General features: G+C 46.2%; 6 protein-coding genes across 8 annotated transcripts; 2 read left to right on the plus strand and 4 right to left on the minus strand.

Annotated features, from left to right (window-relative positions):
- The first annotated feature begins 22,266 nt into the window (after positions 1–22,266).
- On the plus strand, positions 22,267–24,219 carry pou3f2a (POU class 3 homeobox 2a). Its single transcript, XM_061270668.1, is given in 2 exon segments — positions 22,267–22,327; positions 22,330–24,219. Coding segments are annotated over 2 exon segments (1,347 nt in total). The 3' UTR covers positions 23,616–24,219.
- A 2,403-nt stretch (positions 24,220–26,622) lies between these two features.
- Positions 26,623–31,085, minus strand: faxca (failed axon connections homolog, metaxin like GST domain containing a). Its single transcript, XM_061269718.1, has 6 exons — positions 30,663–31,085; positions 30,169–30,304; positions 29,891–30,087; positions 29,587–29,804; positions 28,487–28,603; positions 26,623–28,399 (listed from the first exon to the last, which is right to left on the minus strand). Exons 1-6 carry the CDS (start codon positions 30,914–30,916, stop codon positions 28,107–28,109), a joined length of 1,215 nt encoding a protein of 404 aa, XP_061125702.1. The 5' UTR covers positions 30,917–31,085; the 3' UTR covers positions 26,623–28,106.
- A 231-nt stretch (positions 31,086–31,316) lies between these two features.
- Positions 31,317–34,941, minus strand: ccnc (cyclin C). Of its 2 annotated transcripts, XM_061269719.1 has the most exons (12): positions 34,781–34,941; positions 34,300–34,406; positions 33,860–33,944; positions 33,689–33,758; positions 33,412–33,463; positions 33,275–33,330; positions 33,123–33,158; positions 32,936–33,027; positions 32,781–32,848; positions 32,627–32,706; positions 32,394–32,512; positions 31,317–32,313 (listed from the first exon to the last, which is right to left on the minus strand). In XM_061269719.1, exons 1-12 carry the CDS (start codon positions 34,810–34,812, stop codon positions 32,259–32,261), a joined length of 852 nt encoding a protein of 283 aa, XP_061125703.1. In that variant the 5' UTR covers positions 34,813–34,941; the 3' UTR covers positions 31,317–32,258. The 2 variants fall into 2 exon arrangements, with proteins under 2 accessions (XP_061125703.1, XP_061125704.1); XM_061269720.1 differs by lacking the exon at positions 34,300–34,406 and having other exon boundaries at positions 34,781–34,925.
- Positions 34,942–38,268: 3,327 nt separating this feature from the next.
- On the minus strand, positions 38,269–42,004 carry pgm3 (phosphoglucomutase 3). 2 transcript variants are annotated; one of them, XM_061269714.1, is made up of 13 exons: positions 41,902–42,004; positions 41,330–41,538; positions 41,081–41,265; positions 40,862–40,929; positions 40,649–40,782; positions 40,335–40,527; positions 40,021–40,178; positions 39,855–39,938; positions 39,691–39,789; positions 39,427–39,546; positions 39,245–39,367; positions 38,994–39,167; positions 38,269–38,923 (listed from the first exon to the last, which is right to left on the minus strand). In XM_061269714.1, the coding sequence occupies exons 2-13, from the start codon at positions 41,534–41,536 to the stop codon at positions 38,834–38,836; spliced, it is 1,635 nt and encodes a 544-aa protein (XP_061125698.1). In that variant the 5' UTR covers positions 41,537–41,538; positions 41,902–42,004; the 3' UTR covers positions 38,269–38,833. The 2 variants fall into 2 exon arrangements, with proteins under 2 accessions (XP_061125698.1, XP_061125699.1); XM_061269715.1 differs by lacking the exon at positions 41,902–42,004 and having other exon boundaries at positions 41,081–41,273; positions 41,330–41,473.
- Positions 42,005–42,575: 571 nt separating this feature from the next.
- Positions 42,576–54,617, plus strand: LOC133146248 (clathrin coat assembly protein AP180-like). Its single transcript, XM_061269716.1, is given in 21 exon segments — positions 42,576–43,077; positions 45,185–45,327; positions 45,402–45,477; positions 45,659–45,761; positions 45,832–45,925; positions 45,996–46,107; positions 46,184–46,200; positions 46,203–46,307; positions 46,405–46,446; positions 46,928–47,001; positions 47,825–47,837; positions 47,917–48,047; positions 48,244–48,317; positions 48,429–48,443; positions 49,612–49,722; positions 51,469–51,537; positions 52,299–52,379; positions 52,500–52,561; positions 53,237–53,308; positions 53,387–53,485; positions 53,599–54,617. Coding segments are annotated over 20 exon segments (1,611 nt in total). The 5' UTR covers positions 42,576–42,947; the 3' UTR covers positions 53,474–53,485; positions 53,599–54,617.
- LOC133146249 (inactive serine protease 35-like) lies at positions 54,504–57,043 on the minus strand. The gene is made up of 2 exons (XM_061269717.1): positions 56,906–57,043; positions 54,504–56,654 (listed from the first exon to the last, which is right to left on the minus strand). Exon 2 carries the CDS (start codon positions 56,648–56,650, stop codon positions 55,394–55,396), a length of 1,257 nt encoding a protein of 418 aa, XP_061125701.1. The 5' UTR covers positions 56,651–56,654; positions 56,906–57,043; the 3' UTR covers positions 54,504–55,393.
- Positions 57,044–60,948: the final 3,905 nt, after the last annotated feature.

Below are 60,948 nucleotides of genomic sequence, written 5' to 3' on the forward strand. Positions count from 1 at the left end.
ATAATAACATTATTAATGAAATAAATAATAACTAAATAACCCTCTCTGAGTTCTTCACAGAAAAAACAGGAAACAAATAATAACTAAATAACTCTCTCTGGGTTCTTCATAGAAAAAAAAGCCATGGAGCATTAACTTTCTGTTGTGCCATGCACAATCTTAACAGATAAAAGTTCAGCTCAGTTGTCAGAGCAGAATCTCTCTGACACATATGAGCAGTCTCTTAAAGTTCTTGTGTTCCTTCCTTATAATCCTTTTGTAGGTTCTAGTAGGCTTGTAGACACCGCTGTCTTTTTTGTTAAAGTTTGCTAGTGCGTCATAGTCTGGAGTAAAATTTGTTGTGGCAATTCTTAGGCGAGATCCGAGGTGTTGGTCCGTTTACCTCGATCTGTGACGGGTTGATGTTGACGTTCATGTGGCTGAACGTCACGTCGCGTACGTCGAGCCAAATTGGCCACTCTCTTTTAAACGCTCGGCACTGTGTCCACCTTGCTTTTCCTTGGGCGACTCATTTTAATGGAAGGATTCCAGGGGAAGGTTTGTGGGTGGCTTTAGCGCAAAACTGCATCAGAAAGCTCAGCGCGCGAATTACAAGAATGCTGTCGTCACAGCCCACGCTCTAAATTCGGGACTGATACAAATAGAGCACGAGTGCGCCATGTACGTACACGCACTTGTGAGTGTGCACCGAGCTTTCTGACACGGCTTCCGGTAGTAAATGCGCAGGCGAGCGCTTCCCCATCTACTGGGGAAACGCAGTCATTGCAGGCAAAATGACCAAAAAAAAAAAGTTTAATAATACAATTTGTTCAGGGTTGGCGGGCCGGATTAAACGGTCCCGTGGGCCGTATCCGGCCCGCGGGCCGTAGTTTGGTGACCCCTGGTCTACACTATCATTCCACCCTCATGTTAGCTCAGTTGTTAAGACCTCCTACTTCCACCTCCGATGCATCGCCAAAATTCGGCACTGCCTCTCTCTCCCTGCCGCTGAATCCCTCATCCACGCCTTCATCTCATGACTACTACTACTCCCTTCTCACTGGAATCACTGCTCACTCACTCCATAGTCCAAAACTCTGCTGCCCGTCTCCTTACCCACACCTGGTCCCGTGAACACATCACTCCTGTTCTCCACTCTCATCACTGGCTCCCCATTAAGGAGCGTATCATCTTCAAGATACTCCTCCTCACCTTCAAAGCCCTTCACCACCTGGATCCCACTTACCTATCCGACCTCCTTGTCCCTTACTGCCCCAACCGTCCCCTCCGATCCTCCAATACTTCACATCTAACAGTCCCCAAATCTCAACTCAAATCCTTCGGTGACAGAGCCTTCTCCTGCACATCACCCCGACTCTGGAACTCTCTCCCTCAGTCTGTCTGTGACTCACCCACACTCCCCATATTTAAGTCCCGTCTAAAGACTTACCTCTTCTCTCAAGCCTATGACCTCTGTTAGGGTGGTGCTCACTCTAACTTATTTTGCAAGAACCACACGGGAGACAAGTAAGTCATTTTAAACACCTGCAGGTGGAGAGTCCATTCGTCGCTGTGCGTACAGCGATGATCGAATGAGGTCTGACTCAGGCCTCTTGCAGGAGCGTTTTTATTGAGAGAAACAGAGTGGGGGTGAGAGTGGAGGTGAGAGTGGACAGGATGGGGTTGAAGCCCCTGACCTGCTGATCAAAGCATAGCAGGGGGTCTTTTACGACGTTGTGTAAACAAAGCAACTTTGATTGCTTCCTCTGCAGCTAGTCAATCAGTTCAAAAGATCTTAGCACTTTGTTAAGTTAAGTTAAAGTTAAAAGTTAAGTTGCAACAATCAACTGGATTTCAAAATAAAGTCGCGTCTAATGTCCGAGGTCAAACACGGCGATATAAATCGATGTTTACGTTTAGCACCGATGCCAATAAATCGTAGAGCATTATATAGATTAATCGATGTGTATCGATGAATCGTTACACCCCTCCTAACAACCTCCCCTACCCATAACTGGTTTCCTCTTCTTAATTTTATCCCATTGTCTCTTCTCTGTCCCCCTCCCCTCCTGTATGTCTTTGCTTGTTCCCTGTAAGCGTCTTTGGGTTTTTGAAAAGCGCTATACAAATTTAATGAATTATTATTATTATTTGCACGTAGATATGAATCGACACCTTGCGGGGGAAGATAAGGTGCTGATGCAGACTCTACGTGTAGCCATCTTGCCTTGTCGTGAGAGTGTAGATGTGGTGCCATTGTTGGCTCTGTGAATCGCTGTCCAGGCTCGTCTTGAGAAAACGGTTGTGATGCCAAGGTTAGCCGAGTACGAAGTTGAACAGGCTCATCCTGGGAGAGTACATGTGGCGGCGGTAGCGGCTCTGTGTATAGCTGGTTAGTGTCATCCTGAGTGAGAAGGTGCGGAGGCGGGTTGGATAATACGTTTAACGGGTCAATTTCGGTAAGAGCGTATTCTTCCAGCGTGGCGGTTGAATGCTCCTTGGACTGCTGAGTGACATATTCTCTGGTCTGTTCCAGTGGGTTAAAGGGATTCTCATCAAGTTAGATCTTCCTGCTACCTCACTCACTACCGTTGATGCTAGCCGCTGCTTCTAGAGCCTCCGCTTTGGCCTCAGCCGCAGCCACGTTTTTCTCTAGTGATAGCTTCATCATGTGTGCCCCTTATTGAGCCTTTTCCATTTTCAGAATAATTTCTTTATCTGTGAAGGAAAGGAGTACTTTCGTTGCCTCGGCTTCGGCGCGGGCCATGGCAGCAGCATTGCCAGAGGACGTTTTTGTAGAACATGATTTGTAAGATTTAGACTTCAGTGACTGTTCTTTTTGTCCATCCATAGTCTGAGTTTGGCAATTAACTTTGTTACCTTCTGCGATGAAGACGTTGTTTCACTATCCTGCCCTCCAAATATGTTGAATATCCGAAGACAGTAAGCTCAACCACTTTCACTCATCAAGACTCTGAAGGCCAGGTTGAAGGTTGACTCCAAGTTTAATAACAAGGGAAAGGGTAAAACTGAGAATACAAACCACATTGTATAATCAGTCATACGAACTAAATGAATTAAATCAATATGAAATCTCAATCATGCTTCTATCGTCTAACATCACAGAAAACTATAATTTCAGAACTCAAAATATCTATTTCGATTCATAGTAACTTAAACAAAGATACATACCAACGATGCCTAGTATAACAAAATGTAGGTGGTAGTTTTGCCGAAATGCAGGAGAGAATAGAACAAGCAGCGTTCTCTTTAAAAACTCTGCTGAAACCTGCGCTTACTTCCTGATTTTAGTCATGTAACTTACTCTATCTTAACACTGATCACAGACTACAAAGACATGAAAGACACGACACAGTCACTTAACGCTACATTTGGACCACCTTTACTGTCCTAATGGGCAAAATTTCAGTGGCCAACATGAGCAGGTACTTTAAAAAAAAAAATAGGACATGCCGTTTGGTGGTGTCCAATTTTGTTTGTTGTCCGCCCGCGACAGCTTTTGATGGCTCTGGCATAATTGACAGTTCACAGTTCGGCGCTTTTTGTCTACATAAGTATTTTTAGCCCGTATTACCATTCACAAATCCATTAGTGATTTGCCCCTTCCAAACGGTTGCCTCGCTCCAGTGTTATTGATGAGCCGGCAGGCGCTCCGGCACGTCGGCGCGAGCACGTAAAAGTGTCGTAAAGCGCCTTGATTGACGAGCAAATTGCCGCATAAATACAGAGCGTTTACCGTTTTATCTTCATTTGGAATGCATTGGAAGCTTTTTAGTGGTGGGTGAAGGGAGTTGGAGGGAAGTGTGCCCCCCGCCTCCTGACATGATCTGAGGCGTGCAATTCTCCCAGGCTTAGCACAAAAACATCATAGATGAAATACAGTCGTGGATGAGGAGCTTCTGGTGATGGGAACCTGGCTGGGACAGAGATGGGGACCCCCTGCAGTGCAGAGAATTGAACCTTCATTGTCTTAAACACATATATACCTGGATATACCTTGACATATTTACAATAGTGGCTTTATTGTTTGGATAGATTTTCTTCACAGCAGTCTCACAGTCACATGGTGATCTAGCAAATAGCGGGATCGCTATAGAGGTGTTACTTCCATTCAGTAGAGATTAGATTGATGTGAGGTAGCATCACGGTCCTGCTTAGATTTCATTATTCTAAAAAAGTATTTTTTGACAAATACTTGTCCAATGACCTACAGTGCACCCTTTCTATTCACAATGTACCTCATAGTTGCAATAAGTTATCAGCAAAGTTGTTAGCTCGTCTAAGGAACCTTTGCATTAAGCCAGGGGTGTCCAAACATTTTGCAAGGAGGGCCAGATTTAGTAACGTGAAGGGGCCCGGGGGCCAATATTTCTTTTCGCTTCACTTCCGGGGGGGGGGGGGGACTTGCTAATGGGACGTCAAACGCTGCGCGTTCGCTTCTCTTCCGGGGGGGGGGGGGGACTTGCTAATGGGACGTCAAACGCTGCGCGTTCGCTTCTCTTCCGGGGGGGGGGGGGGCTCTGCTAATGGGACGTCAAACGCTGCACGTTCGCTTCTCTTCTAGTGTGGAAACTGAGAAGTGCAACAGAGCTCAAGCTTCTTGTGCGGGCCATATTCAATTATGTTTTCAGAATTTGCTGCGGGCCAATAAAAACTGGACCGCGGGCCGCAGTTGGCCCGCGGGCCATAGTTTGGACACCACTGCATTAAGCTAATCGGACTGTCATATGACAAAACTACTGAACTTATTTAGAAACTATCCATCCATCCATTTTCTGAACCGCTTAGTCCCCACGGGGGTCGCGGGCGCGCTGGAACCTAGCCCAGCCGTCATCGGGCAGTAGGCGGGGGACACCCTGAACCGGTTGCCAGCCAATCGCAGGGCACACAGAGACAAACAACCATCCGCACTCGAACCCATACCTATAGGTCCATATATGGACCATTTGGAGTCTCCAATCAGCCTACCAAGCATGTTTTTGGGATGTGGGAGGAAACCGGAGCGCCCAGAGAAAACCCACACGGGCCCGGGGAGAACATGCAAACTCCACACAGGGAGGGCCGGAGGCGGAATCGAACCCGCACCCTCCTAACTGTGAGGCGGACGTGCTCGAGCCACCCTTATTTAGAAACTATTGATATGAATATAGATTTAAAAAAAAACATTGCCCAAATTGCAGCCTTTACCATTTGAAAATTGCATTCTACGATTTGAATTTGATTAATAGTTCGCCGCTTCAGGAAGAATAGTATAGATAGAATAGAATTTTCTGCAGCCATATTTATATCAAAACACCTGTGTTTCAGGAAAGAGAGATGCAAAACACCTACCCCCCTCCCTCCCATCCAGCCATTTCTTTCCCCACATTGCGTCCTAGCTGATCCCAGCCATCTGCCTGTGGATATGAATGTTGGCGGAATGTGTCGACACGCCGCGGAAGGGGGAAATGAAAAAGAAATGAGCCGAGCTCCCCCTCTCGCTCACTTTCTCTCTCTCTGCTGATCCTGCCGCTCGCAGCTCTGTCCTCTCCTAAATCTCATCGCCTCCTCCCTCGCTTCTTCCCTCCCTCCTGCCTTCGCCGCTGTATCATCCTCATCCCTCCACCCCCCACCCTCTCGGGTAATCAGCGTGCTCCCTCATTCCACGGCGCACAGAGACACATTGATCTGGCAGCACGCACTCACCCGTCAGCCGGCGCATGCCTGCACACACACGCGCACACACACATACGCCGCCGCTGTCTTCTCACACACATTAACACACACACATGCATTGATCTGGCCTGCGGGTCAAGTTCAATAGGAACAGCCTCTCCCCCCCCCCTCCTCCTCCCTATATTACCTCCCCTTTTCATCCCCCACACACACATGGACACACACACCCACGCAACCCCCCCCACACACACACACACACAATATAGACAATTGGGGAATTGACAAATCACTTTCAGCTCTTGCGCATGCACATCAAAACACTTATTTTCCCCACTAACCAGTTAAATCTTTCTGATGAAAACAACAAAATACTACACGTGTCCTGCAGCGCCAAACAGGGGTGGAGGTGTGGGGGGGGATAGGGGGGGTAGACTCATGCACAGACAGGCAAAAGATCAAAGAACTGGAGACACACAAGCCAAAGCATGCTGGGATTGTTTAGGAAAGGGAATCCCACTTGAGTGAAATCCCTCCACCCCCACCCCCTCATTTCTCTAATTTTCTGCTGTTTTATGATGCTGGAGTAATTTATCCCTACGAGAGGCGAGGAGACAGACACGTCTAGCAAAAGTGGGGGAGGGAGGGGACTCACAAATTTGGCACTACTCACTGATTCAGCCAAGCAAATTTAATTTTGTTTGCTTTATGCGTGAGCGAGAGAGAGGAAAATAAAAATCTGCAAGGACTTGGGTTGATTTCCACCGGAGGCAGAAGCAGCGCTAATGGGAGTTAGTGCCGCGTTCTAGCGGGCTACGCCGCTCGCCGAATTAGCCTCATGCATATATTTAATTTGACCTGCCGCACAAATTAGCCTGGCGGTACATGTAGCCTAGCACCTCTCCAGTGAGACTTTGAGATCTGAGCTGCAAATTAATTGGCCAGGTTCGCGTACGAGTGTGTGCACGCGTGGGTCCCCCCCCCCAAAACCCCACTCCCCCATCCTCCTAGCCAAAATGATGGTGACCTCCCATCTATCCAATACTTTTGTCTTCCGGGTTAGAGCAACGCTGGCGTCTGGATTGTTGACTGCCACTTCTACCCCGAACCGTGTCCGCTATTTGTTTGTCCCCTGTCTGTTTTGTGTTTCCCGTTTTAAGTGTGCCCGTTTTTTCTTTTATTTTTCTCGCCTTTTCACCTGCCCACTGCGTATCTCTGGAGCTCTGGTCGCACCTCTCTGATCCCGCTCCCTCTGACTACGAGCTACGCTAGCCAGCTAGCCAACCCACCACCGGACCCTCCTAGTTCAAAGTTCAAAGTCACTTTATTGTCAATCCCTTCATATGTCAAGACACACAAAGAAACCGAAATTCCGTTTCCTCCATCCCACGGTGACGAGACACAGTACACAATAAACATACAAGTAGACGACACAAAATAAAAACAAGGAGGCACAAACAATAAATAATAAATAATAAATAAGTAAAATGAGTGATGAATAAATAATAAACAAATAACCTAATAAATAAGAGGAGCAAAACTGAGCCAGTGTGCGTACAGCAGACAGTAAGCATAGCGCAAAGTACAGGACGCTACGCAGAAAGGGGGGGCGAGTTCAGGATCCTAACAGCCTGGAGTATGAAGCTGTTGGAGAGTCTGGTGGTGCGGGAGCGCAGGCTCCGTTACCTCTTCCCAGAGGGCAGAAGCTCAAACATAGAGTGAGCGGGGTGACTCACATCACTCACAATCGTGGTCGCCTTGCGGGTGAGATGGGAGGTGTAAATGTCCTTCAAGGAGGGGAGCGAAGCACCAGCAATCTTACCAGCCGTGTTCACTATGCGCTGCAGGGCCTTCAAGTTGTAGTCAGTGCAGCCGCCACCCCAAACAGCAATACAGCTGGAGAGGACGCTCTCAATGGAGCCGCGGTAAAATGTAGTCATGACGGCCGGAGGAGTGCTCGCTCGCCTGAGTTTCCGCAGGAAGTACAGGCGGCGCTGGGCTTTCTTTGCCAGTGATGCGGTGTTGCTGGACCAGGAGAGATCCTCACTGATGTGCACCCCCAGGAACTTGGCGCTGCTCACTCTCTCCACCACAGCACCGTCGATGGTCAGCGGCAGGTGTTGGGTGTGACCCTTCCGGAAGTCCACAACAATCTCCTTGGTCTTGTCGATGTTCAGCAGGAGGTTGTTGTCCCTGCACCACGTGGTCAGAAGGTCAACCTCCAGCCTGTATTGAGTCTCGTCTCCCTTGGTGATGAGACCCACCAGAGTCGTGTCGTCAGCAAACTTCACTATGCGGTTGTCGCTGTAGGTTGCAGTGCAGTCATGCGTCAGGAGGGTGAAGAGCAGCAGACTGAGCACGCAGCCTTGGGGGGCCCCCGTGCTCAGCGTGATGCTGGCGGAGATTTTGTCGCCAACACGTACCACCTGTGGCCTCTGACAGAGGAAGTCTAGTAGCCAGTTGCAGAGGTAGGTACTGAGGCCCAGCGTGTCAAGTTTGCTGATGAGGCGTTGTGGCACAATGGTGTTGGAGGCAGAACTGAAGTACACAAACTGCAATCTCACATACGAGTCCCTTCTCTCCAGGTGGGTGAGGCCTGAGTGGAGGGCAGAGCAGATGGCATCCTTAGAGGACTGTTTGGCTCGGTACGCAAACTGGAAGGGGTCAATGGTGGGGGGAAGAACGGATCGGATGTGCTCCAAGACAAGCCGCTCAAAGCACTTTATGATGATGGACGTAAGTGCCACGGGGCGGTAGTCATTGAAGCAGGACGGAGCGGGTTTCTTCGGCACAGGTACGATGGTGGCAGCTTTGAAACACGACGGGACGATGACCTGCTGCAGGGAAGTGTTAAAGATGTACGTAAAGACATCCGTCAGCTCACCAGCGCAGTCCTTCAGTGCACGACCCGGGATGTTGTCAGGGCCCGCCGCCTTACGGATGTTGATAGCGGCAAGCGCCCTCCTCACGCCGTCGGCGGAGAGGCACAGGGGCAGCTCGTGTGAAGGGGGAGTGGCCTTCAGCAGGCAAGTGCTGTTCTGAGCGTCGAAGCGAGCAAAGAAGCGGTTGTCATTGAGCAGCTCTGCGGTGAGGGCTTGTACTCCGTGATGGTCTGAATGCCCTGCCAAAGGCTCCGTGCGTCCCTGTTGTCCTTAAAGTGGGCGGTAATTTTGCAAGAGAACGCCCTCTTTGCTTCTTTGATGCCCCGGGACAGGTCGGCCCTCGCTGTCCTAAAGGCTTTGTCCCTGGCCCTCAGCAGCCTGAAGACAGCCCCCGTCAGCCATGGCTTCCGGTTAGCCCGAGTGACGATGGATTTTGAGTGAGTCAAATCATCAATGCACTTCCTGATGTAGAAGGAAACAGAGTCAGTATACTCCTCAATGTCTGTCCGATCGTCGCAAGTGGCAGCCCTCCTAAACATGTCCCAGTCAGTAGAGCCAAAGCAGTCACGAAGCGCATCAGAGGCACCCTCAGACCACACCCGTACCCGCTTTCGAACCAGTCTGGATGCTGTCACCATTTGTCTGTATGCGGGCAAAAGCATAACAGTGATATGGTCAGAAAGGCCAAGATGGGGGAGGGGGGCGGCTTTGAAAGCTCCTTTATGCGAAGAGTAGACCAGGTCCAGGAAGCTGTCGCCACGCGTAGGAAAATTAACATGCTGGTGAAGCCTCGGAAAAACAGACTTCAGATTAGCATGATTAAAATCCCCAGCGAAGATGGTGAAACCGTCAGGGTGCGCTGTCTGTTGTTCACTGATAGCCTGGTACAGTTCACTAAGAGCCGCGATCCTGTCGCCTTCGATGTTGGAAGACGGGATGTAAACCGCGACCAGCAGAATCGCGGTAAATTCCCTTGGCAGGTAAAAAGGACGGCACTTAATGATCACAAACACTGGCAGTGGCGAGCAGTGCTTGCGTACAACTACAGAGTCCCGGCACCATTCGTCATGGATGTAGACGCATATTCCACCTCCACGAGATTTTCCCCCTTGTACAATGGCCCGGTCCGCCCGATCGCACGCTAGCCGCTCCAGATGTACGGCAGAGTCCGGAATGTTGACGGTCAACGAAGTCTCAGTGAACACAAGCACACAGCAGTCCCGCACTGTCCGGTTTGTAGATCGCAGCAAGCGAATGTAATCCATTTTGTTGTCCAGCGATCGAACATTCGCCAGAAGAATGGAAGGCACGGCCGGGCGAGCAGGGTTGGCCGCCAGCCTGGCCCGGACGCCCCCCCGCTTGCCCCTCTTCAGCCTCCTCGCACACCGCTTTCGACGCTTCCCAACCGGGGGAGGAATAGCAGACGAGCCCAGCGACGCTTCAGGACGTAGCAGTCCGAGCTCCTTTAATGTCCCCGCTTCAAAGTCCAGAACTCGACAAAACTCGCTTTCGCCGATGTCAAGCAGAACCTGCCAGTACTCAGTACGACGAGACGAACAAAAAAAACTGCCAGACAAACACTCATTAAACGGACAAACACCGTTTGGGCGGGACAGAGAGAGGTCGCTGCGTATGCACGCGCCGCCATCTTGAAACATGGCCTCTTGGCTCTGAGCCTGTAGCTACTTGCTCTTGGCTCGGCAAACGGCTTCAACCCAACTTTCTGGCCACTTGGCCGGCGTCCTCGGGGGGAGCACCCGCTCGCTGCGAGCTCGCCGGTCGTGGCTCGGCTGTGTGCCGCCATGACACACTGGGGCGTGCCGTTTGCACCGGTACAGTCGGGATTGACCAACACCACCACCCACTCCACCAACATCACGACTCGGTCCACTGCTGCTTCCATGCATTTCACTGCCTACCAACTTCTAGCTAACCAGCTACTAGCCATTTCTACCATTTTTTCTGGATTATTCCCAGCTGCTGTTACGTTTCATCTCCTCCAGGAATTATCACTTCTGCTACTCCGGGCTTCCATTCCACCAACTTCTCGTCCATTTGTCTACACTGCTGCTGGTCTTCATCATCTCAACAATAATCAACGTCTCCCTGCTGCCTCAGCTGCCAGAAAGGCTGGGATCCTCCGCCGTCGCCGCTACATCCACCGTAGCTCCGGACTGTCTTTTAGCCGACATTTCCCTGATGGCTCACCCATCCCCTCTTTCTGGACTACCTCTCGCCCCCCCGTCACCCCCACCTCCCGTACTGTCAACTTCAACAATCTCCGCTCCCCCACCCCCGCTCCTTCATCCATCTCCCTCGCACTGCTGAACTGTCGCCCCCTCTCCAACAAATCACTAGTTATTTTCGAACTACTATTGGACAATAATTAGGATCTGCTCCTTCTCTGTGAAACATGGCAACAGCCTCTGGACTATTTTACTCTCAACCAAGCCACTCCGTCTAACTACAGCTACATCGCCAAATACCGCCTCTCTGGGCGAGGAGATGGTATTGCTGTCCTCCATAAGCGGTCCCTACCCATCACTGAATTGGACCTCAACCTCCCATCTATTTCATCTTTTGAATATCTCGCTTTTTCCCTTCCCAACTCTACTACTGCTGTTCTTATCTACCGCCCCCCAAAGTCACATCCGTCTTTTCTTTCTGAACTCTCTGAACTCCTCACCATCGTATCCTCAGTCTCCTATTGCCTCCTACTCATCGGTGACTTCAACATCCACATCGACCAGCCAACAGTCAGGGGTGGGCAAACTTTTTGACTCGCGGGCCGAACTGGGTTCTAAATTTGGACCGGAGGGCCGGACCAGGAGCAGATGGACGTAGGCGTTGTGTGAAGTCATATAAGCGACCTGTAAAGGTCATTGCATAAAAGATCTTGGCCTTTAGTAGGTAGTAAAGCATGGATATTCCAAACAAGTTTTTTGAAAACAAATGCATTTATTAACAGGATTAAAAAAAAATAATTCACTAAAAAACTGCTATCAGTGATTCTCATAAAATACGACACTGTTATTATGAATAACAATCTCCATCACTTCAATGCCTGCAGGTCAGATTAATGAAAGATGTTTATCTCATGAGATCACATCAAACGGCAAACATTCTGACCAAATATATCATCTTGAAGAATCGGTGAAAGCATACATCCAAATAAAGTAATCAAAACAGCAACACGGTGAGGGGTATCTGAAAATCAGAGCAGAGTTTTAACTCGCAAACACCTGGTAACAGAGGTGAGGAAACGGGAAACACTTGCTTAAAGTAAGCCTTAAGAACTTTACAGGTTAAGATTAGTCGCAAATAGGTGGTGCATCAATGTCCTTGAGCATCCTGCATTGTTTGAAAATGAGAATGGTCGCTAGTTTCAATCCCTGCTATGTGTACAAATCATATTCAAAATGCATTTTTTTACAATAAACTTGAGAGCCTCCCGTTCATTTTCAGTGGGAACAGTGTTGTTGGTGTCCCTTTTTTGCTAGTGCGTCATAGTCTGGAGTAAAATTTGTTGTGGCAATTCTTAGGCGAGATCCGAGGTGTTGGTCCGTTTACCTTGATCTGTGACGGGTTGATGTTGATGTGGCTGAACGTCACGTCGCGTACGTCGAGCCAAATTGGCCACTCTTTTTTAAACACTCGGCACTCACTTCTTTTTTTCGGGCCACTCATTTTAATGGAAGGATTCCAGGGGAAGGTTTGTGGGTGGCTTTAGCGCAAAACTGCATCTGAAAGCTCAGCGCGCGAATTATAAGAATGCTGTCGCAAAAGCCCACGCTCTAAATTCGGGACTGATACGAATAGAGCGAGAGTGCGCCAAGTCCGTACTACTGAGTACGTACACGCACTTGTGAGTGTGCACCGAGCTTTCTGACACGGCTTCCGGTAGTAAATGCGCAGGCGAGCGCTTCGCCATCTACTGGGAAAACGCAGTCATTGCAGGCAAAATGACAAAAAAAAAAAAGTTTAATAATACAATTTGTTCAGGGTTGGCGGGCCGGATTAAACGGTCCCGTGGGCCGGATGTGGCCCGCGGGCCGTAGTTTGCCCACCCCTGAGCCAACTGCTCCACTGACGTCTGACTTCATCTCCCTTCTGGACTGCTTCCATCTCACCCAGCACATCAACTTCCCCACCCACACCAAAGGCCACACCCTGGATATAGTATGCTCCTCCTTTCCACTCACATCCAACCCCCGTCCGCTCACCTTTCCACTGTCAGATCATCTCTGCATCCTCTTCTCCGCCCCTCTACCCTCGCCTCATAATTCCACAAAACACACCATCTCCTACCGCAACATCAAGACTGTAAACCCAATCACGCTTTGCCAGCTCTTATCCTCTGCCCTTCCCTCCGACCCCACTTCTTCCTCCCCTGACGACCTTGCCACCACGCTCAACAACATCCTTTCTGACTTCCTTGATTCCCTAGCACCCTGGAAAACTTCCTCTGTTACATTCACTAACTCTGCCCCTTGGTACACCCCGGAACTCCGCTCCATGAAACAAACTGGCCGTCAACCCGAACGCCTCTACAAAAGAACCCGCCTCACCGTCCATGCCGAAACCTTCAAACAACACATCTCCTCCTATCGTGATGCTCTCCTTGCTGCCAAATCTGCTTACTTCTCATCTCTCATTAATAACACCAACCGGAACCCCCGCATACTGTTCTCCACCGTCAACAAATTGCTCCAGCCACCGGTCACCAAGCCACCCTCCTCACCCGCCCTCTGTAACTCCTTCCTTGTCAACTTTAACAACAAAATCGCCCAAATCAACAGTTCTCTAACCGACACCATCAATAACTCCTCCTCCCCCACCTCCCTTGCCCTCCTCCCCCCCTTCCCCACCTACCGCCCTTCCCCTCTCTCACTGCCTTCTCCCTTGTTGACTCCTCTACTATCCTAGACATCATTATCGCATCCAAGACAACCACCTGCTCTCTCGACCCTCTTCCAACGACCTTAACTAAGGCCTGCCCTCCTGTCCTCCTACCCCACCTCACCACCCTTTTTAATCAGTCTCTATCCCATGGCCACTTTCCCACTGTCTTTGCAGCCATCACCCCCATCCTCAAAAAGCCCACCTTGGACCCACTCAACCTCTCCAACTACCGTCCCATCTCCAACCTTTCATTCCTTTCCAAAACCCTTGAACGCATTGTCTCCGCCCAACTCTACACCCATCTCCAGTCCAACAACCTCTATGAACCCTTCCAGTCCGGATTCTGCCCACTTCACAGCACCGAAACAGCTCTAGTTAAGTCACCAACGATCTCCTAATTTCTGCCGACTCTGGTGCCCTCAACATCCTACTACTACTTGACCTTACCGCAGCCTTTGACACTGTGAACCATTCCATCCTCCTCCAAAGGCTGCGCCAACTACCGTTTTTTTCCGTGTATAGTGCGCAATATTTTACTAATTTATTGTCCTAAAATCTGGGGTGCGTATTATACATGGGTACAAAGAAAAAAAAAAAAAAAATTTTTTTTTTTTAATTTTTTTTTTTTTTTTTTTAAATAAAGTCATGGTACAACAAAACCAACAACAGGACTGACCGACAAAGTCGTGGAACAAAAAGACAGGGTGACATTACCAAAGACAGGAACAGAATGACAGTAACACATGCAATGATCCAACGGTGAGCGAGGGGCAGACAGGACTTAAATACAAAACACGTTACATCGATTGAGGTGACACAGGAAGAGCGGGGTGACACGAACAGAAACTATGGCAACCTAGACACATAGCAAAACTGGGGACGAGACATGACAAATCTCCCCCGAAATAAAACTCACCTTTCTTCTTGTTTGTTGTCAATCGCGCATCGCATTCAGCCATCCTGCCCAACACACTTAGTAGAATTCATAATTGACGACACATCGTTTGATGCGATGGTGCAATCCTCGATGGTGTGTTATTGTCAAATATTGTTTGTTTTTTAATCTCCATCGCGGACCGGACGTCATACGGAGGCCGCCATTACAGATGCGCAGAACGGTTGCGCAAGACACGTCAGCTATATAAAGAGCGAGAGTTCAGTTCTCCACCTATTAGTTTCAATTCACAGTTTAATTAGCAGTTTCAATCAGCAAATAACAAAATGCGTATTACAGGTAATATTTTATTTCACAACACTTTGCCTTGTTCCTTTCGTCTCTGCTGTTCACTTCAAACACGCTCCATGCGACCGCAATGCTCTCGTATCAGACAAGGCTTGCTCGATCACCTGCTCGTTTGCTGTCTCACAATGTACCCTACACAAATCCGAAACATTTGTTGCGGCTCCGAGTCACGACGAGGGGCAAGTTTTGGTTTCCAAGGTTGTTTTTATTCCTCTTCAACGTCTCTCCCATACAGAGCCGCCTTTTTCACGTCCGCAGCCCATGCGCGCACGGAGCGCGGTGGTGCGTTTAGGGGCAGTCGGAGAAATCAACGCCAACAAAAAAAATGACATCCAGCCTAGTTAAGACCATACCAAAGACTTTAAAAATGGGACCCATTGCCTCCCTGCGTGTGTGACGATCTTTGGGACTTAAAAAAAAAAAAAAAAAAAAAAAAATTAAAAAAAATTCATAAAAATTGGGTGCGTATTATACATGGGTACAAGCTTTTTTCCAGCATCAGCATGCCATTGTTAGGGGTGCGTACTATACATGGGGGCGCACTATACATGGAAAAAAACGGTAGGTATTGAGGGCACTGCACTCGACTGGCTCACCTCCTATCTCACCAACAGAAACCAGTTCATCTCTCTCTCCGGTCTCACATCCATCCTCTTCCCAGTTACACAAGGGGTCCCCCAAGGCTCAGTTCTTGGCCCCCTCCTATTCATCTGTTACCTCTTTCCCCTTGGTACTGTCATCCGCAAACTCAATCTGGACTTCCACTGCTACGCTGATGACACCCAGATCCAAATACGTACCACACCAACCCGTAACCCTTCCCTCACCCACTTTGAAACCTGCATCTCTACAATAAAAACATGGCTGACCCACAACTTTCTCAAACTCAACAGTGACAAAACAGAGCTCCTCCTCATAGGCACTAAATCCTCCCTTAATAAAACTAAATCCATCACACTCACCATTGACTCCTCAAACATCACTCCCTCCCCTCTGGCACGCAACCTTGGCGTTATTTTTGACCCCACACTGTCCTTCCACCCTCATGTTAGCTCAGTAGTCAAGACCTCCTACTTCCACCTCCGACGCATCGCCAAAATCCGGCACTGCCTCTCTCTCCCTGCCGCGGAATCCCTCATCCACGCCTTCATCTCATCCCGGCTTGACTACTGCAACTCCCTTCTCACTGGAATCACTGCTCACTCACTCCATAGTCCAAAACTCTGCTGCCCGCCTCCTTACCCACACCTGGTCCCGTGAACACATCACTCTTGTTCTCCACTCTCTTCACTGGCTCCCCATTAAGGAGCGTATCATCTTCAAGATACTCCTCCTCACCTTCAAAGCCCTTCACCACCTGACTCCCACTTACCTATCCGACCTCCTTGTCCCCTACTGCCCCAACCGTCCCCTCCGATCCTCCAATACTTCACGTCTGACAGTCCCAAAATCTAAACTCAAATCCTTCGGTGACAGAGCCTTCTCCTCCACATCACCCCGACTCTGGAACTCTCTCCCTCAGTCTGTCTGTGACTCACCCACACTCCCCGTATTTAAGTCCCGTCTAAAAACGTACCTCTTCTCCCAAGCTCATGACCTCCCCTACCCATAACTGGTTTCCTCTTCTTAATTTTATCCGATTGCTTCTTCCCCGTCCCCTTCCCCTCATGTATGTCTTTGCCTTGTTCCCTGTAAGCGTCTTTGGGTTTTTGAAAAGCGCTATACAAATTTAATGAATCATTATTATTATTAAGACTTGTACCTGTCCAGGACCAGGAATCGTGCAAGTAACATCTCTACAGACCCTTCTCACCTAGGTCACAGTCTGTTTGAACTACTCCCCTCTGGACGCTGTACACCTAAACCAGCAGATGCAGACACAGCTTCTTCCCCCAGGCTGTCGCTCTGATGAACTCACACCACTCATAGAGTCTCAGAGACATTGCTGTGCAATAACATCCTGCCCTCAATGCTTTATCTTTGGATTGTCCTTATTATGTGTACTGTGTCCTCTCTGCATCTATTGGAGCCTGGTCACTCTGGAAGAGGGATCATCCCATCTGTGGTCACTTCTCAAGGTTTCTCATTTCCCCTCGTAGGAGTTTTGAGTTTTTCCTTGCCCTCCTGGGAGTTCAAGCAAGATCAGGGAATGCTTGAAAGTAATTGTCATTTTTAGCAAATGTCGTCCTGAATGTTGTTAGCCACCTAAATGTTGTACAGAGGCCGAGATCTACTGGAGTCAAATTCCTTGTTTGGCATGCTCAAACTTGGCCAATAAAATATCTATTGATTGATTGATTGAAACTAGGGGTGTAACAATTCATCGATACACATCGATTAATCGATATAGTGCTCTACGATTTATTGGCATCGATGCTAAACGTAAACATCAATTTATACCGCCGTGTTTGACCTCGGACATTAGAGGCGACTTTATTTTGAAATCCAGTTCATTGTTGCTTGCTTCCTCTTTCCGGGAGCAGTGCGCGGCGTGTTCTGTTGTGAGCAGAGCAGGCACGTGAAAGGGGAGTCGACAACTAGTACGCGGCTCCTGGGCTGGTGCTATGGCTAGTATCCAAAAAGACGAGGGAATTTGCTTCCTTTTAGGCTTCAAGTCATTCGTTTGGGAGCACTTTGGATTCCAAAAGAAAAGATCTCAACGGACAAGACACGTGCAGTTCGTAAATCCTGCCATGCGGTGATCAAATATTCAGGGACCACAAATCTCGCCGCACATTTAAAGAAAAAACACGACATCAAAGTTCAGTGTTAAAATAAGCACTTTGTATACTACAATACTCTTGTAATTTCCTAAATCAAGAGTTTGCAGTACCTTGCTGATTTTGCGTATGAATTGTTATAAATCAGGATATTGTTCTTTATTTTTTATTTAGAAAAATATATATATATCGATCGTAGAGCACTATATCGTGAATGAATCACAGCAAGCTTTAAGATATCGGCAAATATCGTATCGTGCTTCTTTGTATCAATATGATATCGTATTGTGACAAAACCCGCAATTTACACCCCTAATTGAAACGCATTTGAGATGCATGGAAAAAGCCGTGTTGGCACAAATAGGAAGCGCTACAACTTGTCATGTGAAAGTCTTCCTTTGGTTTTCTGCTATTAGCTTGTCTTAGCTTCTCATGAAATGAGTTGTTATAACTGAATGAGATTTATGCAAGACTTAACATTGAGCTAAGTCAACCAAGTGCTGAAACTTTTGGTTCAAAGTCTTCAGTGTGAGGTCACTTGAATAACCCAATAGACTTAAAAAAAAAAAAAAAATTACGTGTCTCCCTTGCCGCTTTTCCTCGCCACACCGCCACATTGATCGGTTATCGGGAATTGATATGCGGACCCGTTCTGGCGAAATCCATGCTCACAAGCACTCATGTCAATCTTCCGTTAGAGTGTGAAACAGTCGATCACGTCCGTCGGTTTTATCGCTTTTGGTGTCCAAAGGAGCAAGCGGGTGGAGACGCAACAATTCGTTTGTTTTGCTGATTATCTAACTGTTCCTACAAAATTGGACATCGCAGTTGTCCAAAATTTCCAGGCCAACACTTGATTGATTTATAAATCGATCAAGACGCGCGTCTCAGCATTCGCGTGGGTACGTTGCACGTCTTGACGGGGGAACCGAGTCGGCGCTGAAGCACATATCGACTCCATGCGTGTCCATTTGGATGGCAGACTTATCTGCCGCAGAGGCCCCGCCGCGTGGACATGTATGGAGATTTACTTGCATTTTAACCCCGGGGTTAGCCATCAGTATTGATCGCAACAGATTTAGCCTGATTTTAATCCCCGCTCAGCTCGGGACTATCGATCGGGGGCACTGCGCTTTCAAGTAGGTTTAACGACTTACCTGTGCTTCCTCCTCCCTCCTCTGCTCGAGAGTTTTTCCCTTAGCAAGCCCGCAAGAGCGAAGGCCGCGCGGCGCTTTGGAGCATCCGAGGAGGCCGCTTGTAAAATATGACTGGCATGCGTCGACTTTTATTTTCCTCGCCTTGTGTATGACATTATAAAGCCGGCGATGACACGCCGCACCAGTGTCAGGCTAAAAACATCTGCCGGTGAATTACGGGTGCTCATCCGTGAGCTTCGGAGCCTCCCTTTATGTCTTTATGGCTCCTCTGAAGACGCTTTGGTGAGACAACATGGGACGTGCTGCAGGAGCGGATTTATAGATGCACCCAAACGCTGGTCACCCTTGATTGGTGCGGCATAGAGGATGGAGGACAAGTGTGTGCGTGTGCTTTGATCTTTCTCCTCCATTTGTCCTCCCAGAGCGGCAGATCCAGGCGAAGGAGGAAATAAATAGGAGAAAGAGTAAATCAATGCTAAAGAGAACTAAACTAACCTCAAGGCGAACCAAGCACCTTGTCCTCCCGCCCCAGTCCATTCCACTAAACTTCAAATTGTTCCCATCATGAACCCCCCCAATAGAAATACCAGATTTTCTAGCGTAGGATGTGGAAGACCCACCTGTGATTAAAACAAATGTGTGAGGCAGATGGAGCCAAACGCTGGCAAAGAGTGTGTATAGATTGGGATTACAGGGGCAGGGGCGCGCTCACGACCAAAAGCTCTTCAGTGTGTTTTCCATTCAACCTTAAGTCCTTTAAGACCTCCTCGTCTCTTCTGAGTGAGGCACACTGAGATGTGATCTAATGCCGAGTGCCACATGAGAGCGTGTGTGTGTGTGTGCGTGTGTGTGTATGTATGTGTGTGTGTGTGCGTGCGTGCGTGCGTGCGTGCGTGTGTGTGTGTGTGTGTGTGTGTGTGTGTGTGTGTGTGTGTGTGTGTGTGTGAGACATGTGACTCTTTGATGAGACCCCTGCTGGTGTATGTACGTGTGTGTGCAGCTGCACATTTAAGAGTGACGGAGGCGTGTGTGTGTGAGAGTGCATTTGGCCTCATCCCTGAAGGGTTGTTTGGGCTATTATGTGCAGGTTTTCCCTTTTGGAGAGATTGAGTTGGCGGCGGTGGGGGGGGGTTAGGGGGTGTACTAGCAAGGTCTCTGGGTTTTGCATTCAGATGTAATTAGCAGCCACAAAGGCCTGGTTAAAGCTGGAATCGTCCAATCTGCACTCTGGCTTTGATTGTGTGGGCCAGCTGTGGAGGAATGGCCATTATCTCCATGTGTCCGGCAGCATAAAAGAACTCCCCCCCCTCCCCCACCTGACCCTCCTCTATAGCCCAACACACAAACACACACACAGCCCTTGTCCAGTTAGTTCAGCATTTGGGTTCCCACAGGAGGAGGGACACGAGCCGGTCACACACAAAAAATGCTCCCCAAAATGTTGCTTTCTTAGTGTAGGAGATCCAGATGAATATTCACCTCCCCCCTCCCCTCTGCGAAATTCTCCTGGGAAAGAAGCCTCACGTGGCTTTTTAGTCAAAGTTGTTTTTGTTCTATTCTGTGTGCATTTAATCATAAATGTCCGACAAACAGTTCGGGGACACTTAGGCCCATTAGTCCTGTGCAGAAATTGAATCTTCCCTGCAATTGAGGACGTTTAATTAGTATTAATTAAACGGCTCAGATTCTCCATCATTAAGCGAAACTTGGACCCACAACAACAGGCGGAGACTGTGTGTGTTGTGTGTATGTGTGTGTGTGTTGTTTTGACAGCACAGCCAGTCTTTTGACTCAAATTAACGGCGACCTCTTCAGCGTGTAAAAAGCGGGATTCGCATCGTTTATGTGTTATTAAGTCCCCTAATTGGGCAGCCAGTAGTTTGCATATTAGACTATTAGGCTAATATGTTTTGCTCCTCCCGGCTGCACGGCCCTCGCCAGAGCCCCCGGCGACACATTTGGTGATTCTGGGAATTACGCTCTAATCGTAAAGCAGTGTTCTTTTGATCCCCCACAATTCCGTTCCGGACGCGCGTCCTCGCCTCGATTTGATTTAACACGTTTATTAATCAGCCCTTCCTGTGTAAGTCCTCATTTTGCATCTGCAAGGCAAAGTTTTATTGCTGTTGACGTGTGTAGCCGACTTGATATGAACATTTGAAGGTTGAGTTTTATATTTATTTTTGTGTCCTTTGGGTTCATTTAACCTCCGCGTGTTATCTTTTGCTTCTGGTGCCCAAGTTTAAGACAAATTGTTTTTCAGGGTGTTTGAGTATAGTTTGAAGTAGAGGTGTCAAAATGGATTATTAATTATCAACTAATTGTTCATCAAATTAATTGCCAGCTATTTTGATAAGCAATCACTAAACAATACCAAATAACAAAAAATTGTTTATATAATTATATATTTTCTTTTCACTTTCCCCTCCACTGTGACCTCTGATGGACAGGATTTCACTGTCGTTCTTGTAGTGTAGTGTAGCAGTGTAGCCCCCAACCCCCCCCCCCGATGGGCTTAGTGAGACAACAGCATGCCTCCATCGCAAAGTTTAGCCAACAAGCAGGTGGAGGAGGGCACTGTGGGCTGAGGGTCTCTATTCTGTTTAGCCCCTCGCTGCCCTCACCAAACACCCTCCCTCCTTCCCTCCCTCCATACCTCCCTCCTTCTTCTCCTTGCCATTATTTGTCCTGAGCGCGCAGCCCCCAATGGGCCCTTTTGGAAGCCGGCAAAAAGAAGAAGAAGAGCGATTGCAGCTGTGACGTGGGCGTTGTTGTTCCATTCAGCGCCCTCGCCATGGCAACGGGGCAAAAGGCCTTTGGAAGCATGCAGCCTGGCTGGCTGGACTGCGCAGCCAGCTGGAAGTCTCTCTCCAGCTCCAATGCTTGCTAAATATCCCAAATTTTCCTCTAGAGACAATGCCGCAATGTTCAACTTGTCTCATCATTGTTAGTTCACTTAGCACTTGTTACTTGAATCGAGTCAATATTAATTACCCAACATTGGCTCTGTCCACTTTGCTCTTAGTACTGGGTTAGCAATTTCTGGGGCTTTTTTTCTCCTCAGGTTTTGTTTTCGTATTTGCATGGCAGTTTGAATGAGATGCTCAAAGTGTTGTTGTGTCTTCTGTATTTACATAAATACATAGTATACAGAAAAGGCTGTCCTCAAAATAACTTTCTGAAGTGCCTATTGTGAGTTTGCCATTCATTTACAAGGTAATTATGAGACTGTAACGACGTCATTAACAGCGCTCCAGAACAATTTTTTTATTTGACTGCTGACTAAATGACATTGTTCATTAAATAAAAATATCTGATTTAGGAGTAGGAAATGATGGGAAGGATTCTGGCTGTGTTTGCAATCATCCTCTCGTTCCCTACTTCCTAATCACTGTAGGTGGGCTTTTTGGTATTTAAAAGTCCTGCCACTGAATGGAGGGTTGCAGCAATTTTAGAAGACTAAATGAAAACGTTTGTGAACGCTTGTCCCTGATTGACAGGTGATCAATCCCAACGGGGATGCATGAATGAGAGCGAGCCTTGTGTATGCGTGCGCGCGCGCGTGTGTGTTTACACTTTGCCTCCGCCGTAGTGAGCTCCAGCACGCTGCAGGACCGCTCGTAGTATTGTGGGGCCGAGGGGATGGGATGAGGGGGGCTTGTGCACAATCTCCCGTGACCAATGAGCGGGGTGCTGTCAGGGGTAACCACATGTGTCAGCCACTCTCGGCCAATAAAGAGAGGAGCGAGGCGGACCACAGGTGCGCGCCTCTGCCTGCGTCCCCTTGGCACAGCGCCCCGGAGATGCTGGAGAGAGACGCCTGGCTGTCCCGTGGCGCGCACCGCTTTCCCGTCGAAGGCAGCCTCTTCCTGACTTCCTCCTCTTACACCCCACTCGGGCGGTGATGGCGACCGCCACGTCCAACCACTTCAGCGTCCTAAGCAGCCCCGGCAGCCCTCCGCCGCAGCAGCAGTCGGAGTCCGGGACCATGCAGCAGCAACAGCAGCAGGAGTACAGGGACGCGCACGCCCTGCTCCAAAGCGACTACGGCGCGCACCCGCTCAGCCACGCGCACCAGTGGATCGCGGCGCTGTCTCACCACGGGGACGCCGGCACCCCGTGGCCGTCCAGCCCGCTCGGGGAGCAGGACGTGAAGCCCGTGTTGCACGACGGCGACCGCGAGGAGATGCGCGACTCCGGCGACGGCGACGCGCAACAGCGACACCCTCACCCCGCGCACCAGCCCGCGCATCACGACGCCAGAGCATGGCGCGCCGGCAGCACCGCCTCCGCGCATATCCCCGCTATGGCGACATCTGAGGGCCAAGGTCTGCTCTACTCCCAATCCGGCTTCGGCTTGATGGCCGGCGGGGAGCAGCAAGGCGGCATGCACCACCATCCGCACCCGCATGTCCACCACCAGCCGCTTGGTCGGGACGACGAACAGCACAGCCACAGCCCGCACTTGAGCGACCACGGAGGCGGGCCGCCGCCGCCCCAGCACCAGGACCATTCGGATGAGGATACGCCGACGTCAGACGAGCTTGAGCAGTTCGCCAAACAGTTCAAGCAGCGGCGCATTAAATTGGGCTTCACCCAGGCCGACGTGGGTCTGGCCCTGGGGACCCTGTACGGCAATGTCTTCTCGCAGACTACCATCTGCAGGTTCGAGGCGCTGCAGCTGAGCTTCAAGAACATGTGCAAGCTAAAGCCGCTGCTGAACAAGTGGCTAGAGGAGGCCGACTCCACCTCGGGGAGCCCCACCAGCCTGGACAAGATCGCAGCGCAGGGCCGCAAGCGAAAAAAGAGGACCTCCATCGAGGTGGGCGTCAAGGGGGCCCTGGAGAGTCACTTCCTCAAGTGCCCCAAGCCCGGGGCGGCCGAGATCAACTCGCTGGCGGACAGCCTGCAGCTGGAGAAGGAGGTGGTCCGGGTCTGGTTCTGTAACAGGAGGCAAAAGGAGAAGCGGATGACGCCCGCCGGGGGACCTCTGCCGGGTGGGGAGGACATGTACGGGGAAAGCCCTCCGCACCACGGAGGACAGACCCCTGTGCAGTGACAGCACCCCCTGCGCGCTTGGACACTTTCGTTTTCCTTTTTCTAAGATAAATGTTGCGAGGACGCGAGTAGGATTTACAGTGCAGGTGCCAAAAGCAGCAGGCATGTGGACGGATGCTCCTTAGCGCTGCGGAACTCGCGGCGACTATTATGGGATGTATTCTTCGTATTCATTATTACGGGACGTGCTTCATGCTGCCGTGTGAGCCAAGCAAACGCCTTTTGTGCGTCACTGTGCCCAATTGTGGACACGCACGCACCCACACACGCACACACACACGCGCGCGCGCACACACACACACACACACACACACACACACACAAAGGAAGGCTCCGTTTTGGACTTGTCCACGGGGGTTGGGCAGGCGGGGGAAGGTTCTCGCGTGGGCTGGATGAACCGCAGTGAGTAAAAGTGGGTAAATAAACGCCATCTTTGCGTGGAACAAAAGCAGCAGGGGTTCCGACAGCTGCAGACACCCGCCTGCTCTTTGGCTCACAATTACAGGCCAGCAACAGCAGTATTATTATTATTATTATTATTATTATTATTATTATTATTATTATTATTATTATTATTATTATTATTATTGCTACAAAAATGTTTATTTTACGAGCTCATTGCATTTTGAATTTCTTATTTAAAGGCTTATTTTAGTTCGATGGTTAAATGTTCAAATTTAGTATTGATCAAATTCAGAAGCCATCAACAGCATCCTTCTACTACTACATTATATTATTATTATTATTATTATTATTATTATTATTATTATTATTATTATTATTATTATTATTATTATTATTATTATTATTATTATTATTATTATTATTATTACTTGACGGGCATATTTTTATTGTTCTCGTTTTATATTCATTTGAGTTCAAGATTTGCTTGAACGTACAAAACAGTTTTTACTTTAAAGCTGTCTCTCTCTGTCTATCACAAGGACATTCATAAGTTACCATAATCGTTATGTATCAATTCAGTAATCAACGTCATACTTAAGGTAAATAATAATAATAATAGTAAAAATAATAATAATACTGGAAAGACTAAAGCTTTTTCTATTTGTGTGGGGGGGGGGGTGCGTGTGTGTGCGTGTGTGTGTGCGTGTGTGTGTTTGTGTGCGCGCGTGCGTAGTGTGTCTTTGATGTTTATTTCCTGTATTTGTTTTTTTCGAGGGGAAAAAAAACACGAGCGAGAAAAACAATTGTGAGATACCAAAAGCAATTTACCCCACCGTTTAATGCCTTCCTCTCCTATGAAGATGGAGGTTATTCATTCAAAAACGTGTCTATATATAAAATAGTAATAATTTAAAAACATATACCAGCGGTATGACTCATGCACTCACCCAGACTCTTTGTGGGATGTAGCTCATGCATTTATTTATTTATTCTTGTTTGTTTGTTTGTTTGTTTGTTTGTTTGTTTGTTTTTGTACAAGGTTCGTTTTGTATATTTGTCAGTCCGTGCCAACAAACACACGCCTCCACACTTGTTCTCGTGCTACTGTGATTTTCATAAGCTTATCTGATTGAGGACAATGTTATACGGGGGCGGGGGACGTGCAGGTTTGAATTTTCCTTCTTCAAATGTGGAAACTCAGACGCAGCTTGAGGGCACACTTTTGTCTTAACAACCTGTGTAACGTACAACGAAGCTCTCTGAATGTATGAACAGAAATTTCCCAGCAATCTTTTATAATATTTGCGATATCAAGCGTAATCATAAGTGGGGATTTTTCCCCCAACATGCAGGCCGGGAGTAGGTGCTCTGCTCGCGTGTGGCCTCAGTGCTGAATTTGAGTTTCTGTTTTGCAAGGGTAATTAATACAAAACCAAAACAAAACATCGACCTGAAATCTGTGATATGGGAAAAAAATCGACGATTGCACAATTTCTACATGTTTTTTTGTCATTAAATCCTTTTTGTTTTCTATTACCCTTTTAGTCTGCGGGTGCTTATTAACTTGCGGGAATCTGTTGTCATATATGTATATTTTTTTATGCCGCGATTGTGTGCCCTTGCAGGCTTCAACTGGCTCAATACCATTTGTAACAGCAAATGGGATCAATCTCAAAAATCTAAAAATCTTACAAAAATGTACTATTGAGACGAGGTTTAGTTGGCCGGGTTCATGACGTGAATTAATAGAATTAATTTGTCTAGCAAAAACATGTTTTCTATCAATTCACCTACGACAAAATAATCCGCATAATTGCTTAATTGAAGGATTTGTTTTAACGAATATGCGCGATTTTGCAAGGAATTTGTGATTGTGACGCATTTCCGCTGTGGTTTGACTCACTTTGGTGCTAGAAGATTACGTCATAGATTTAAAATGAGCGGGTGACTAGCGACACCCAGCGGTGGATTGCGGTACACTCGTTTTCTGACGAGACCTTTTTCCAAAAACATGTTTTTTTTATTGCACTTCACTATTTCCATATATTGGGTTCATTTTAAAACAAGGTGATTTGAAGACACAAGGGTAAAATAGCACATATTTAATCCATTCTCTCCACATACATTCGTAAAGGTTACATCATGATACAATGTTCACACCACACATATGCGTTTAGCATTTATTCCATTTTCTTGGTGTCCATCTTAGTATACTGGTTGGCCAAAAGTGGCACTACCAGTGAAAAAAAAAAAAAGCCAGATTAAGACACTAGTGCGCTTTTACTAGTGAGGACAAAAATGGACCTTGAGTTGGATATCAAAGTTATGGAATAAATTCTCAAACGCCTTTCCTTAGTGTGTATTTACAATCCATGAGATGACACAATGCACACACAACAGAACAAGACAATGTCATAATGGCTTCTATAGTCTACAAACACAAATTGGTCCCTGTAAGATGTGCCCCCCATCTCAGAAAAATTTACTTTGTCCAACTTGAAGTTTGTGATTGAACTTATTGACAACTGGGAACACTCTACACTCTTAAAACTATTGGGTCAAAACCAAATCAATTTAGGATAAAAATTGGACGACCCACGAAATTGACCAAACTTCATGTTTTATTTTGTTTTCTGCAAAAACAACCCAAAGTTGCGACAAATTGACCGACTTTCTTAATTGGGTCAGTTCAATTCGTAATCCAGCAGTTTTAAGAGTGTATGTGGTCTGCTTAAAGAAGACCAACATAAATAAATAAATTTAGAAAACCATAGTAACCAAGTTAACTAAATAAAATAACGGAATAACAACATATTAAATATAAAATACAGCAACCTTTTTTTTTATTTACAATGCTATAGTCATACATAAATACAAAAATATAATATGAATTAAAATAAAATCTCCACACAAGGCCAAATGTGAATAAAGATGATGAAAGCCGAGAATATAAAAATTAAGTCAACTTAAATATACCCACATTAACGGTTTGTTTTACAAACCCTGTAATGTGAATTTAGATATTTGTATTAATGATTGAACGCGATGACCTTGGAAAGCACGTGCAAGACTGAGAACTGTGGCAATCAATTCAAGTTGGAAAAAAAAAATGTTTTACACATGATCGCCATATTCTCACAACTCTCTGCATGTACATCTGCTGAATGACAAATGCACGTAACGACGTGGCCGCACAGATTTTTGTAGCTTTGCGAGTCACGAGTCGTCGATATGACAGTTTGAGTAATTTGTTTTTTTATCTACTTGTGTAACTTAAAACTGAAGGACATCACTCCTGTGTGGCAAAGTCCTCCGCCAAGGACAGACAATCCCAATTTGAATCAAATTGCAAAATATCCCTAGGATGAAAGAATATTACCATAACAGGAAAGGAAGAGAAAAAAAACTGAACTGAAAAAAAAACTGAACTTTAACAAAAGCGTGACAGAAAGGGGCTAGAATGTCTGACTCTGAATTAGTTAAAGGGAAAAGTATTTACATCATTCTGAGGAGGTCAAATATTTAATATTTGCAGGCTAGCTATACTTCATATTAGGACAGCAACTAATCATTATTTTAATATGAATTAATTTGTCAATCCCTGAAAAATATTGTTAATGTTGTTAACCTTTATTCAAAATAATATTTAAAATTGACAGTGCAGTAAATTTATATGAACATAAATTGATCTGATTATGATTCACTAATGGAATTTTAATTAGCTTTTGCTTTGTCAAATTGAAATAAAAATATATATATATTGGGATTTAATTTAACAGTTCTTTTTTTTATCAGATTCATATACAAAATAATTGACAGATTAATTGATTATGAATATAATCTAGAGTTGCAGCCCTAATATATACATAGTATATGTCTATTTTGCATATATTTACACTTATGAGCGTTGTCCATATGACTCGTGTAGTTTAAAGTCCTGCCTGCACAAGGCTAGGTGGCTAGGTCATAAGAGAATCTTGTAATGGTTGCCATGGTAACAGTAATGTTTCACACTCACATAAGTGGCTGCATTGCACGACCAGGCGGTGACGTTAATCCTCATATTTTAGCTATTTTTCAACTTTGGTCAACACTTGAGCGGCTCTAGTTCGGAGCACTCCGTGTCCATGTCCGAGTCGTACAGCGAGAAGCCCGTCGGATCGCTGCCGGGCGACATGGGCGCGCCGGGGGCGGAGTGCGAGCGCGTGTCATCCGGGAAGGTGTTCGTGTGAGAGTAGAGGCCCAGGTCAGGGAGCTCGGAGGCCGACATGCCGCTCTTGGGCACGTCGTCGTAGCGAAAGTCCTCCAAGTCCACGAACCACTCGGGCCAGAAACGGCGGCGAATTCGCTCGCAGTACATGGCCAGGTTGATCAGCTCGCCTGGAGTACAACACGCATCAAATGCTTAACATGACTGCACGCTAGCCGACTATTTATACGTAATTTGATATCACAGGACGATGTCACCTTTGATGAGCTTCTCCGGTCGTGTTCCAGGTAGAGTCCACATGGCAGGGGCCAAGTGGCCAAACACCGTGGCATCTACAGTTGAGATCTTGGAGCCCATCAGGTATTTCTTATTGCCTATGACACAGGAAGCACGTAACAGACACATGGACCACCTGGCTTTAGTGCTCGTTTTCACCACCGGGGGGCGGTATTGTGCAGTCTAATTAACATATTAAACAATAAGTCAATATGTTACATTGTTCCCACATCCAAAACAGTGAGTCAAAAATCGTTATTTTTAAGTGTTAAATTGCAATTGTAATATTGACAAAAGAAAAAAATTCGCAATTACCGTTTTTTTCCATGTATAATACGCCCCCATGTATAATACGCACCCTAAAAATGGCATGTCGATGCTAGAAAAAAGCCTGTACCCATGTATAATACGCACCCAAATTTTGACTCCTACTTAAGTCCGTAAACGTAAAATTATTTCAGAAAATTTGTGTAGGGTACATTGTGACAGCAAACGAGCATGTAATCGAGCAAGCGTCTGATACGAGAGCATTGTGTTCGTATGGAGCGTGTTTGAAGTGAACAGCAGAGAAGAAAGCGCATCTGTAATGGTCGTATCATATCCGGATAAATTTTTTTTTTAAAAAACACTGAATTTTTTGGGGGGGGTTTGTACCCATGTTTAATGCGCACCCCAGATTTTGGGACAATAAATGGGTTAAATTTTGCACATTATACATGGAAAAAAACGGTAGATTATTTTCAAACTCGTTCACCTAGCACACAGGTGTCAAACTCAAGGCCCGAGGGCCAGATACGGCCCGCCACATCATTTTATGTGGCCCGCGAAGACAAATTGTGCATCAAATTCGCGTGTTATTACTAGAATTGCAAATTGTCTTCACTTTTAAGAATATCTTTTTTCTAAATATTTGACCAGTTTGATTTGAAAATGAGTTATTTGTCAGTTTGTTTTGTAGCTTTTACTGTATATAATATGAGGTGCTCATACATTTATTTGGGTTGACAGTCATAATGGCCCCCCAAAAGAAGCTATGACTACAATGCGGCCCGCGAAAAAACCCGAGTTTGACATCCCTGACCTAGCAGGATGGCCAGTGTGCGCATGTCCTTCTCCATCATGGCGTAGACTTGGTCCTTGGAGAAGCGTCCCATCCCGTGGCCGTACATCTCCCGCTTGACGATGCCGCCAGTCACGTGACTCAGGATCCACTTGAGCAGCTCGCTCAGTGGCCCGCTCACGGACAACATCTTTTGCGTCTCCTCGAGATTGTCTACCCACTGGCAGTATGTGATGGTCCTGTGGGCGTGGAAAGGAGATCACGTGACCTCTATTTGCTGTGCGTCATTTATTTACGAGACATCCCCAATTGTGGAAACACTCACCAGTAGAAATGCTCCTCTACCATTTTGGAGACGGCGCGGGAAACGGCCTTCTCTTGCGGCGTCAGGCTCTTGTTGAGGCTCACGCCTAGTCGCTCCTCCAGGAAGTCAATGATAAAGTCAGAGCCGCACGCGTGCTCGTGGTTGTATTCGATCCACGGCATCTTGCCCAGTGGTGACAGCTTCCCGTCAAAGTAGTTCTGCAAGGAGGTGGGACGTGGGAGAGTTCTACTTCATCTATCTTATGCTAATACATGTAATGCCTAGAGAAAATAAACTACCTGGTAGGGCAGGTCCACCATGCGGAGGTAGGTCTCCGTCTTAAGGCAGAAGGGGGACAGGGATGGGGCTCCACTTTTGGGCCGGGAGAATTGATGCAGAATGATGGCGTCTGTAGAGTCCAACTCTTCTTCTTTTCTGGACCGGTGAAAATGATTAATAATTACTGATTCGCAGTAGTTGTGAAAGTCGTCTTGTCTTGACTTGACTTCAATGACATAATGAAAACATTCTATTTGATTATGTAATTACTATTTGCGATACAGTTAGCTACAATACTATAAGTGAACTCGAATTATCTTTCGCAGCGTACTGATTAAATGTATTGCACGCGTTAGTTATGCAGAATGTGAAAGGCATTTTTTGGTGAAGGGGGCTGCATGGCGGAGGGGGTGTTCCGTTACGTCACAACGCAGACTTCGCTCTCACACCGCCCAACCCGGCAACATTAAGCAATAACAACACGCCCCCCTTCCCCCGCATCATATGTTGTTACCTGATGGCCAACAATTCGTGCAGCAAATAGGCAGCGGCGGCTAGGAGAGCTCCTCCGGTTAGATAGAGCGTCTTCCGCCACCACGAGTCCGAGCCCAAAGCCGACATGATAGTGCCGCGGTCGCCACCCAGGGGAAGGGCGACGATGGCCCCATAAAACGACTGCTTCCCACTGGCCGAGACGTCCTGGCTCGGGCCGAGGTCAACCACGCACGACCGCGTCCAGGCCAAGGCCACTTGCCAGCAGCGGCACATGCTCGTGGCCGTCCGCGGCCCCTTTCCGCCTCGCTGTCGGCCTCATGGGTGCCGCGGGGTCGACGGCGGCAGGCCGGCGGACACGACGATCACCCCGGTCGCGGCTTGTCCCCGATGCAGACTTCTCCGCCTGGCTCCTATTCTTCCCCCTTTTCTCAGGGTCAGTCAGGGTGGATGCGTTAGTCGTGGTGTTTCCGGTTGGGACCTTCACAGTAAAAGTAAAGTACTGGCTCGTATAAAAAAAATAATGCCAGGAAAATGTGTATATATATATATCGTTTTATGCATCTATAAATCTCTCAATATGTGTAGATAATAAGTACATGCATGCGTATGTTTTTGCTAAATAGTGTTTGTCCCCTCTGAGGCTTTTGTAATTTTCACATTTAATGACACAAGCTTGTTGCACCAAACATTTTATTAGCATTATATTCAAGTAGACAAAACGGTTTCAGGTAACGGAATATTCCAGTCAGGTGAAATCAAGCCCTTTATCTAAAAAACAAAAAAATTGAGACTCCTGTCAACAGTCATGTATAGTTAAGTGCCCCATGCCCCCTCCCATGCAATGCTGCATTTCTCTCTGTGACGTCAGCGCATACATTAGTCAAAATGTTGCTTATATTTAATGTGCATCAACAGTAACAAGTGTGCGTGTGTCTATGATGAAAATCACTCAGGGAGAAAACAAACATGCTTCAGGAATGTGTGCAAAATCCTCCAAGGGAAAGAAAACAATAGTTTTCATAGTTTACATCCCAAAATGGATCTCAACGTCAGCAGCTTTAATTTTGTAAGGCTTTGAAAGTACCTCGTCATTGGTACACACAGAAACCACAAAACTACACATTCACACATTTGTGCACAGGTCATTAATTCCATAATTAAATAAATGCAAAATTAAAAGAAAAAAGTTAACAAAAGAGCTTCTATTTCAGTTGGGGAAGGCGGGCATCAAATCTAAGATGGAATTGAAAATCAGTGGAATCATAAAAGAATGTGGGCATATTTACAAAATGAAGGTGGTTAAAAAGTAAATTGTATTGTGAAAAAACAAAGTGACATTATTCCTAGTGGACATCACTACTGCACCCTGAGCAATACACACGCACACTCAGACACACGCTACACATGAAACATGTTACTCGCACACGTTACTCACAGGCCCCTCCCAACACAGAGTTGTGATCAAGTTTTGTGTCCTCCTGTGTGACGTTCAAGGACATCAGGATGGTGATGGTGTTGATCGTCATCATCCCTCCTCCCTTTTGACTGCCATAGCAGCTCAGAGGAGGGGGAAAAGGGGGTCAAGGTCAAATTCACTCATTTTGATGTGCTTGCGCTACGACTGGTTGTACGAGTTGCTTTGGTTGCCGTTGGAGCTCTGATCGTTCTCGCTGGGAAGAAACAACAACCAAATGAAAAGGGTCACTTTTGTGTAGCATCCCGTCAGCCAGTTTGTGGCGATTAAGTGTACCTGTTGGGAGGCGGTTTGGGTTTGGGCATCTTATTGAGCACGGCGGCTATCTCCTTGCGGTCATCAAAGTTCTTCCACTGGTCGTACAGTTTGAGGATGACACGGATGATCTCGAGAATCTGAACGCACAATAGTGGGTGGGAGTCACGTGGCATTCCGTCAAGTTCTGCCGCCTTGCTGAATGGTTCATGCATAATTTCTAATATGTGATCAGTCATTGGTGTGACTCTAACCTTGTCCATGTCCACCGACAGCTCTGCAAACCACTGCCTGGCATCCTTCTGCTGCACCACGCATGCCACATGGAGACACGCTTTGATGGAGGAAAACAACAAGAAATGTAAGTACAGCTGGCGGAGGGGGGGGGGGGGGGTATGTGGCACGCACCCAGGGCGATCATGAAGGGAGGGTAAAGCAGACACAGGTCCGTCCTGTAGGTGTCATTCACGATGCGCCTGGTGATGGACGCAGCAGAGAAGTTACACATTGCAGCGAAAATGGGACAATAGGCAAGAAAAAAAATAAAAAAGGGGCAGACAGACCAGGCCAGTGGCAGCAGCATGTCCTCCTGGCCCATGTCCTGCACGTACTGCAGAAGTGGTCTGTATGGGTGGTAAACGATCAGGCAGCAGTCCTGAAATGGCAAACACATCAGTGAGTCAATGTGTTATGTTTTGAACCACTCTTGAAATTGGTTCTGATATTTATTCACAAAATCATCCAACTCACCATCAACTCCAACAAGTAGAACTCGCACTCTAAGATCTGGAAAAGGCGACATAATTTCAACCACGAGCGGGCAACGTCAAACACGAATTGAACAGCAACAATTCATTTTGGCCCAACATTCATTCTCCTGAGCAGACGTGTCCATGACTCACATGATTCATCCTGTAAGGGAACTCCTTTGGAAAGGCGTAGGAGAATCTTGTTTTCACTAGTTTGAGGAGGGAAGATAACAACAACGGTATATATTACATGACAACTGTGAGACGACTAACTGAGCGTGTTGACTTACACACAGACGTGGCTGCGGAGATCAGCCTCGTGTTGGAAACCACTCCGAATTCCTTAATAAATCATAATGGAAGAAAAAGCCATTAGCCATCATAAGCAAAATGTTATGTAACAAAAAATAGCATAACACAATAGACTAAAGTCTAATAAAAAAACAGATCTGGTTTACATTTTACAATATACAAACATTTTTTTGTAATACTGTGACTTTATTCATTTATTATGTCTTTTATTCTTTCAGTGAGGACTTGATATTATGATGCTGAAAGTGTCTGTACCTCCACCTTGGAAGCTAAGAAAACACAGGTAGGAGCCATGAGAACTGGGTCGATACTTTTTAGGGAATATCTGTGGAGAGGGAAAGAACTACAAATTTACACAAATTCCGAGTCATGGTGACAATAGGTCACCAGGTTTGGTTCTTCGAGCAGGATTATTTAGGGGCGTACCTTGCATAGAAACGTTTGAAGTAGACAGTAGCAGTGGCGATAACCTGTTGCCTCAGTTTCAAGTGTTCTCCCAAAGCCTGAATGACTAACAAAACAACAACAACTCAAGATTTGAGATTAATTTGGATAACTCCATAAATATATATTTTTTATTTGTTATTAACATTGTTTGTAGTATAAAACTTAAAATCAATGGTAGAGCTGTGTCCCAAAAAAGAAAATGAAAATATTAAAATTCTGAAATATTGAATTTCAAATGATAAAATAATTTAATAAGTAGTAGTAATTTAACTCCAAACTTTAAAACATAACGGAAACTAATTTGGTCAAAACGGCAAATAAGTTTTAGAATATTACGAATTTATTTTGCTTTTGGATGTGAAATTTATTGGATTGTTTATGCACGGTTGCGTTTGTGAAGTATGACGGAAGGTAAACACCGTTGGCAAAGAAGATCTGCAGCTTCCAGTATTCTTCCTCAGAGAGGAACTTGAGGTCCTTCTGTCGTTCCTTCATGAGGTCCTGCTTGTCCAGCACCCACTGCAGACTTTGCCAAGACAAAATTGCTCATTTCAGCCACTTCCTAATCTTTCACTCATTCCTTTCTACTCCATAATCACCGGAGTGGGATTTTCACATCGCAAACTATAGTATATCGTTCACTTATCGGCCGATTGAAATTAAACCATGGTTTGTAATCGAGAGGGGACGTAAAAATAAACACCTGAGATAATATATAACACTTTTATAACTAGGTATATGGCTGTGTTCAGAATCAACCAAGAACCATGTTTTCCTCCAGTTGATACTGGGCACAACTAGTGGTTAGCTTTTGCGCGGCTAATGCTAGGCCCCAATAAAAAAAGACGCTGGCTATGGCGATAAAAACGTATCGTGTTCATCTTACTGTTTCAAACTTACTAATGAGAACTTTGCCAAAAGTTTCCAGCCATTGCAGACGAGAAGAGGTAGAAGAGAATACTTTAAATTTATGTTTGTTTACTGCAAAGAAGTGGACGCCGGCGTAAGTACCACATCTACTCGGGTGTTTAGACCGTTCGGGGTCCTAACACTTCCTACCATTTTGATGAGGTCACGGTATATGATTGGCTGGAAGGACAGCACGGTGTCGTTTAAGATTGTGATTGGTCTGTTTTGCGGAAATGGGGTACGGGGTTTTTTTGCGAAGAAAACGTCTAATAATAATGTACGATCGGTGATTATTTGATTTATTGATGCTTTCAACGTTTTAAAAGAAAAATGTAAAACTTGCAACCACAGTTGGCAGTGTCAATTTTTGATTGCGGCGTGGGTTGTATGTTAGACGTTTTGAGTGGATGGTAGGATTCAAGATTCAAGAGTTTTTATTCGCCATGTTTGAGGGTGCTAAACAAGGAATTTGACTTCGGAAAATCACAGCCTCTGTTCAACATTTAGGTGACTAACAACACTCAGGACATGTGAAAACAGGCAAATATTCTCAAACATCCCCTGATCTTAAATTCCCAAGAGGGCAAGGAAAAACTCAAAATTCCAGCTAGGGGAAATGAGAAACCTTGAGAAGAGACCACAGATGGGAGGGTCCCTCTTCCAGAATGACCAGGCTGCAATGGATGCAGAGAGGACACATAGTACAAACAGTGTAGACAATTCAAAAAAGGTGTGGAGACAGGATGTTATTGCACAGCAATGACTCTGAGACTCTAAGAGTGGTGTGAGTTCATCAGAGCAACAGCCTGAGGGAAGAAGCTGTCTCTGTGTCTGCTGGTTTTGGCGTACAGAGCTCTATAACGCCGTCCGCAGGGGAGTAGTTCATAAAGACTGCAACCTGGGTGAGAAGGGTCTGTAGAGATGTTACTTGCATGTTTCCTGGTGCTGGACAGGTACAAGTCTTGTCTTGGATAGATGGGAGGTTGATTCCAATTATCTTTTCTGCAGTCCTGATTGTCCGTTGCAGTCTGTGCTTGTCTTGTTTGGAGGCTGATCCAAACCAGACAGTGATGGAGATCAAGAGGACAGACCGGATGATGGCAGTGTAGAAAGTCTTCAGCAGCTCAAAGTCAAAAAAGTCAAAGTCTGCTTTATTGTCAATCTCTTCACATGTTAAGACGCACAAAGCAACCGAAATTACGTTTCCTCTATCCCACGGTGACGAGACATAGCACACGATAGACATACAAGTAAACAACACAAAATAAAAACAAGAAGGCAAAAACAATAAATAATACGAGTGATGAATAAATAATAAATAAACAAATAACCCAATAAATAAGAGGAGAAAAACGGAGCAAGTGTGCATACAGCAGACAGTAGGCATAGCGCAAAAGTACAGGACACTACACAGAAAGGGGGAGAGAGTTCAGGATCCTAACAGCCTGGAGTATGAAGCTGTTGGTGAGTCTGGTGGTGCGGGAGCGCAGGCTCCTGTACCTCTTCCCAGAGGGCAGAAGATCGAACAAAGAGTGAGCGGTGTGACTCACGTCACTCCCGCGGCAGGTTGAGCTTCTTGAGCTGTCTCAGGAAGTACAGCCTCTGCTGGGCCTTCTTCCGGACAGAGTCTATGCGGCCGGTCCATTTCAGGTCCCGAGAGATTGTGGTTCCCAGGAACTTGAAGGTGTCTGTGGAGAGAATAGTATTACTGCGGATAGTGAGGGGTGAAAGTGGTGAAGGATCTCGCCTGAAGTCCACTGTCATCTCCACGGTCTTGAGCGAGTTCAGCTCCAGGGGGTTTTGGCTGCACCAGTGGACCAGCCGCTGCATCTCCTGTCTGTACGCAGTTTCATCACCGTCCTGGATCAGTCCGATGAGAGCGGTGTCGTCTGCATACTTCAGGAGCTTCACAGGAGAGTCACCTGAGGAGAAATCATTGGTGTAGACTAGAGCATACATGGGCAAACTACGGCCCGCGGGCCACATCCGGCCCACGGGGCCGTTTGATCCGGCCCGCCAAACCTGAATAAATTGTATTATTAATTTTTTGGGGGGTAATTACTATGTTTCCCCAGTAGATGGGGAAGCGGGGGGAGGTGAGCATTTAGATTGTGCTGCAGGAGGTCCCGTTGTGTGGGAGGACTGATCAAACCTGCAGTAGAACCTGTTTAGCTGGTTAGCAAGCTTTGAGCTCTCCACAGGACGGGGTGTTTGTTTCTTGAAGCCCGTGATGCTCTGCAGACCTTTCCACACTGTTGAGGGATCAGGATTGGCAGAGAGGTGTCTTTCCAGGCTCTTCCCGTAACACCTCCTGGCTTTCCTGACCTCTCGGTTCAGTGTGTTTTTGGTCTGCTTGAACAGGTCCCGGTCGCCGCTCTTGTAGGCCTCCTCCTTGACTTTGCGCAGCCTCCTGAGGTTCGGTGTAAACCAAGGTTTGTCGTTGTTGTACGTGCAGAAGGTCTTAGTCTGCACACACAGCCCTACCAGCTCCAGGTGTGCAGCGCATCTTTCACGGGTCAGGAGAACCAACACCAGCCTGCAAGCCTCACCCCGAGTGGACGGTAGCGGTTATCTTAAAGGTCTTAACAAATCAGGTCGATAACTTTTGAAGGGAAATGTGTCGTCTTCAATCCACTAGGAACCATTTGTCTAATAATAATGTTTAATGATTTCCTAAATTCCCCCCCGGGGATCAATAAAGTATCTATCTCTATAGATCCATCCGTCCGTCCGTCCGTCCTTCCATCCATCCATCCATCCATCCATCCATCCATCCATCCATCCATCCATCCATCCATCCATCCATCCAAGATCTATCATAGAACTATGATATGATCTATTAGCTATACATACACGGGTGATAGATCTATCATAGATAGACACGTATGTATGTGTGTGTGTATGGGTGCGTATGTATTATGTATATACATACATACATAATACATGTGGTGCAGGGACAACAACCTCCTGCTGAACGTCGACAAGACCAAGGAGATTGTTGTGGACTTCCGGAAGGGTCACACCCAACACCTGCCGCTGACCATCGACGGTGGAAAAAAAGCCTGTACCCATGTATAATACGCACCCAAATTTTGACTCCTACTTAAGTCCGTAAACGTAAAATTATTTCAGAAAAAAGATCATCTTTGGGAACAACCGGATGTTATTCTGCCGGTCAGCATCACTGCGCATGCGCTAGCAAACTCAATAGCGAAGAAATGTTTCGGATTGGTGTAGGGTACATTGTGACAGCAAACGAGCAGGTCATCGAGCAAGCGTCTGATACGAGAGCATTGTGTTCGTATGGAGCGTGTTTGAAGTGAACAGCAGAGAAGAAAGCGCATCTGTAATGGCGGCCTCCGTATGATATTCGTATTAAAAAAAAAAAAAATGTACCCATGTATAATGCGCACCCCAGATTTTAGGACAATAAATTAGTTAAATTTTGCACATTATACATGGAAAAAAACGGTACTCTGTTTAGATTCAGTCACATTTTTAATAATTCCATATTTGTTTGTGCAGCAAAGTCCAACCAGAAAGTCTAATTGTTTTAACTGCCAGCTGTAAACACAATTTGTTAACCCAAAAAAACAAGCTGGTCATAGTATTAAAAAATATATAACTTTGTGGTGCATGGTTTGATTGTAAACAACAGTAGAGTCATACATTTTCATGAGCTCAGAGGTCAAGAAAAGAATAAAAAGCTGGTACAATACTTGATTGCACTGCAACTCAGTGCTACAGATTCATTGATAACATTGCAAACACTGCCAATGATTATTGTAATTGATTTATCTGCTGGTTATTTTGTTGATGAATCATTTTTAAAAAAAAATCACGTTTTAATTTATTTGAACAATAAGTATGTCAACGATTAAACAATTTTACCAAATAATATGATCATTGAATAGGTGTCAATGTGTTTTATAACTGCATTTTTAAGTTTTCGTCAGCAGTTTCAGTATCAGGGTAAACAGGCTGGCATCGAGACAACACAAGTTCGAGTGTTAGCTAACAATAGTAAAGATCCTAAGATTTGTTCTAGTGCAAAGGTTTTGGTTCATCTCCCACCCCGCCAGCAAGACGAAACACTGCAAGGCTCACTTCATGTACCAACGAGTCAGCGCTCTCCTAAAAAAAAGCAAACACACACAAAGTGTAAGCAGCAGCATCTAATGCTCAGAAGTTAAGTTGTCCTCACCTGAGTGCCCGCCTCAGCGTAAACCCTGACCACGTCCTCGGTGCCGGACGGCCTCACGAAAGCGCGAGCTTGTCGATACTTTGCCACGGAGGCGTCGATGGCGTCCTGCAGGCCCGCTGGGGTCACCGCACGTCTTTCGGCGTCTCTTGTGTCGATCACCCGCCGGTCCGCTACCTGCCACACGCGCACACACAGGTTCGCAATGACAAGAAGATGGAGGAAAAAGCACCAAGCGTGCATGTTTGCCTTGCCTTGACTTTAAGCTGCCTGTTGGGCAGGTCGGTGTAGATGGTGTTCCACTGCTGCACCGTCATTCCCTTCAAGGCCAATATGGCCTCGATCAGCAGCATGTCAGAAACAGCATCACCTACTGTCTGTGGGAGGAACAGCACACAGCAGTCATGACTCAAAATGATTACGGTGGACTTAGTACCTGGTTAGTGACGTTGATGGTGTGCTGCAAAAGAATGGCCGCTCTCTTCCTCGTGTCATTTGTGTTGACGTCCTCAGCCAATTGCTTGATCTTCTCCTCGGCTGCACGGCTAAACAACACCTGGACAGAGGCAACTTGTTTATAATGTGGCAGTGAGACTCCACTTTTACATTGACCTGGGAGACTGTTTTCATATCTCATTAAATGCTACTGTTTTGGTTAGCAAGCGGGCAGGGGGAGATCACGCTAGAATTTAACACTTACCGTCCCGTGGCCGTTAGCTTCAAAGTAAACGCTGATGTCAAATTCTTGCGCTGCATGATGGAGGTGCTTCACTCCCGTCTTTGTACACTTCACAATCACCTGAACCAAAGCAAAAACATTTGTTAGTGTGTCCTTTGCGTGAACGTAACAATGTGCGTGCTCACTTTCATGGTGTCCTCCAAGTAGAGCGTAGCGCTGCCGTTAGCATACGCCGTTTGCACCACCGCTATCTTCAAATTTAGGCCGGCCTATGTGAAACATACATTTTTATCAGCAGTGGTCCACTAGCTGCAAAAAAAAAAAAAATCAAACACAGGTTGCCTTCCATACCTGCATGAGCAGTTCTTTGAGGAACGTGCTAATGAGCGTCGCTATCTTGTCTCCGTCCAGCAAGTGGAAGCGGTCGTCGGAGTCGGTGTAGTAGTAAACAATGCGGTCGGCGTCTCCGTCAAATGAACAGCAGCGCTCGCCACGCTGGACCTTGATGCCTACCACGGAAACAGAGGAAAACCTCTAATAAACATTATAAATAAAACATTACATAAAAACACTGTATTCAAACGAATATCCAGATAATACTAATGTCTTTGACACATTCCTTGCCAATCACAATTGCACCAAATTCAACAGTCGACGCATCCCACCTGTGGGCAGCTTTTGCTGCACTTTGACAAAGTCGGCCCCGCACTGATGATTGAGCTTTCCGTGCCCTTCGTTGAAGAGGGAAATCTGCAGCTCTCTCTTGAGGTGATGCTCCATCTCGCGCAACTTCAGTGCGCCGATGCCATTGGCGCCGTCCACCGTCAGGTGCTTCTGGTCATCCGTGCGGTTGGGTGTCTACGCAAAAGACACTGCTGATGACCTTTTACTTTATCTACCTGCCTATTTGTAATTGCTACTCCATTTATTTTTTATTTAAACAGCTACCTGCGCGCAGACTACAAAGTAAGTAACTTACATTTTTGGTGAGCTCGATAAATGCCCGGCAGAGTTTAATGTAGTATCCTTCCACCGTGGCTTCGCCGTAGCGCCCCTGCGTGTTGTGACAGCAAACCATGTAGTGGAGCTGTGGCGTGGTTACCAAGCCGTAGTCTTATTGGACAGACGTATGCAAGCAGTTTAAGATTTCACAGCCAAGATATAAACTCCTATACGGCTTTGTGATGCTAACCTTTGCTGCACCCTCCCAATGAGGACACACCGTCCAGTACCACTTGAGACAGGCTCAGACTGCTGCTCCTGTGAATTTTTTTTTTTTGTCAACCAACATATAAATCAACAAACACTGAAGCAAATCAATATGAATATTCCTAGGCAAATATACTATGTCCTCTGTTAAAACATGTCTAATCTACCAAATTGACCCGTGTTATCAGGCATTCCACCGCACCTGGTGTCTTTGCCCACAAACACCAAGGCTTTCTGGCTCTTATCGATGTCTTCCTTTTCCACAATGTCCTCGAGCACCGCAAGCAACTGCTGCTGCTCCGCGTTGGCCAGCCGGGTGGAGTAGTCCTCCCAACTAGTCGTCAACATCTCGCCCATGGGGTCAATCAGCTTCACTCCATTGTCTTCCTGCGGGACTAATAGGAAGTTAGGACAGAGGAAGGTGTCACGTTTAAACTGGGGTGAGGAGCACCTCGGGGTTGTGGGAGGCAGTGACCATGACCCCGATAGCGGCTTTGGTCTGTTTGGATCGCAGCGTGGCCAGCAGACCCATGCGGAACATGATGTGATCAAGACGGCCAGCGTTGGTCCTGAAGCCAGCAGTGCCATACTGCAAGATCAAGCCTGGGGGTTTGGGGTGCACCTCAGACAGTTTGGACACTTCCTCCAAGTGGGCCATCGCTGAAACAAACATCACAAAGACATCAGTCAGCGAGTTGTGAGATTAATTTGACTAAAATGATTGGAAGCGTACTTCTGGAATGGCAAAAGATAAATGAGTCATTTGTAGATTAGTTTAAAAACTGTAAAGACTGTTTGTATTAATAAAAGTATAACGGCGTTAGGGTTAAAATATACTTTAATGTCGACACTGACAGAACTAAAAAAAAAAAACAATACAGGAAAGGCAAAGTTCAAATTCCATGAATACGCCCAACTGAGATTCTTAATTCATTAAGACAACCAAAACACCGAATTGATGTTATCAAAACGGTCGAGTCTGCAAACATGCAAATTCGCTGCACTGAATTGGATAAGACTTACTGTTTGTTGTTTGCAATATTATTTGCAACGAGGACCGGACTTGTGAATCTTTCGGCTACGTGGCTCAACTTCCGTGTACGTCAGGACGCTGGGCGTGCCATAGATTTCCATAAATCTAATGCTCAATAGCGCTACCTGCTGGTCGATTGTAGAAATAAATGACAACCATACTGTTGGACTTTTCCTTACTCGTTCAAGACAACAAACGATATAATCGAGGTGTATTTTAATTATGGTGTCTATTTGAAAACGAAAAAAAAATTAACGAACCAGTCGTATTTGTGGATACTTCTCGTGCATCGTGCAAACCTATGTGCTAGCAACTTCATTTTCGGACCAGTATGTTGACAATATCTCTGATGTTAGTTTTGATTCAGTCGTGCTGAACCCACGTGAGGGTGATTTATTGATCCTTTGTGAGGAAAAATTGCTGCAGATAATAAATGGCCGGATGGATAAGCCTGTTGGCTTGTCACTCGTGTGTCCTCCCCTTTAAGAGACAGGCTGGTCCGTGTGTCAACAACCCATGTCCAAGTACCCGGTGGCGGTTGGGCCATACTGATAGAGAATAAATAAATGAGCGTAAGGGTAGGTGCATAGGGATTTCCGTCGTGGCTTCTTTGCTCCTCCTCCGCCTCCATTTTTTTTTTTTTGCGCATTCGATGCCGCAGAAAAGCGCCGCACATTTTGGACGATTGGAAGGAATAATCCGAAGCGGATAACGCACCTATGGAGCGTTGATTTCAATCCAAAAAGGAAAGATTGCGCGTGTTGTTTGGAACGATTGCAAGGCTAGGGAATAGCGGCTTGTTACGTAACCAAGAGACTCCTGAGCTGTCCACGGTGCTGAAAAGCGTACATCGCGTATATTTAAGCCGGCAAAAGCTCTTTTTATCCCTTAAAAAGCTCCGTTCGATGACCCATCAATCATCTTGGGGCTGTTTTTCCATCTATACAGGGAGAAGGTCACAGGCTCGTTTGCCGTGCAGCTAGATCGATTATTTTATTTTATTTTTTTATTAAGCATTCCAGATAAGGGGGTCCAAATGTCGGGTCAGACGCTCACGGACCGCATCGCTGCGGCCCAGTACCAGCTGACGGGTTCGGACATGGCCAGGGCCGTGTGTAAGGCTACAACGCACGAAGTGATGGCGCCCAAGAAGAAGCACCTGGAGTGTGAGTATTGCGTGCCCAGTTTAGTCAGGCGCGTGCCCCGTTTAGTCAGGCAGGGAGGCAGGCAGGGAGGCAGGCAGGCAGGGAGGCAGGCAGGCAGGCAGGGAGGCAGGCAGGCAGGCAGGCAGGCAGGCAGGCAGGCAGGCAGGCAGGCAGGCAGGCAGGCAGGCGGGCGGGCGGGCGGGCGGGCAGACAGGCAGGCAGGCAGGCAGACAGGCAGGCAGGCAGGCAGGCAGGCAGGCCCTTTTGCTGCATGCGGGCGTGCGCACGCAAATGTGGCAAAGAACCAGTAAGGATGATTTAGCAGGCACAATGGCCAAGGCTCAGAGGAACACAACTACATAAACACACAACATGTCCTTGTCGTCATGGAGACAAATAAGAAGTCAGCATTGCATGCAGGCATGTTAGCAATTAGCTTGTAGCATCTGCACTAGTTGACTGATTTACGGGTTTTTTTTGATGCGAGGCCAAGATCGCTGCTCAATTTAAGATTGAACCAATCTGTATTTATTACGTGTATTTTCTCTGCGTACTGTTGTGCTGTATTTAAGTAAGCAAACTATTTCCATTATAATAATAGTAATTTTCACAAAAAACTTGCTTTGTCACGGAAAGCCCACGAGAACATCTCAAGTTTGTTAAGGGTACTTTTAATTAATGTCTTTTAATGTCAGTTTGAATTTTTTTAGATTTGTTCTTTCTGACTCTACCCCTTAAGATTTTTTTTATTAGTCATGTTGTTATGCATCACACCAGTGGTGGAAAAAGTTTTGACCTAATTTATCATGGTCTAATTTTTTCTTCTTCTTTACATCGGCAAAACCTTTGCATGTAAACACGGCCGTGTCAACTATTTATATCTACTGTTGTCATGGAATTGATGAAAATTGCCCCCCAATTTTGGTCTGGCAGGACAGACATGATGCGTGTGTGTGAAGGTTTTTGCTCTGATCTTTACTGCCACTTGTGCTCTCGCGTCTTCCATTGTGATCCGCTCCCCTTGTGAATAATTCACTCATCGGCCAATGCTGCCCTGCATTATTTACACTACAAAAGGCGACAATGTTGGATTGCTTTTCTTGCCACATCTTCAAACTGAACCTAAAAATTGCCAGGCTCAGCACCATCACCATCACTACACAATTTCCGTTTGTCTTGCACTGACCGGCGTGATGCTATCTTGCTAATAAGAACTCTGTAGGATCACCATGACGACACACGCATTCAGATGTACATTATTAAGAGAACCCGGACATAGACAGTCTCTATGTTTAAAGATAATGGAGGAACACGTGTCAGAATACGACGGCATACTTGAGCTTTCAACCATTTTTTAATTGTTGTTTTTTTTGATCTGTTTTTCACCGTTATGTTTTTTTTTTTTTGGAGTGGCTAGAACAGCGCGTGGTGACGCGCTTGAGTCACGCCAAGTCTTTGGGGATCATCTTGTACTATGGCTTATAATGGAGCGTGCCGGTCCAAGTTTATTATGGGGATATTGTATACTTGAGTGCCAGTTTGCGTAGAAGCGGTGCGGGTGAGTAGCGGGGGTAAGACTGGTTCTTCTATAGCTCATGTGAACTCATTAGCAAGTTTATTATCGAGTTTTGTTTACTAAAGGGCTTGGTAACGTGTGGTTAAGTCGACCGCGTGCATGTTTGAACGGAGTCGTTGAAGAGACGACTTATGAGATTACTTAAGCGGCCAGTGCTTGGGCTGGACGCGGAGGTCAGCCATTTGCATGTCAACTGTCAACAGCGTCGACATGGAAATAGCGAGAGTGACGTGCGGGTGCCCTAAAAAACATTTAGTGATTGTCCACAACTGTGTGCGTCTACACTTGAGTTGGGCTGATCTTTTTTGGCGAGGCCAAGGCCAGGTCCGCTCTGTCGAACGGCCTTCGGCCACTTCCATCAACAAAGCCAATACTTGATGCTCGCCTTTTTGCTGACGTCAATGTCACGGCCTTCGAGATGCTCATAACTGTACATATGTACTTGCCAGACACAACATTAGGTACACTTCAAAAGTCACGTCATTTGTAATTTTGCTGACTTTGTAGGGAGCACTATCGAGGCATCAAATGAAAATCTTTTTGCCTTTGCAGACCTGGTGTCGGCCACCAACACCACCAACGTGAACATCCCGCAGATGGCCGACACACTTTTCGAGCGGGCCACCAATGCCAGCTGGGTGGTGGTCTTCAAGGCCCTGGTCACCACCCACCACATGTGCGTGCACGGCAATGAGGTAGGTACACCTTCGTCCGCGTCCTTTACGCAAAACTCTGTGCTGCTTTTGAAATGCTCTCCTTTCTTTTGCAGAGGTTCATCCAGTACTTGGCCTCCAGGACTTCACTCTTTAACCTCAGCAACTTCATTGACAAAACTGGCTCGAATGGTAAAAACAACATGTTTGGGCAACAGTGAAACACCGTTTATCCACATTTGTTCTATGCGTTATGCGCTGACGCTAAAGTAGCCAAAGGTTAGCCACGCCCCCAAAAGTCAGGAATAGGAAAACGGTGAAAAACAGTGTTTTTTAGAAACAAATCATTGAAATTCTCGCCTCTCTTTCGAAGGCTACGACATGTCCACGTTCATCAGACGGTACGGCCGCTACCTGAATGAAAAAGCCTTCGCCTACCGCCAGATGGCTTTCGACTTCACTCGAGTTAAGAAAGGGTACGACGGCGTCGGCGACCGCGCCCTCTTTCAATGCGCCGACTTGATTTCAAGTGTGTTTGCCGAGCAGGGCCGAGGGGGTGATGAGAACCATGACCACGGAGAAGCTCTTGAAGGGCATGCCCGTCTTGCAGACTCAGATTGACACGCTTCTGGAGTTTGACGTGAGTTGCTACGATTTCACATCTTTGGCGGCTTTTAGTAATTATTTTTGTCTTACCCGTTCGGTGTCAGGTTCATCCTAAGGAGCTGAACAACGGCATCATCAATGCCGCTTTCTTGCTGCTCTTCAAGGACTTGGTCAAGCTCTTTGCATCCTACAACGATGGCATCATCAACATGTTGGGTCCGTTTGGAAACGAGACAAAAACAACCCGAGTGTGTGCAAATTCCACGATTGTAACTATTTTGTTTTGATACAGAAAAATATTTCAAGATGAAAAAGAGCGACTGTAGAAAAAGAGCGACTGTAAGGAAGCGTTAGAGATCTACAAGAGGTTCCTGACCCGGGTGACTAAAATCGGGGAGTTCATGAAGCTGGCGGAGGTATTTGCTAACATGCCACGGGTGATCTATTTGAACACAAACGGTGCAGCAACACGGCTACACTGACGATATAACAAAACTTTTTTTCTTTCTTCAGACCGTTGGAGTTGACAAAAATGACATCCCCGACATTAACTATGTAAGTTACTCCGAAACGCATGTATTAGACACTTGCCACTTCTCACCCGCCACCTTGACCCCCGCCCCCTCCACTCCCAGTGTCTCCACCCCAACGTGGTGGTGGACCTGGCAGACTCGGACGACGATGACTGTCCGTTTAAACCTCCAGAGGAGGAGCCGGTAACCGTAGCGATGGCCGAGTGCCTGCTCGCAGGATGCCGTGTCAGCATGCTGGGCCTAATCGCGTTTGACACACGAGCCAGACACACACCGGCTGGTGTGTTTGTAGTCTTCAAAAAAAACATGTCACGGTAGTTGGACATTGTATTCAGCGGCGGGACGTTAAAAGCTAATTTCTAATATTTTGTGTTTTGACTGCTGTGTGTGGATGTAGGATTCTTTTTTTGTCCAATCAGATGTGTTGCTATTACAATCAAATCTCCCCAGAGCCTTCACAATCAGTTATTTCATTTATTTTATGTGTCGTTTCCATGCGTTAGGCCCCCAGCAGTATCCTGGAGTCTCTGGAAACGCACATGAATGGCCTAGAGGACGTCAAGGGTGGCAAGAAGGGGTAAGCTGCGCTTTCATGTCCGTTCATGAAAATGTCCCAATAAAGCTTGCAAAATAGTTTTTGAGCCAGAAAGTGTCCATCTATGAAAGAACCAATGAGGCTTGATGGCTGTCTTTAATTTTCCTTTAATCCTTGCTATCTTTTATCCCCCTTTTCGTTCATTTGGGATCACCAGTGAAGGGTGAGCATAAATATTGGCTTTGGGGTTCAGCAACCTCGACCTCTTTGATTGTTACTCTATTTGTTTTTTTTTTATTCACATGGGAACCAAGCAGGTGATCCCGTGGGAATAGATATGAAATTAGTAGCCCACCTGACAAGACTGTTGGTGTTGTTTTGACCGCATGTGTGAAGTCTACAAGACACACATGCGATAAGAGAGTGCCATATGAATCATAATGCAATGTGGTCTCGCAAGAATTTAGCCAAAAGATTTAACCTGTTTTCCATTCAATGCACTATATTTATACAAATATTGCAACACATTTATACAAATATTTAGATTTTTTTTTAATGATCCCAATGGGTTGATTTATTCAAAATGTATTCACAATTAAAAATTTATGTGAATTATTTTGCATGTTTTTGTGTTCTAAATAATATACAGCATATAAAATCCGACTAAATTCTTCCAGACCAGCCTGCAAAATATGAAGAAGTTTATTCATTTGAGCACAAAGCCAAATTATTGACATTGGGATGAACCCTTCATATGGTCACATGATCAAGTTTTGAATTGTAGCATTCATCCCATTCATAATTTTGTTACTGAAGTGCGTTTTTCACACTAAGTGCTTTCCCTTTTTTTATTTGATTCTATTAGGTCTCCGACTAAGGTAAGCCGCACATTTCTACTGATTTCTACTTTTGCTTCATCCTTGTGTCTGACCGCAAGCGTGATTGCGTACGTCGCAGGGTTCTCCCACAAACAACGTGTCTCCGACTTCGACTCCGGCCAAATCGTCAAACGCCGTCCCGGCACTGCAGCCTCCACCTGGGGAGAGCGCGGCCGCTGCCGCTCCGGCTGCACCCGAGCCAGCGGAAGAGTACGTAGCAGCTTCATTCCTTGAGCTTAATGCTAACATGTAAGGCAAAATGCCATACATGGGCTAGCAGAAATTAGCATAAATGTTACAGTGATTCTACACCTTCCTGCGACTTCTAGTTTAACACACATGGTGCAGCAACACTTACAAACAACGCTCACAGCCAGGTACAAAAACATTTCTACTTTTAATCCAGTTCCTTGTTGGACTTGGATCCTCTGTCCTCTTCTGGCCCGCCAGCAGCATCCGCAGGCCCCACGTCCTGGGGAGGTAAGATCCCACCATGGTCACTCTGAAAACTAAAAGACTGAATTTAAGGAATGGCAGATCATTAAGTAGTAGAAAAAAAAAAATTGACGACTTGTGTTGTTCTTTCCACAGACCTTCTCGGATCAGGTGAGTTTTCATCCTTATTTTGCACGTGGTGCTTCTGTTTTTCCAAGTCGGGGCTTTCCTGGCTGAATCACAATCAGAAGCAACGTTATTTATTCACAGTAGTTTATTCTTTTCATCTCATGATTGTTGCGATATTGATTTAATTGAGTAAATCCCAGGTACCAAAAGCACGGCCCACCGCTGTTCAAGTCTAAATGTTCTGCCAATGTTTTTCTAGTGTGTTCCGGGTCCCGTTCGACTCTCAATGTGTCTCGCTGACTTCCTTGTTTGACGATCGCTTTTAGTCTCAGTGGTCTTGTTCTTGTGTCTCTTTCTTCCTACTCCCTCCACATCCTCCATTGTCTGAATTTGGTTTACAACAACGGGGTCGACTCCTTTGGAAAATTGTTGACTGGAATTTTGCTTTGCTTAATTGGGCTTTATTGGAATTTTCTACCCGCTCAACATGGGGTGGCTTTACTTTATTTGGGGTCTGCAACCCCCCCCCCCCTCGCACAACCCCTTCACCCCTTTCCTCAGAAATGGGCGATTCCTTGCTAGCCGAGCCCGCTCTGGCTGCAGAGGCCGCCACCCCCTCCCCTGCCGCCGTCGATTCCACGCCTGCCCCCGCCGCGCCAGAAGCTGGAGTCCCTCTAGCTCCTCACAGTAGCACGGCGGCCGCCACCTCCCCTGGCGCCACCAATATGGATCTGTTAGGAGGTTAGTGGGCTTCCACCGAGCAGGGTTGCCTACTTGACATCCTCTCAGGGAAGCTCATCCCCCCCCCCCCACAAGAACCCGTCTAGTGATGTGATGCCACGCTTAGATGCATGCGCAGACATATTTCAATTACAGCTCGTATTTGTCCTCAACTAGCTTTCTAGTGAGTAAGTAGCTCAAATTCACAAGCTGTAATCTAAAAATCACTTTTCAAACGCTTTTCATAGACACGTAAAATGATAGACCTGCTTTTTGCTGCCCGTCCGTCTATCAAACCTGCCCCGTGGCATCACCGTGTGCGGAGCCACTACTGTTTGTCTCGTAATGTGAGATTGCCTCCCTGTCTGTGCTCCCAATCGTCTGTCCACCTTTGTGTCCGAGGCCAGAAACTGCTTTTGTCTTTCTTTCCTCTCTTCTGCATCTCATTTGGTCTTCTGTTTTTTCTTTTCGTGTGGGGGGATAACCTCAGATGACTTCGCCACGCCCGCCGCGGACGCCGCCACCACCGAGGCCTCCGCCGCGGCAGCTGAGGGCGGAACCGCAGCTACACCCACCGCCCCTGTCGCCGGAGCTGCAGCCGGTGGGTGATTCAATGTTATGTTTAGGATGATAGATAATTGATTGGCTGATTGGGGTAGGAAGCCTTCAATATGTTATGGCTAGCACACTAGCAAGAGCCCACAAAGTGTTTCCAAGCAATTGTCCCGAAAGCGTTGAGGGTTAATTTAACAATGCTGCAGTCTGTGCTTCCCTTGTTGCCTTGGAGACGGAACACAATGCACTTCCCACTCTCGTCTTCACACGTCCGTGTAACAAAAGGATACAGGCAGGTGTCAAGTCGGATCTACTTTTGCAGTCTCGTCAAGTGGGGTGTTGCCATTGGTTTTGCTTCATGTCAGATTTTATGACCTCCATTTTGTGTGTGTGTGTGTTTTTTTTATTTTTATTTTTTTATTTTTTTTACATCTGACATCACTAAAATCACATCCGCATTTCCACCCCATCACTTCTTACAAGACCCCTTTGCACCCTCGGACGGGGGCACTACGGCCGCAGCGTCTTTGGGTCTCGACCTTTTCGATGTGGGCAACTCGTGTTTTAGCTCGGTGCTGCCCTCCCCTTCCCCATCGTCGATCTTCACCTCCACTTCCAGCACCACCATCACCACGGCGACCGTTTCGGCGCCAATAGCTACCACCGATCTTTTCAGCGGTAAAATGTCGGACGTGTGCGTGTGTGTGTTACTCGGCTCTCGTGATGCAAGTTGTTGCCTGAATTCAAAGGCGGGCGGTGCAAACACTCACCTAAGTTGACAAGCTAAATTCAGATTCTGATTTGCTCCATGGAATTGTTCATAAATTTGCCACAAGATGCGCCAATGCACTTGTGGTGGTTGTTCGATAAAATGAAGGTTCTCCAATCAATTCAACATTGTGCCTCAGCATGGTTATTTTTGGTGTTAATTATTGATAGTTTCTACACTTGTGATGCAATATATTATATTATATTTAATACTAAGAGTCAGGTTTGGAAGGCCCGATTAGCAAATGCACCGCCCGCCACTGCAACTGGCTGGATGATGAATGAATGCAAGGACTCAAGGAAGAACTCGACTTGCCTGCTGTTACGTTTGAGCATTTTGGCTGTGTTTGTAGCCTTCTTTGCACCGAAGGCAGACACCCAGGCAAATGCCACGGCCGCAGTTGACTTGTTTTCGGCAGGTACCCCTCCTTTACGCACGTGCCGTCTCCTCTGGTGTGCTCTCACTTCCTGCTTTGCTGTGTTACATGGTGGCCTTGAAAAGATGAATGAATTATTTTTAATAATAGCACTTTGCTCTTGAGCATGTTCTACAAACGACATAAATACGGTGTGTATCGGGATGATTGTATAATGTGAATGTCATTCCACAACTTCCTCCCTCACCCCCCCCCCCCCCCCCCAGCGGATTTATTCGACTCCTCATCCATCTCACCCATCTGTTCCTCTGCGCCCCCACCCAAAACTGACAGCAGAGACATCCTGAGCCTGTTTTGTGGTGGGTAGCTTCACACGATGGAGATGTCAAACTTAAGAGTGAGGCTCAATGAGTTTCTTTTTTTTTTTTCCCCCAATACATTGTGTGTATCGCCTATTAATAGCAAAATAGATTTTGAAGCTGGCTTACTCATTCAAACAAAAATTTTGAGTGTCTATCACCATCGGCCCTGTCTAACACTCATTTGTTGGAAATACATAGTGTGAGTCACGCAGGCTGACATTTCCTCTTCCTCAATGCTGCGATGGATATGACGTTTTGTGTGGCTCTGTTCGGTTGAACCGACAGAGTCCACTGGAGGAGGAGGAGATGCACCAGCAGCCGCTGTCGCCACCCCTGGAGCAGAACTCATCTCAGGTAAAAGAACCATAGCATCTCATTTCATGGATATATGACACATTGGGGATGGAAAGCTGCATCACTGGGAATTCCTTGTCAATTAAGCACCTGGTCACCATGGTAACCAGAACACAAACAAGTGTGTAGCTTCGAGGCCTTTTTTGTCTCACTTCATCACCCCCAGTTTTTCTTACTTTTGGCTCTCCCTCGCCGGCTCTCATTTTGTTCTCTCCCCTGCTTCGCTCGTCTCTCCCGCCTGTGACGCTCGGGCTGGCTCATTGCTTGCTTCCTGCCGTTTGACTCGGTGAGTTTCCTGCCCTTGCTTCTCTTGACGCGCGGCCGTGCTAGTGCTGCATTGCAGTGCCGGAGAGCCTTGTTGGCCTCCCCCCTGTAAACACACAAGCATAAACACAAAAACATAATTAGGAAATAATTATAAAATTAAGAACACACACGCGCATACAAACTACGCAGACGGAGACAATTAGACACATAATGTACACAGACAAACGGATGCAGCCAGTGTGAATCTATAAATCCTCAAAACATTACAACAATTTGTATAGTCTGTAATATTTGTTTTGTTTGCTGTAGGCATCCACTCATCTTAGTGCGTCACTTCAATTCCCCTTAAAAGCTGTCCTCCCTCTGTCGTCCTGGCAACAGTAATGGGTTGTCATGGCGACACCCGAATCGTACTGTAGCGTGTTGCAAGACTGGCTAATGTCTCTATCTCCCATCCCTCCCCCCTGCAATCCTCCCCCCTCCCCTCCCTGTAGCTTTTGGTGGCTTAGGAGAGGTAATGAAGCCCACCCTGACCCCCCAGGCGGGTGATGTTGACATGGCTAACATGGCGAGTAGTAAGTAGTCCTTTTTGAGTCATAGCATTGTCGTATCTCAAGTTTGTGCGTGGTACGTTAAAGACGACCAAAAATTTTGCATTACCTCATTGTGTCTTTTGCTCTTTCTTGCTGAGTCAGATCTGACGATGGGATCTCCAGCGGCTCCTCAGGTAGCTCCCCCCAGCTGGGGTGCCCCCATGGTAAATGTTGTCTGTGTCTTACGTGTGAGCATGGCGTGGAGCCGCATGGCGGTACCGAGCCGCGTTGCCTTCATCTGGCTCACCGTCACCCACTAAAGAGAAGCAAACAGAAAAAAAACACCACATGACTTCACAAATCATTTTGAGGATGATTTATGTGCTTGAGTGATTAAAAGGCCAAATGATGGACAGCTGGTGAAAAAAGAAATGTAAAAATAAAGCAAAAAGGCATGGCACTTGCATGCTAACATGCTAATGCTAGTAAAGATTAAGCATACTGACACATATTACAGTTTTAAGTTTGTGTCGTGTGTCACTTTTCGTTGCTGTGCGTCTGTCATTGTTTTTGTCCTACATGTAGTGACCCCAACTCCGCCTCCTCTCCCTCCCCTCTACACCTCTAGCCAGCACCCATGGGTGGTCCTCCATTTATGGGGATTCACCCAGGCTACACCATGGTAAGAGCACAAGTCCAGTCCAGTAATGCTGTTGGACGCTGATTTCCCCCAACCCCCTTTTTAGGTGTCACACACACAGTCAGGCTCTGTTCGAATCAGTAGCTACTATATTTGTTGTCTGCCATTTTGTATTGTTGTTCTTGTTCATGACTTGGCCCCTGTTTAAATGCGGCGCCGGTGTCTTAGCGTCGCCTGTTGTGTGTGTCTTGTTGAAAAGCCCGGGGCACCGGGTGCCGGAGCTCCCATGATGCATTTGGTTAGACCGGGCTTCCCCGCCGCCAACGCCCCGGTAACCCAGCTCCTAGATCTGTCCAGGTAAAGTCCGCTTGACGCCATTGCTGATTGTGAGCGGGGCGTGTGTATGCAGATGTCTCCTGGAATGACCCAGAGCCCCAGAAAGCCTCCCCCGCCCAGGAACGCTCTGGATGACCTTAACATCAAGGACTTCATGTAGGCAGACACATAGGTAAAGGTACGCTGTCGTCTACACACACCTAGATATGAATTCCAGCTAATTTTTTTAGAGACTATCAAGAGCCGAATATTATTTCCGAACTGTGTTTGAACTTATCGTTACAGGTGTTTGGCGCTCCGGATGTCTGCACTCCCCCCCCCCCCCCATCTAGAGGCCGCAACCCCTCGAAGACCCCCCCATACCTCCGCCCCCATGATGTACTGTTGTAGCACAACTGTAAATGTGAACCCTAGATACAGAACACATAGTTTTACGTGTGTGTGTGTGGGGGTGTGTGTGGGTGTAAATCAGTGTTAAACTCTACTTAATATATTACTGCTAGGGGGGAGGGGCAAAGAAAAAGAACAACAAAGAAAGAATGCATATGGAAAACTATTCTGGACTTGAATGCAATGGTCTGGTGGTTTCCCTGCGCATCTGCCAGACGAGGAGCGTGTTGTTCAATGTGGACTGTGTTTTGGTGTGTGTATCTTGACTGGCCAACCCGCCTCCTTCATCGTCCCAACTAATACTGAGCTAACTCCCCGTCGTCCCAGCTAATACCGAGCTAAGTGTGTGTGTGTGTGTGTGTGATGGTTGTACCTTCAAGTATGTCAAGCTTCCCCACTCACGCTCCCTATTGGTCGTGAAAAACATGCAACGTCATCCACGGTTTTATTATTACTTTGGGATTCTACGGAAACGTGCCGAGATCTGCGCACAAATTAACATATGCATTTTAATGATAGATGACTTATTTTCTTTATTTTGAAGACAAAGTACCATATATTTTAGTTACATATCTGGGGGGGGGTAAGCATGTAGATGTAAACAAAAAACATACCTGTCAGTTTTGTAGAGGCAGTATTCATTTAAAATAATTGCTGGCTGTTTGACGTGACGCCCTCTACTGGTGTCGAGTGCCTGGGGATGAAATAATATTGAAGTTACTTGCATTTGTGCATGCAATTGGTTGGCATCAGGAACATTTGCTGATTGGGAAGCGGCGTGTAAAGCACTCACGTATACGCTAGATGTTATGTGTTGTTTATTTCAAAAAGTGACTGTAACTTAATTCATTGTGACAATTACATGTTGAAAGAAAAAAATAAAATAAAAGCAAGAATGACATTCACATAGACAATGCGGATAGATTATGTTCAGTATTATGAAGATTGTATTTCTTGGAGGCTGGGGAGAGAGACTTTGAATTAATGATGTTCTGCCCTAATATTTACCCATCCCCCCCCCTCACCTTTAACCTGCATGCAAGTCCTGCGATGAGATACAATAAAACAGTGGTCCCCAACCACCGGGCCGCGGACCGGCACCGGTCCTTGGGTCACTTGGTACCGGGCCGCCAAGCCGCACAGAATTTTTTTTTTATCGACGATCAATTAATTCAGGTCAAGACACTCGTCCCGGTCACTTGACATGTTTCCCCAGTTGAGCCCGCAAAGCTAATATGTGGCGACAGGCTAACTAACCAGGCAATGAAGCATTCAAAACTGCTTCAAGACCAAGACCAAGCAGCCTGCAATAAAAGACAAAACTTAATCACTTCGGGTGTCATTGTCTCCGATTACGTCTAGATGGGACCGGCTCGACTCAGTGCTCCCCCTAATTCAACGTAATGGTGAGTTTTATTTTTGTCATTTGTACTTGTTTTTATGTCAGTCGTATCATTTTATTTCATCGTATTTATATATTTATTATAAATGTATTATTTATTTATTTATTTATATAAATGTATTATTTATTCATATAAATGCCGGTCCGCAAAAATATTTCTGACATGTAAACGGTCCGTGGCACATTTAAGGTTGGGGACCACTGCAATAAAATACAAATCACCCAAACGACCCTCACGGCGTGTCACATTATCTGTCAGAATTTCGCGGTCGTAAATGGTTGGACTTTTTAGCAACATTTGAATTTCAGAGTCTTGCAGTGCCTGGGGTCTCCGTGGATCCAGTGGCAGATTTGCGCATATTTGGCGGGGGTGATCCTCACCGCCACGTTGAAGTCCCTCTGCTCACCTTCGTCAACTTCCACCCACCGGTGACCCGAGAACACGCCGATCACTCTCCTCCGCCACTTCCCTTTCCCACCCCCTTGTCTCAGACGGACGTAAACCCCCGCCCCGTCAGCGCCCGACCGAGCGTCGCTGCGCTGGTACATCAGATCGTCGGACTCCTTCACCACCAAGCAAAAGCGGTAGACCACCTTCTCTCCCCTGCGGGTGGCCATCGGGCTTTCGTCTTCGTCGTAGCCCGAGAAGTGGATTCGGGTCGGGGGGGAGGTGCGGGGTGCCACGCCGATCTCCATGAACTTCTTCTGCTTGACAGCTCGTTTCAGTTCCAGGAGGGCGTAGTCGTAGTTTGGGGCCACGGAGTTGGTGGAGTTCTTCGAGCGGATCCATCCTTGAGGGATGTGAGTTTGTTTGACTCTTATCCAGCGGAATACAGGCTGCCTTCCAGTGCGACCGATTCCCACCTGCCAAGTCCTCCTGTCGTCTTTTCCTGCATCAGTTCTATTCATCTCTCCATGCGTCATCTCTTCTTTTTGTCTGTTTCTTCTTGCGGCCCTCGGCCTCCGCCTACTCCTTTTGTTTTTAAGTTGCAGCACTCCTACTTTCAGACTTTTCACGCTCTCCAGATAGTAACTGCCATCATGGATGCAGTTTGCTGCCGTGAGCACGTGCCTGGGGGAAACCAGTACCCCGGAGCATCCCGCGGAGAGGCGCACCGCCGCGGCGAAAGGGTAATTGGTGGCGTAATGCCAGTCGGAGATGACGAAGCGACCGTCGGGGCCGTAAACCTGCCGTTTTCCGCGGGTAGGCAACGAAATGCACGGGGCCGCTCCTGTGGCATTCAAACCCTGCAAGGTGATGTCGGTGCGCGTGCACGTTCCGTTGTCGCGCATCGTCTCGTATCCTAGAATCCTCTCTTGCTCGCTCGGGTTTGAGGGTGGGAGGCCACTTTGACACTCAATACCGCAGAGTCTCTGAGCTTTGCCTCCCTTCGCATCCCCTTTTGGTCCTCTGAAGAGAGGTTTCTCTTGAAGTTCAGTTTTCCTCTCTGTCAGCACCGGGAGCTTCTGCTCGATCCACTTGTGCACATCGCTGCTAGCGTCAGCCATGTAGAGCAGCAGACAAAGAAGCTCCAGGAGGCCCATGGCTCTACAAAACAGAAGATGAAGTTGTCAAGTAATATCACGATTATTAATTTAACGTTGATGTCAAATGAGCAACAGCAGCAGATGGTGCCAAAAAGAACATTTTGTAACAGCATCTGATCAATTCATCTATTACATTACAAAAGGTCCCATTAGCAAATAACATAAGTAACATTACTCATCCAGGAATTATCATGCAGGATACTAAAATAAAATAATAATGATAAAAGCAAAGAAGACAAAGTTAAAACTCACCTGAAATATGACAAAAATGCCTAAAACACTTCCAGTAAAATTCTTCTTCGGATTACAAAGCCGCTCGGTCCAGATGTCCCATCTTTTCCAGAGCCTTCAAATCTTTTGTGCGGGGAGCCTCACAGATTTCTACGCTACTCTCCATCCCACTGCGGAGGCGAAGGGGGGTAGGACATCACATAGTGGAGCCACATGCAGACAAATGATGATTTTTTTTGGAGGGGGGGAGGTGGGGCGTAGTTTGTAGTAGTTATGCCTGTTTGGAGAAAACCCACGCGGGCCCGGGGAGAACATGCAAACTTCACACAGGGAGGGCCGGAGGTGGAATCAAACCCGCACCCTCCTAACTGTGAGGCGGATGTGCTACCAATTGAGTAAACAATTAAAATACATTTAATTTATTGCACGCATGGATTTAATATGTTTGAGCTTGATTCATATCTCATTCTAACTTGTGTTTTGTTATCATATCTTGGGATTGATTGTTTTCTCGCTGGGAGAGTTTCACTCACAGGAAACCAAATTAATGAAGACACTGAATAAATGTTTAGGTTGGAGGGCGTCCAGTGGAACAAATGAGAAATGCTTGTTTGGGGAAAAAAGATGCTTGTTAGGTCATATGAACAGTTTACATGGTCCGGCGGTTGGCTACAGCAGTGGTTCTGAAATGGGGGTACGCGTACCCCTGGGGGTACGTGGAGGTACTTCAGGGGTACGTGAGATTTTACAAAAATATATACCAGTATTAAAAGAAAGAAAGAAAAAAACAGTAAGCCTGATTGTCTTGAGAATTAGTTATAAAAAGTTTGATGAAATACAAATGTTTTATATTCAGTATTCAATTTTAATCCTTAATAAACGGACCCTCCACAAACCAATAGCAGTCACCTGCGGTTGCCTTGATGACGCACTGTAACATGGAGATGTGGCTAAAGCATAGCAGCGATGCTGCTGTTGAAAACACGGAGAAACAAGTAAAAATGAAGTCAAAGCCAGAGCCGACGAAGTATCGACAGTACATGGAAGACTATTGTTTGATGGGATTTACGTCCACAAGTTGTAACCCACCCAAAGCGCTGTGCTTTTTTTGCGGGGAGAAATTAGCCAACTCTAGCATGAAGCCGGCACATCTCCAGCGGGATCTCACCACAAAACACGGTTGCCATGTTGGTAAACCACCGGATTTCTTCAGGAGGAAACTTTCTGACTTCAAGTCATCCCAAGACACAATGCGAAAAGCCTCCACTACATCAGCCAAAGCCCTGAAGGCTTCTTATGCGGTTTCTTTGCTCGTAGCTAAAGCCAAAAAAACGTTCACCATAGCTCTATGTTTCTCACTAAAATGTAGTATGAGTGCAAAAGGCTCATTCAAGCTTCAACACTGTTCAATGCTTGTCAAATCAAAATCATATGAGCAAATTTCTATTTATCATATGGTTATCAATTTATTTTGTAAACAAGGTATTATTTATTTATAATTAACTTAATTTATTTTTGTGAACGCATTTTCAGTGATGTATATTTTTATTTTCTTGCAAGAGATTATTACAAGAAAGATTAATATAAATTAGCAGTGTTCTGCATACAGTATTTGAGTTTTGAAAGGGTTTGTGCCTTCTTGGTGGTCACTGTTTACTGTTTATCGTTTTTGTTTCTATATGCAATGTTTGAAACATAAATGTATCTGTCAGGTACAAGTTGTTTAACTTTAATAAATCAAACACTGATGGGACAATCCTGTACCTCTTTCTTTTTGACAAGAAATGTGTTGCGCTGGTCAGGGGGTACTTGGCTGAAAAAATATTTCAAAGGGGGTACATCATTGAAAAAAGTTTGAGAACCACTGGTCTACAGTATGCGTGCCCTGCGATTGACTGGTGGATTGTATAATCAGTCATTTACTGCAAAAGAAAAAAGTCCTATGTCAGTACCTTTTAAATATCGACCCAACATCTATACTTACATGACCTACAAAATGGAAGAACCTAAAATGCACTACAATCATTAATTTCTCCATTTACTGTAAGGTGGAGCCTTTGTTTTCAAACGTCCCAGTTCTTGAACAAATCGGTATTCTAACAAAAAATTCGAGATTTTTTTGCTTCGGATGTCGGACATAATTTCGGTTGTCGAACCTCGCGAGATTAGCCGAGAGGACCCGCATGCCAACTGACTCCGTTCGTTATTACATTCTTAATAAAAAAACTCTTGAATACAAGTTACACTTGATAGGTTCTTTGCAAAAAATGAAAGAACACCCAGTGGAAGAGTCTTTCCAACTGAAGAGAGTGACAACACCTACAGACGTGTTTTTATGAGAGGGGACCAATAAACCTTTTTTTTTGGGGTGAAAATACCTAAGAAAATGTTTTTGCTCTTTTTGCTCCATACGAACTTTGATACACTGTATGTTATCTTTCATTAGAATTGCTGCAGGGTTTTTTTGTTCTTTGTTTTTTGAAATTAAAGAAAATGTTTTTGCTGCATACGAACTTTGATACAGTACGTATACTGTATGTTATCTTTCATTAGAATTTCTGCAGGTTGTTTTTGTTTTTTGAAATTAAGAAAACGTTCTTGCTGTTTTCTTTCACATGATCTTTGAAAGTTTGTCTTTCATTGGTAAAAATAAAAAAAATGTTTTGATGTGCTTTATTTTCCCTCACAATTAAAAAACATATCTTTTACTATTAGAATGAAACACACAAGCGAGTTGCTGCAGATACGGTAATACATTCCCCAGCCTAGCCTACTCTATTAATTCAGTTTATTACTTATATTTTTTATTTATACATTGCCTACTCACTTATTTATGCAGTATATGGTGTAAAATAATGAAGAAAATGCTTTAAAAGAGCGTTTTTTGGCTTGGAATGGATTGAATCTTCTCCCATTATTTGTAATGGGAAAACATGATGCGGAATTCGAACGATTCACTTCTCGAACAGCCTTCTGGAACGGATTGTGGTCGAAAACCGAGGCTCCACTGTACATTGGATGTTGCATTCCACAGTCTAGACAGCAGTTTTGTTAATTAAAAACTAACAAGTACAAAAAAAGCAAATGCAGCAAGATGGGGTCAAAACAGCTGCAGCAGAAAGAGAGAGCATGTGGACTTAAGTGTTGGTGACTCAGCCTTCATTTTATTCCCAGCTGCTCCCCTCACGCTCTGGACATGGCTCATCCTCTCTTCTACTCAAATCCAGCACCATAAGAAACACACGTACGCGACATTATCCCGACATACATTATAAGCAAAGATAAGAGCTTCTGTAGCTTAGTTAGAAAACAAAAACAAAACAGAAGAATAGAAAATGACTAAACTGAAAACAAAAATACCACTGAAAGAATAAACAGGCCAAATGATGGATGTTTGTAATTCTTTGCCTGCTGTAGGTCTGTTTAGTGTGCGCACGTGTGTGGTCCATTAGTTCTGCTCGGTCGTGCATTCACTTTGGACTTACGGCGCACAACATTGGGGCAGACCACCGCGCGTGTGACACTTCAACACACAATACGTGGACGGGAGGAATGACCAGTATGGAAGTCTGTCCAAGGGAAAGCAGCTGTGTTGTCACAGTGGCCTGACCTCCAACCGCCAATTCAAAGCTGTCCACTTTATGGCTATATTTTCCTCTGTCTGCCGCAAGTCTTAATATTTCTTTTGAAAGACATCCAAGCCTGATATGAGTCAGGAAGAAGTATGGTTGGGAATTGAGCAGAGAAGTTATCAACATTTTGGACAAAGCGCTGTGATTCAATCTGTATGAACTTGTGATTACATTCTGGGTATTTTCCTAAGAGATGCCTGATGGAAGGCCTTGCTAGCTTAATGCAAATGTAGAACAGACAACGGCTATTTCAAACACCAAACTAGAATTTTCTCTAAACAGGAAAAGAACAGGATTACAAACACGTCACAATTATTAATGACACAAGAGCGAAGATCGTGGCCTGATAAATAATGCGCGAGGACGCAATGCCACAATGCTCGACTGCACTCGCTTGAGTCCAAATTGTTGCGGCGTGAGCCAATGACGATA

The sequence above is a fragment of the Syngnathus typhle genome, linkage group LG22 (genome assembly GCF_033458585.1).
Source record: "Syngnathus typhle isolate RoL2023-S1 ecotype Sweden linkage group LG22, RoL_Styp_1.0, whole genome shotgun sequence".
NCBI lineage: Eukaryota > Metazoa > Chordata > Actinopteri > Syngnathiformes > Syngnathidae > Syngnathus > Syngnathus typhle.

Bases quoted from the DNA above. Each gene is read 5' to 3' on its own strand.
- faxca (XM_061269718.1), bottom strand. From the start codon at position 30,916: ATGTGCCGCTGCTGGCAAGTGGCCTTGGCCTGGACGCGGTCGTGCGTG. The intron at 29,805-29,890 runs GTGAGTGTTTCC...CCACGCCCACAG, and splicing joins GTAGAGGAGCATTTCTACTG to GACCATCACATACTGCCAGT. The intron at 28,400-28,486 runs GTGACATCGTCC...GTTGTACTCCAG, and splicing joins ACCGGAGAAGCTCATCAAAG to GCGAGCTGATCAACCTGGCC.
- ccnc (XM_061269719.1), bottom strand. From the start codon at position 34,812: ATGGCTGGAAACTTTTGGCAAAGTTCTCATTA. The intron at 33,464-33,688 runs GTACAGACACTT...TGATTTATTAAG, and splicing joins TCTTAGCTTCCAAGGTGGAG to GAATTCGGAGTGGTTTCCAA. The intron at 32,513-32,626 runs GTTAGAGTCACA...TTGTGCGTTCAG, and splicing joins TGTCGGTGGACATGGACAAG to ATTCTCGAGATCATCCGTGT.
- LOC133146249 (XM_061269717.1), bottom strand. From the start codon at position 56,650: ATGGGCCTCCTGGAGCTTCTTTGTCTGCTGCTCTACATGGCTGACGCT.
- pgm3 (XM_061269714.1), bottom strand. From the start codon at position 41,536: ATGGCCCACTTGGAGGAAGTGTCCAAACTGTCTGAGGTGCACCCCAAA. The intron at 39,547-39,690 runs GTAAGTGTTAAA...GCCTCTGTCCAG, and splicing joins AAGCTAACGGCCACGGGACG to GTGTTGTTTAGCCGTGCAGC. The intron at 39,168-39,244 runs GCAAGGCAAACA...CGCGTGTGGCAG, and splicing joins ACAGGCAGCTTAAAGTCAAG to GTAGCGGACCGGCGGGTGAT.